At 44.9% G+C, this 72,089-nt stretch overlaps 1 long non-coding RNA gene across 1 annotated transcript; it reads right to left on the reverse strand.

Moving 5' to 3' along the window:
• Positions 1-22,944: 22,944 nt before the first annotated feature.
• LOC121290342 lies at positions 22,945-45,903 on the reverse strand. Its single transcript, XR_005945775.1, has 3 exons — positions 45,776-45,903; positions 43,582-43,747; positions 22,945-23,050 (listed from the first exon to the last, which is right to left on the reverse strand). It is a non-coding gene; the product is annotated as an uncharacterized LOC121290342 (long non-coding RNA).
• Between the last annotated feature and the right edge of the window lie 26,186 nt (positions 45,904-72,089).

A 72,089-nucleotide genomic window follows, 5' to 3' on the forward strand; every position in this document is an offset into this window, starting at 1 on the left:
AAGAGCTGCTCGTTTTCACTCATGCCCAAGCTTTTTCCCCATGACCCTGCAAATGAATTCTCTTCAAACTCTTCGTCCAATTGCCTTTTAAAGGTTTCTATCGATTCTGATTCGATGGTCCTTGCAGGGTGTAGCACTCCACAGCTTAACAGCTTTCCGTGTGAGGGAATTTCTCCCTGTTCTCCTTCTAGATTTTATGCCAATTATTTGAAATCTCCGACTTCTGGGCCGAAATTTTATGCGCATGATCGGACGCGTAGCCGACCTGAACTAGTGCTCAATCGCGCGAGAGAATGTCGGGTGGGCGCCCTGACATCATAGCCACATCGCGCCCTGTCACAGTCAGCTGGTGTACGCAGGAGTCGAAAGCGCGTCTGCCGATAATCAAAGTTCCAATTCAAGAAAGCTTGAATGCACGTGCCTACCCAGGGAAGAGGAACATCGGAAGGAGGGTTTGAAATCTTGGAGGTGAACCCTTGCGGAAGGTGTCTGAGAGAAAGCTTTGGTTTGGGAGAAGATTCCAAAGTGAGTTCTTGGAAATTGGGGATTGGAAACCCTCATGTGAAAGACGGAGAGCAGTGAGACTGGTTGGCACATGGTGTAACAAGCATCTGGGGCGAGTTGAGGAGAGATCCATAACATCTGTTTGAGGTGGCATCTGTCACTTGGTTTCAGAGTGTGGTGTGTCTGATCACAGGGTGCCTATTGGATTACATGGGCTGTGTACTTACTGTGGAGGTTAGAGTATAAAATAGCTTTTGTAACTTGTGTTATCCTTACAAATCTATATATATCTGTAAAGTTATTGTTGTGTGAAGGAGTATTGTAATATATTTCATTCTTTCTTGTTAAATATAAATAACTTTTATTATTTTGTTAAAGGTTCATCAGGTGACATCTGTGACCCTGTTCATTAGCCACTTTCTACGTATCTAAACAAATTCCAGGAGGGATCAGGCTTGTCCAGGGGTAACATCAGCTGGGATCATAACAAAGGATACTAGGTAAATTGGCATGGAGGGGGTAAGAACAAAGGGTGGTGCTTGAGGACATGGGATGGCATTAATTGTTACTAAAGTGGCATGTAGGTATGAGGGATCATGATGGTGAGTAGGGGGCATGGGGAGTTGGTGGTGGGTATGGGTTGGCATGGATGGGGCATAGAGAGTGTGTGGGGGCTGAGGGGGGGTGAGGGCTGGAGGGATATTTTTGTTCTTGATTTATTAATTTAAACACAGTTCCGGAGCACAGGGACAGCCCTTGCACCCAGCCTGCCTCTGTACCCATGGGGGGGGTCTCTGCATTCATTCCAGGGTCTACCGATCAGACACCCACACCTATTTCAGCGTGCGCCCCTATTCCCCAAACCTCGGCTGAAAATCGAACCTGTGGGCAGACATCTTTAAAGGTGAAAATCTCCCGAATCTGGGATGAAAATCTGGGTCAACATCTCCAGCTTCTTAGCTCTCACTAGAACTGAGAAAAGTTAGAAATAGAATCCTTCGACAGCACTTTCCAACCAGTGACATCTACCAGCTAGAAGGGCAAGGGCAACAGGTGCACAGAACACCACCACTTGCAAGTTTCCCTCCAAGCCACACACCATCCTCTCTTGGAGATATATCACTGTTCCTTTACTGTTGCTCGGCCAAAATCCAAGAACTCCCTGCTTAACATGACAATGGGTGCGCAAACACCACATGTTGTGTGCAGTTTTGGTCTCCTTAACTGAGAAAGGATGTTCTTGCTATAGAGGGAGAGCAGCAAAGGTTTACCCAACAGATTCCTGGGATGGCGGGACTGACCTATTAGGAGAGATTGAGTTGGTTAAGGATTATATTCACTGGATTTCAGTAGAATGAGGGGGATCTCATAGAAACCTATAAAATTCTAACAGGACTAGACAGGGTAGATGCAGGAAGAATGTTCCCATTGGTGGGGGAGTCCAGAACCAGGGGTCACAGTCTGAGGATACGGGGTAGACCATTTAGGACTGAGATGATGAGAAATTTCTTCACCCAGGGAGTGTTGAGTCTGTGAAATTCGCTAACACAGAAAGTAGCTGAGACCAAAACATTGTCTGTTTTCAAGAAGGAGTTAGATATAGCTCTTGGGGTGAAAGGGATCAAAGGATATGGGGAGAAAGCTGGAGTAGGCTATTGAGTTGGATGATCAGCCATGATCATAATGAATGGCGGAGCAGGCTCGAAGGACCGAATGGCCTACTCCTGCTCCTAGTTTCTATGTTTCTATGTTTCTACATGGACTGTAGTGGTTCAAGAAGGCAGCTCACCACCACCTTTGCACGGACAATTAGGGATGGGTAACAAATGCTGGCTGAGCCAGCAATGCCCACATCCTGTGAAAGGATTTAAAAAATTGATTTTGAGGAAGTGTGAAGGCGGATAATAGGAAACAGAATAAAAGGGAATGTCTGTGATTGGGTGGAGGACAGGAGAGGTTAAAAGGCAAAATATTTCATGGTACAAGCCAAATAGAGCGGTGAAGGGATCAGTAAAGGAACAAAAATGAGTCTAGAGGAGGTGTGAATGGCAGGATCCTGAAGAACTGCTGTCCAAAAAGCAAAGGAAATGAAATAAGAAAGAAGTGGGAGAAGAAAACAAATCAACAAAGAAAAATGAAACAAAATGGGATCAAAGGTTATAGTCTAAAATTGTCAAACTCAACGTGGAGTCCAGAGGTCTGTAAAGTGTCCAGTTGAAAGGTAAAATGTTGTTCCTCGAGCTTGTTCTTCGATCTTCGTTGGAACATTGCAACAGGCCAAAGGTCAGCAAGGTGGAGGCCTAACCAGGGATTTGTAAAAAATTAGCACAACCTCCTTAGTTCAATGCCTTAATTGTTTCTTGTCTTGCTTATGTTTTACATTGATTACAAAAATTGCAGTTTAATAAGGGTTTGACAAGTGGAGTCATACAGCCACCATCTATAATTTGTATTTATATAGTGCCTTTAATATGGAAAAATGTGCCAAGCTGCTTCACAGAGACCAAAGAACGTAGGCCATTCCACTTGTCGAGCCATTCAATTAGGTCATGGCTGATCATCCATCTCAAACCCACTTTCCCACATTATCTCCATATCCTTTGATGTCATTCATATCCAGAAATCTGTGGATTTCTGTCTTGCACATGTTCAATGATTGAGCTTCCACAGCCCTCTGGGGTAGAGAATTCCAAAGGTTCACCGTCCTCTGAGTGAAGAAGTTCCTCCCCATCTCAGTTACAAATGGCCTTCCCCTTATTCTGAGATTATGTCTCCTGATTCTAGACCCCCCCACTCAGGGGAAACATCCTACCCACACTCACCCTGTCAAGCCATGTAAGAATTTTGTACGTTTCAATGCGATTACCTCTCATTCTTTGAAACTCTAGAGAATACAAGCCCAGTTTCCTCAATCACTCCTCATAAGACAATTCTGCCATTTAAGTCTGCTGAACCTCCTTACAATCCCTCTAGATAAGGAGACTAAAACCATACACAATACTCCAGTGCAGTCTAACCAAGGTTCTATACAAATGCAGCAAGACATCGTCACTCTTGTACTCCAATCCCTTGCGATGAAGGCCAACACGCCATTTGCCTTCCTGATTGCCTGCTGCACTTGAATGCTGGATTTTAATGACCCGTGAACAAGGACACCCAAGTCCCTTTGGACATCAACGCTTCCCAAACTCTCACCATTTAAGAAATACTCTATAGCCTGAATCTTATGTTCGTTGGGTGCACACGATCACCAGGACTGGAAGAGGACGTGAAATGCGCTTCTGCCTGCGATCAGCCCCTGACAGCGATTTCATGCTAGCCGGCCAATTAGCGGCCAGACAGCATCAAACTTTCCCTGAGCAAGGCTCGGCACTGCCGGTGGGGGAGCGGGAAGATGGTGGGTACTGACCTCACTGCGAGCGCTGGTCCGCACTTCCACTGAGCTCCCTGAAGGCAGACAGACGTCTCAGGGAGCTGCAGACTTCCAAATAATGAAAGAAAGCCCAGAAATGCTGCAAAAAATGCCCATGCAGCACAATCAAGCACCTGAAAGCAGACCTTATGAGAAAAAAAAAACAGTCCCAAGTATTTCTTTTCATTTTAAATCCTAACACCCTTGGATGAGGTTTCATCAAAAATTTAAAGCCCGCCTGGCCGATTGGCCCATCCGCCAACCATGAGGCTGGACAGGCCACGGAAAATCGCTTGCAATTGTGCCGTTAATGAGCCTAATTGCCTGCTTAATTGTCAGCAGGCGCTCTTCCGACTTTAGCGTGCACCAGCTGAGTGAGATATCGTGCGAGTGCCGGTGTCGGGACGCTCGCCCGGTGTCATCTCGCACGATTTCACGCCCATTTGGGTCAGACGCGCGCCTGTCTGTGGGACATAAAATTCTGGCCGTAATATCATTCTGTTTCTTTCGACCAAAGTGGATAACTTCACACTTAATTCACGTTATATTCCATCTGCCATGTTCTTGCCCACTCACTTAGCCTGCCCAAATCCCCTTGAAGCCTCCTTGCATCCTCCTCACAACTCACATCTCCACCTAGTTTTGTGTCATCAGCAAATCTGGAAATTTAAAATTTGGTCCCCACATCCAAATCATTTATATAGATTGTTAACAGCTGTAGCCCCCGCAAAAGTAATAGACATTAGGAGGGGTGACCGAATGCTTGGTTAGTGAGGACCTTGAAGAAGGAGGGGTTTGAGAGGGGAAGGGATTCATCGAGGTAATTTCAGAGAATTGGTTTGATGCTGTGGAAGGCACAGCTGTCATTGCAAGGGCAACAGGAGGAGATGCGCAAGAGCCAAAGGAACCATAGGACTCTAGAAAAGTGAAGGTGCAGAAAGAGGCCATTCAGCCCATCGTTTCAGCGCCAGCCAAAAAGAGAAAAAAGAAACTAGCCGCTCACTTTAATCCCACTGTCCAACACCTAGGCAAGAATTTTCCCGTCGGCGAGCAGGGGTGGGGCCTGCTGTGCTCCCGCTGATCTGTCAACGGCCTATTGAGGCCATTTAAAAAGCAATTAAAGCTATTAGTGGACCTGCCCATCCAACCTTAAGGTTGGTGGGCAGGTCGGGGGCGCTGGCGGCCACCTGAAAAAAGCACGAAACCTCATCCACGGGCGGGATGAGGTTTCATGACTGAATTAAAAAATTGAGACTAACTTTTATTTAAAGTTACGTCCATGCCCCAACTCCTGTGCCGTTGTCACATGAGGGGACATGGATGATTAATGATCATTTTCCAAAGAATAACTTTTTCCCTTTGGGAACCGATCCCCCTGAGGCAGCACTTAGCCTCAGGGAGATCGGAGCGCTCCTTTTCCGCACATGAGCAGAGGACCGCACTTCAGCATTTGCCATTCTCCCCCAGCCCGCACAGCGAGCGCATAGAGCTTCTGTGCGGACGTCACGCTGGCTGGGCCTTAATTGGCACCCCCTCACCGTGAAAAATGGTGGCGCACCCTCTATTGGGGGCATCAATCGGAGGGCTGCCCGCCTATGCCCGCTAGCGCATTCCCCCCCCCCCACCCCCGACAGAGGGAATATTTTGCCCCTAGTCTGTAGCTTTGCAGGTTACAGCACTTCAGATGCAGATCCAGGTACCTTTAAAATAAGTTGAGCATTTCAGCCTCAGCCATTAAGTTAGGCAGTGAGTTTGGAGTGGGAGCGGGGTTTGAGGTTTTGCATAAGGGAACCGAGGTATGGAGCTGATTGGCTACATGCGACAACAAAGCAAATGCTCAATAATTGCACCATGTCAGATCTGTGTGAATGAGACCCACAAGATCCTTATGACCCTATCAAATACCAGTGGGGAGGACAAAGGGGAGAAAGGAAGGGAGCTGCAATTAGAAGTACATCAAAAAAAATGATTTAAAAAGATTCGACTGTCATCGAGCTGAAGACTGGCTTCAAGGGGGCGGGGGGCGGCGAGTCTCTAGCTTGTGATGTCAGAGGGGGTGTGGCTTCATCAGGAATGCACCCCCCTGCCACTCGCTCTCTGCAGCCCGTTCGCTGGTGGATCCAAGTTGTAGCCAGGAGCACAACTCCTGCAGCAGCCCGTGGAAAAGCTAGCGAAGTAGTTTGACACGCAGCAAGCGACACATGCCTCCACTTCACCACTGACAGCGAGGCCTGGGCCATTTTGTTTGGACGCTCCAAAAGAGAGTCTTCAGGGCTTTGCTAAAAGTCCTTTTGTTTGAGGAATAGTCATTAAGGTCTTTGGTTTTCCAATTCCTTCATCACATGGTACCACCTTGCCTCTGTAACCTCTTTCAGCCCTAGGCCAGGATTTTACAGCCCCTCCTGCCCGCTGGGGTGGGGGTGGGGGGTGGTGTGGGGGGGAAGACATGCCACGATGGGGCCATAAAATCCTGGCTTTAATACCGTCTCTGGGCTCCTGATTCTAGCTTCTTACACGTCCCTTATTCCCGTCAACCTACTAAAATCCCCTTGCTAAACCTCTCCTTCTCTCTACCTCGCTCTCCCCCTTTTGGATGCTCCTGAAAACCGACCTCTCTTCTAATATTTCCTTATTTGCCTCAGTGTCAGATTTTGTTTTTTAACGTTCCTGTGAAGCCTTGAGATGTTGTATGATGTTAATGGTGCTCTATTAATGTAAGTTGTTGTATCATTGACTCTCAAATGACAGAAGATGTGCACTATTAATGTATTTTTTCTTGGTGCTGAACAAACCCTGTAGCAAAAGAAGAATATTCTGTGAACTCTCCTTAACAAAGGGACATTTCTTCCTAAACCTCTTAGTATTCTACCCATGCCAGGCACCACAGGCTATGAGGAGCCTGTACTATTTTCTGCAGTTTGACTGCAGTGTAGGGACTGCCTATGAACTATCCTCCACATCATTAAAAGGGCAAGTCCTCCATACTTGGCTCTCACCGGTCAAGATATTGGCATGGAATTTGTGGTGGTATCGATGGTGAAACTGTCAGTGTTCGCTGTCATTGCTCTTCTGAAATTGACAGCAACTATTGGAGCCCTCACAAGTGCAATTAAACAGAGATCCAGAAGTTGTTGTCTGTTGTTAGAAGAGTAAGAGGCAACTTAATTGAAACCTTTAAGATCCTGAGGGGTCTTGACAGGGCGTATGTGAAGAGGATCTTTCCTCTTGTTGGAAAGTCTAGAACTAGGGGTCACTGTTTAAAGATATGGGGTCACTCATTTAAGACAGAGGTGAGGGGCAGAATTTCACGTTCAGCGCGCAGACGTGCACCCCACATGCCTGAGCGTAATATGACGTGCGATGATTTTGGGCATGCATCCCAATGTGCAATATTCAAAGGCAGGTAAATAGGGTTGAGGTAAGGATCAGCCACAATCTGATTTAATAGTGGAAGAGGCTTGCGGGATCAAATGGACTCTTCCTAGTTCTTATCTTCTTAAGACTTGAAGCGAAAGCACATTCACCTTGCGAGGGGTTCAAGTGAATGAGAATGCAACTACTCAAATAAACTTTAGCTGACAAGTGAGCCATGTATTAAACACCACTGTCCTGCTAAAATACTGACCCACCCGCAACAGAAAAATTAAGAAGAACAATTGACCCGGCAAAGTAATGGACTAAACAAATAGCTGAGTGTAAACTACCCCCACTTCCTTTTGTGATTGGAGGCTGATGAGGAGATTGCAGGCCGAGTGTTAAATTGTTCAACTTGCCTGTTTTCTCTAAGCGCAGAAATAGTCTTTGAGATATGAAGGTCTCAGATGACTGCGCTTAGGTCTATGAATTTGAGGTTGTGGTTGGGCGTGATGACCTCGGTGAGGTGGAAGGTCAACATCACAGCCACTCATCGGAAAAGGAAATGTATCCACATAATCACTGCCCTCAACATATCCAACAGCCAGGCAACTCACAGTAAGGAGATTAACTGAAATGCTTACAGCAGTAAGTTTACTAAGTGAAACATCGGGCGAGACAGTTGTTCAGTTACGTGGTGGAGAGACGCCAATAAACCGAGTTTTGTGCATCGGTTTTGTACCATTTGCTGATGATGGGAATCAAAACCACCAGCAGTCAGATCAATGAAGCAGTTGGAAGAAGGCAGCTGATGTAGATATTATTGGATTAAACCAACCTTAAATTAGCTTTAGTTTGCAGAAATAACAACACCAAAAAGCATAATGTAAACCCCTGGAGTGGAAGACTAGAAGAAATCAACATAAAATTGTCTGTAACCATGACAAGATAAGATTCTTGATGAGGTGTCTGAAAATCTAAAATTAATAACATTCAAACACGCCAAACAATTGCAATTGGCTTTCATGTCTGATTACAAAGACGTTTTGACATATGAAATGACTTTTTCTAATAACACATGTCACCTGGCTTTGTCACACGGTGACAAATGAACCTACTTGAAATTTAAATTTACTTTGGATGTTAGCTTTACAAGTTCTATTCCTTCCCTTTTCCTAACGCCAATATTTGCCTGTTTGAAATGTTTGCTTCTTTCCTCGATCTTGTTAGAAGATCTTAACACCAGAGGAACAAGAGCGGCCGAAGGATTAGAATACTCAGGCCCAGATTTTCGTCTCTCGGTCATGGTGAAAATCCTGGAATTGGCCGAAATTTCCAAGTCCTGACCCTGTCAGAATCTAGCGTTCCCCGTCTTTGTGGGGGCCAGGGTGGGGTTTGTGCATGTATGATGCATGGAGGCAGTTAGCCACTTAAAGCACCAGCTGCCTCCGCTGAAGAAGGATTTTGGCAGGCTAGGAGCGTGAAACCTGGAGTGTGCAGATTAGACCAGTAAGAGCTTGTCCGAGCTTAGTTGATTTGGGACCCCTTTGGGAGAGGTAAGGCACCCTATGGGATTGTTAAAAGTGAACATGATTATGCACTTCTTATGCACAAACTCATTGGAACTGGCCAGCTGTCAAAGAGTTGTCCCGCTGTCATAGCTGTCAAGGAACAGTCCAAGGATACTAGCTGAGTTGGCAGGGAGGGGTAGGGGAAAATGGTGGTGGATTGGGACATGGGTTGGCATGAGTTGGCACAAAGTCGGCAAGGGGCTACGAGGGGCAGTTGGGGGGTGGGCAACAGGGCATGGCTTGGCATGGGGGTTCGAGGGGACTTTGAGGGTGAGTAAGGGGGCTGGGTTGGCATTGGGGTATGGGGGGCCATGGAGGGTGGGTAGAGGGGCATGGGTTAGCATGGGTCGGCATGGATGGAGCATAGGGAGTCTGAGAGGGTGAGGGCTGGAGGGCTGTTCTTTTCCTTTTTTAATGTATTTAAACATACCTCCGCACCCGGCAGCCACCGCACTCATTCCAGGTCGCCCGCCCAGACTCCTATTTCAGCCCACGGCCTCCCCCCACCCCCAAAAAGAATTGGAGTGGCAGGAGGACATTTTTAAAGATCGGCTTCACTGAGCTGGGAAACCTGGCCTGGGTGTGGAAATCTGGGCCTCAGTGGGCTCCAGAGGGGGCCCGAGTTTATTACCTCTTTTGAAAGATGGCATCAGTGACAGCGTAGCACCCCCTTGTTACTCTTGGAGGGTCAGCCTAGGGTTTCTTAAGCCTCTGGAATGGGTTTGAACTCAGGACCAATCCAAAGGAGAAAGTGCTATCATGTGAACCACAGCTGACAAGATGCTCACAGGATTGACCAGTTCTGCTGAACCTGAGTGAATTTCTATAAATCATTTAATAGTTTGGCCATAGGACATAAAAATGCCAAATGTTTACTTATTAATCATTACTGTACCAGCCCAGTAGGACTTAGCTTGTCTCCAACTGACAACTCAGGATTTTTACATTAATAAACCGGCTTCTCATTATGCAATATATAATATCCTAAGAAACCTAGATTATTCATCAATTAAATAATAATCATTAATGTAATTTGTGGTCATAATAATTTTTTTTATTCTTTCACAAGATTGAGCATCACTGGCTGGGCCAGCATTTATTGCCCATCCCTAGTTGCCCTTGAGAAGGTGGTGGTGAGCTGCCTTCTTGAACCGCTGCAGCCCATGTGGTGTAGATATACCCACTGTGCTGTTAGGGAGGGAGTTCCAGGATTTTGACCCAGCGCTAGTGAAGGAACAGCGGTATATTTCCAAGTCAGGATGACAACTGGCTTGGAGGGGAACTTGCAGCTGGTGGTGTTCCCATGCCTTCTCAGGTGGATTTAAAATGTCTGAGCAAACTATTTCAAAGAGTTCTGCCTGGTGCAAATGTTAATTTATCCCTCAACCAACATCATTAAAAACATATTATGTGGCCATTATCTCATTGCTGTTTTTGTGAGGCTTTGCTCTGTGCAAGATTGGCTGCCACATTTTGTACATTAGCACACTAACAACACTCCAGAAGTACTTCATAGGCTGTAAAGCACTTTGGGATGTCATGAAAGGCACTGTGTAAATGTAAGTCTTTCTTTCTTCTGTTCAGGATTGCCTCTGCAATGTCCATCGACTTACTGTAGAGTAACCTGTGGGTATAATAGGCAAGATCATACTGTCTAGGACATTTTTCTGGAGTCGAGTACAAATGCAAGTCTTGACTCCACTGGTGTCGGTGGGTCATGACCTTATGAGAGATGGCCAATTGAGAGGTAGCTTCTGGGTCTGCCATCCAAGTAAGGACACCAGAAGGCCCAATCAGAGCACCCGAAGCTCTGAATGGTCAGCATCCCCAAAGGCAGAGTAAGTGCTGCTGAGGAAGGTAGGGGCCTGCGAGGGCGCCAAGATGGAGATGATCTCAGCAATATTCTGAAAATTTAAAAATTATTCAGGGCCACAGCTGTCCCGTCATCAGTGTGGAGGTGGGTGGGGGGGGGGGGGGGGGGGGGGGGGGGGTCTATAAATCAGTCTCTGATAATAGTATGTGGCGTATCACCTTTATTTTATAAAACTCTGCTTCATCAGGAGCAATGCCACAGGATATCAGCCAATAGGTAAAAGCTCCTTATCTTGGTCAACACTTTTGACGCAGGGCTGCTGGAACTAACATCAAATCTGCAAGGCGTTCCTGTATTTTCTGTCTTTATTTCAGATTTCCAGCAGCTGCAGTATTTTATTTTTTCTTCAGGGTTTAATTTGCCGGTGCTGCACTTCCACATTGAAAAACTTCTGCCCTCCTCTTCGGTATTATTTCAGTTTGTCTCTTGTGCCTTCCTCCTCCTACTCGCCCTCTTTCACTGCCTCACTATTTGGTTAAAATCTGTGGCTTCTGTAACATTTGTTGTTCCGATCAAGGGTCACTGACCTGAAACGCTGGCCGGCCGGAATTTTATGCCCCCCCCCCCACCCCCCCTCTGGCTGGTGGAACCTTCCATCCTGCCAAATTCAAAGGGTATTTGAATGGCTCACTGCTATTTCCAGCCCTGCCCATCAATTTTGTTTCCCTCTCTACAGATGCTGTGGAGAATATGTGCTGAGCATTTCCAGCACTCTCTGTTTTTACGGCAAATCTGTGTTAACCTGTACAAAAAATAATTTATACATTGAAAGTCATTTATCAGAAAACTAGAATCAGTCCTGATGGATGAATAGACCATAAATCCTTCCATCAAAAGGGGAGCTTGAAAATAATTAAAGGGATTACCTCAAAATCAACTAGACAAGTTGCTGCCTCTACCGCTGACACACAGTAGCAGCAGTGTGTACCATCTACAAGATGCACTGCAGGAACTCACCAAGGCTCCCTTGACAGCCCAAACCCATGACCTCTATGGTCCCTAGAAGGACAAAGCACAACAGATGCTTGGAAACACCATCACCTGCAAGGTTTCCTTCAAGTCCGATGGTAGTTTGGAACAGATAGAAGAGGTGGTGCAACGATGTGCATTGGATTCCAGGTCGCAACAAAGGAGCAGCCCCTCGAGCCTGTTCCATTGTTTAATTAGGCCAAGCTGACCTTTCTTAACTTCATTTACATGTCTTGTTTTCATATCACAGAAATTCACAGAGGGCTTAATCTTTTCAGGAAACCTCATCCATGGGCAGGATGAGGTTTTCTGAAGCTTTAATAAAATAAATTTCCCTAACTTCACTAACATGACACTGTCACATGAGGGGACATGTTTGAATAATTTTTTGCTTAACTTAGTCAAAAGTTTTCCAATCTATTCAATCTCCCTGAGGCATGGAGCTTGCTGTGCTCTTTCTCACACATGCGTGAAAGAGTGTAGGCCCCGACTCTCTCTTCTCCCCCCCCCCGGCCGCACAGGTAGCGCTGAGCACCACCAGCTGTGCGCTATGCTGGATGGGCCTTAATTGGCCCACCCGCGTAAAATGGTGACGGGCTGCTGATCGCAGGCGGAGATCGACTCCTTGCTTGCCCCTGCCCACTTCTGCTCAGCCCGTCCTCCATAGGAAAAATTCTCCCCAGAATTGTTATAATGCAGAAGGAGGCCATTCGGCCCATTGTGCCTGCACCGGCCCTTTGAGCATTTTAACTTAGTGTCAATCTCCTGCCTTGTTCCCGTAACCCTGAACACCGTTTCTATTTAAGTTATCATCCAATGCCCTCTTGAATGCCTCAATCGGCCCTGCTCCCATCACACTTCCACCACACCTATCCCTTAATACCTGTGCATGTCACATCTCTGAGGTGCAATTGGTTATTGTGCTTGGCTGTCACTTGAAAACTGGGTGATTTGAGCACACCCAGGACAACTTTATAATGGGAAGAGCAGGCATAAATAAGCAATTTGATAGCAATAGGGCAAGGCTGAGGGAAACCTTAAGGAAATCAGGGCCAAATGTATTTAGCTTTTCTAGTAGGGATATAAGAAATAATAACAAGGGAATATTTATTGCCTAGAAAGGGTGAGTCTAGAGGATGTCAAAAGTTAACCAGATAGAGCATTACTGGAACCATAGGCAGATCAGACTGAATAAGGGGGCTGGTTCCTTTTCCTGAAGGGCATTAGTCAACCAGTTTTGTTTTTAATTATTATTCGGGTGTAAGCCTTAACTCATTGGTAGTGCTTTTATCTCAATCTCAGGCAGCCATGGGTTCAAGTCCCACTCCATGAGACCAGATCACATATCTTACTTAAGTATGAGATTCAAGCATGTGGATTGCACAACGGTTATAAAGCAAGATTTGTTTATTCCGCCGGCATCAAAGCTGTATAAACTCTCAAGGGAAATCTTAACTTTGAGAAATGAACCACTTACCGAGAATATTCACAGCCGATCCTTCAGGTCGGCACCCTATTCATGGTGACCAGTCCTTAAAGCAGCAACTCACCAGTCTTGAACTGATGGTCCAGTTCCTTGCTGCAGTCCTGCACTCCCATCTTACCCCAAGGCTCCTGGTCTCTCTTTCTCTTTCAGCTTGTGCTCCTGGCTCAGGTCCAGCCTCCAGGTCCCTTCAGCCGGTGCTCTGGGCTTAGGCTCCACTCCCAGTTTGCTGAGGGCTCTTTTTCCAAGGGGATCACCCAGGGCCTACCAAATCCTCACAGGCTGGCAGGGACCGAGTGTTCTGCATGGAATGCCCTGCGATGGGGGTGCCCGACCTCCAACCCCACTCTGTAGTTGGACGCCAGAAGTCAGGACACCGTGAGCCCATTCACCTCCTCTGCTACATTACAATAGCACTTCCAGTGCACTGCTGGGGGAGTGCAGCACTGCCTGAGATAGCATCTCTCAGCAAAGATGGTAAAGCTTGCCTGCTCTATGTCACCTCTGAGCATTTTGATATGTGAAATGCATAAGTTGCAGTAATTATTCAACCAACAGAGGAACACTTTATGAGTGTGAAAACTTCAGAAATTTTATGGAATTTCATAGGATAACATAGAATCTCCAGTGCAGCAATAGGCCATTCAGCCCACCAAGCCTATTCCAGTGTTTATGCTCCTCATAAGCTTCCAGGCTAATTGCTTCTTTCCAGTCTTCTGCCTCATGTATGGATCAAGATTCACCTTAAGTTCTTCAATTACACTAAAAGGCAGGAAGTTCCGAATTGTGTACTTCAGAGGCTACACCTCCTGTACAACTCACGTGTGAAACCCCATCAAATGTGTCTGGTCTTCAGTGGGTTAATGGTCTTCACATATTTCATGAGGCAAGGGTATTAGGGGTTACAGAACCAAGGCCGGGAGATGGAATTAAGATACAGATCAGCCGTGATCTAATGGATGGGCTGAAAAGACTCAAGGGGCTGAATGGTCTCCCCCTGTTCTTACTTTCTTATAAGAGCTTTAACCGTTTTTTTGCAGCCTCTTTTTATTTCTGAAGCTTTTGCAGTTGTGATTTAGCCTTGGATTAATACCTAAACTCATTCCCGTGGGCTCTCCCTACGGAAGGCTCATTTTGAAAGGCATAAAAAAAACCAACATGGAGGATTCTTTTTCCAATACAGCTTCTCATTTCGATTAAAAATGATTTTCAAAAAAAAAAGCCTCTGCTTGAAAATTGGCAACGATTTCAGCAGTGGGAATCTGAAGAAATTGAGAAAAAAAAAAATCAACAGGAGAGAATAGTGTAAGCCTTTTTAAATTGCGGCCTTTGTTGCGGGGTCTTGTACAGCTGTAAGGATACAAGAGCGCTGAGTTTTTCAGAGTTCTCGCTACGGTAACCATGGTAAGTGAACTGTGGCAGAACATTACAGCTTGTCAACCACATCGTATGTGAATGATCAGCTGTAGAGAGCAGGAATGTAAATACAATACCTCAAACTCATTCACAGTTCTTAACTTTTCACACAGCCCAGAGTTGAAAGTAGGCCCATTGACAAGCCTGCATTCAGATACACTGACTAATTTAACACCAACCACTCTTGTCTCCCCATTGCCTTTGCAGCAGGCCTAGGGATGGATGACAAGAGCCCTTTTATACGTAGGGATTAATTTATATATCGCGCACTCCCAGATGCATATTCTCCTTTAAAGACTTCCGATATTTGTTCCCCATCCGTTGATTCTTGGGCTGTGGTGGTCGGAGAGACAGATCTGAACCTTGACACAATCTCCGAGATAACAACAATATATTGTATATTCATATAGCGCCTTTAACATGATAAAATGCCCCAAGGTGCTTCGCAAAATTGTTACTAAGCAAAATTAGACACTGAGCTTCGTAAGTAAATGTTAGGGCAGATGGGCAAAAGCTTGGTCAAAGAGGTACGTTTTAGAGAGTGCCTTCAAAGAAGGAAGGGAGGTCAAAAGGTGGAAAAGTGTAGGGAAGGAATTCTAGTGCTTGGAGCCTAGGCAGCTGAAGGCACGGCCGCCAATGGTGGAACAATTAACATCGGAAATGCTCAAGCGGCCAGAATTAGATGAGCGCTGATATCCTGGACAAAAACAGAATTACCTGTAAAAACTCAGCAGGTCTAGCAGCATTGGCGGAGAAGAAAAGAGTTGACGTTTCGAGTCCTCATGACCCTTCAACAGAACTGAGTAAAATTAGGAGAGGGGTGAAATATAAACTGGTTTAAGGGGGGGGAGGTGGGGGGACAGAAGTGGGTGGGGGTGATTGTAGGGACAAGCAAGCGGTGATAGGAGCAGATAATCAAAAGATGTCACAGACAAAAGAACAAAGAGGTGTTGAAGGTGGTGATAAAAGAATGTGCTAACTAAGAATGGATGGCAGGACTCATACCACTACCTTCAACACCGCTTTGTTCTTTTGTCTGTGACATCTTTTGATTATCTGCTCCTATCACTGCTTGCTTGTCCCTACAACCACCTCGCACCCCCCCACCACTTCTCTCCCCCACCCCCTCTCCCCACCTTAAACCAGCTTATATTTCACCCCTCTCCTAATTTTATTCAGTTCTGCTGAAGGGTCATGAGGACTCGAAATGTCAACTCTTTCCTTCTCCGCCGATGCTGCCAGACCTGCTGAGTTTTTACAGGTAATTCTGTTTTTGTTTTGGATTTCCAGCATCCGCAGTTTTTTGTTTTTATCGCAGATATCCTGGAGCCTTGTGAGGCTGGTGGAGATTACAGAGATAGGGAGGGGTGAGGCTATGGAGGGGTTTGAAAATAAGAATGAGAATTTTAAAATCAAAGCACTGCCATAGTAGGTCTGTGAGCATAGGAGGGATAGGCGAATGAGACTTGCTGCGGGTAAAGAGGCGGACAGCGGGGATTTGGATGACCTTACGTTTGCAGAGGGTAGAATGTGGAACACCAGTCAGCTGTGTGTTGAAGTAGTCAAGTCCAGCGGTGACGAAGGCATGAATGAGCTGCAGCCATTTATCTGAGTCAGGTAAGATTGCGGAAGTAGGTGGACTTAGTGATGGCACAGATATGTGGTCAGAAGCTCATCTCAGGGTCAAAATGACTCAAAGTTGTGAACGGACAGATTCAGCCTCAGGCAGTTCCTAGGTTGACAGCTGGAATTAATAGACAAGGAACAAAATCTGAAGAGGGCCCCCAAGACAATGGCTTCAATCTTTCCAATATTTAATTGGAAGAAAGTTCTGCATTTTATGATTCAACTCTCGCTGCATGATCTTCACACTATTGGAGTGCTATTTGGAAAAAATAGATGCAGGAGTGCAGTTGTCTTATGAGGGAAAGGTTAGACAGATTGGGCTTGTTTCCACTGGAGTTTAGAAGAGTGAGGGGTGATTAGATTGAAGTGTACAAGATCCTGAACAGTATTAACAAGGTGGACATGGAAATGATGTTTCTTCTTGTGGGTGAGTCCAGAACTAGGGGGCACTGTTTTAAAATCAGGGAGCATCATTTTAGCACAGAGATAAGGAGAATTTTTTTTCTCTGAGGGCTGTGGAACTCTCTGCCTCAGAAGGCAGTGGAGGTGAGGTCATTGAACATTTTTAAGATGGAGGTAGATAGATTCTTGTTAGGCAAGGGAATCAAAGGTTATCGGGGGATGATGGGAATGTGGAATTAGTAGTACAAACAAATCAGCCGTGATCTTATTGAATGGCGGATCAAGCTCGATGGGCCCAATGGTCTACTTGTGCTCCTATTTCGTATGTTTGTATGTAACCCCTGATTTGAAGCCTACCCAAATTTGCCCATTGACATTAAATCGGAGGCCACGTTTGAGCACTTGAGTGCTGGAGTGAAGATGTCTTGCTGGAATTGTATAGAGTCTCGGTGAGACCGCACCTGGAATATTGTGCACAGTTTTTGTCTCCTTCCCTAAGGAAGGGTATATTTGCCATAGAGAGAGTGCAACAGAGTTTCACCAGACTAATTCCTGGGATGGCAGAGTTGTTGTATGAGGAGAGATTGAGGAAACTGAGAGATTTAGGAAACTCGGCCTGTATTCTATAAAGTTTCAAAGAACGAGAGATAATCCTATTGAAACTTATGAAATTCTTACAGGGCGTGACAGAATGGATGTTGATAGCATGTTTCCCCTGGCTGGTGAGTCTAGAACCAGGGGACACAGACTCAGAATAAGGGAAAGACCATTTAAGACTGAGATGGGGAGGAATTTCTTCATTCAGAGAGTCGTTAATCTTTGGAATTCTCTAGCCCAGAGGGCTGTGTAAGCTCAATCATTGAGCATGTTCAAGACGGAAATTGATAGATTTATGGATACTAAAGACATCAAGGGAAATGGGGATGGTGTGGGAAAGTGGTGTTGAGGTAGATGATCAGCCATGATCTAATTGAGTGACAGAGCAGTCCTGGATGGGCTGAATGGCCTACTCCTGCTCCTATGTTCCACAAGTTGGACATGCTAACTTCCACACTTGGTTAATGCTCTTCACTGGAGTTCCATGGGGGAAGCACTAAATCACAAAATCTATCTCTAAAACTTCCCTAACACTGCTGCTTTGGGGAAATTCTGCTGTAGCTCTCCTGTCAACACCGCTCCTCCATAGGTCACCGCTCATGAACACAGAGACCCTTTTTGAGAGCGTGCGGGGTGCATTGTCACCACTATGGCTCACCCCTCAGCCTGAACCTTTTCAATTGGCCAGCTTGGCAAACACCATAACGTTACTACATCATGACAACGCCAACATTGTGGCATCAGGTGCAGACTTGCCAAAGCAGGCGTGATCAATCCAAGGGCAGTCACACAGGACATACAGCACAGAAATGGATCACTTGGTCCAACCAGTTAATGCCAGTGTTTGCGCCCTAGTACAGTTTTCAAGAACCAGGGAGAAAACAAGGTCCCCAGTGCTACCACCAGGAGAGGATAAGCTGCAGCATCTAAAGTTCCAGGTACGCAGGACACATCGGAAATTTGTTTAATGTCAACTGCGCTATAATAGTATAAAACAGTTTTTAACTGCTTTGAGGTAGCTCTTAGGCATTGCAACAAGAGCAATAGTAACTTGTATTTATAAAGCACATTTAACAAAGCAAAACACCCTAAAGCACTTCAGAGGAGCATTAATCAAACAAAATTTGACAAGGAGATTTTAGAAAGAAAGAAAGGTTTGCATTTTTATGACACATTTCACAATCATTGGACGTCTCAAAGCACTTTACAGCCAATAAAGTGTTTTGAAATAGTGAGTATTATTTTAGTGAGGTACTCTTTGAAGTGTAGTCACTTGTGATGTAAGAGACCCGGCAGCTAAAATGAGCTCATCAAACTCCGGTAAACAGCAGTGTAATAATGATCAGATAATGTTTTTTGTGATGTTGATTGAGGGGTAAATATTGACCAAATACCGGGGATAACTCCCTTGTTCTTTTTTGAAATAGTGCCATATGGGATCCTTTGCAACCATGTGAGCAGGCAGCCGGGGCTTCGGGTTAAAATCTCATCCAAAAGACGGCACCTCCGACAATGTAACGCTCCCTCAGGACTACACTGGTTAGTGGGGTCAAGAGGGGTGAGAGGGGTGGTGGCCTGATTCAAGAGGCCGGGTTGGGGGGGGTGCGCGAAGGTTAGAGAAGTGGGGGAGTGGGGGTGACCTTCGGGGTGGTACCTCTGATAGGCCCAGGGTGCCCACAAAGGATGTTTCCCCTGCTTTGCCCAACACCAGCCCACGTAGCTAAAGCTAAAAATTTCATACAGGTCAGGGGTGGGAAGGAAGGGTAGCAGGAAGGCCACCTACCAGCATGGGACAAAATCCAGCCCCCGGTGTGGTAACCTGAACCCAGAGCCTTGAAATGCAGAGATGAGTGTGCTATCAGCTGAGCCAAGGCTGACATGTCAGGACCGGTAACCAATAGCTTGATCAAAGAGGTAGCTTTTTAATAGTGCTGTAAAAGTCAAGTGAGAAATAGCGAGGTGGATTGGTATGGGAAGGAAGAACTGGCTGGCTGAAGGCGTGGCTGCCAATGGTGGAGTGATTAAAACTAGGGATGTGCAAGGTGCCAGAATTGGAGTAATCAGAATGGACAGTGCTATCAATACATTCTGAAATTTGTACTATCTCAAATCAAAATGACTGTCAAATGACACTCCTCCCAAGCACTGGCACAATGAACCATGGGAAGCTATTGCAAAGTGAAAACACGTTAGATACTCCAGAAAAGATAACTTAATATAAATGCACTTGATTAATTCTAAGATTTCTTTAGCTCGTTCTCATGAGACGGACACTGTTGACAAGGTTGGCATTTATTACCTATCGCAAAGTACCCTAACTAGGTGGTGCTGGAATTTCCTTTTGGTCAACGGGTTGATAGAACTGAATGGTTTGATATGTGAGATTTGCCTTAGAAAATATATTTTTCTGCAGAAGAGCACTAATACTAGACCATTGCAAAATTTCCCTGATTGGCCTTCCATCCCCCATCCTTCTTAAACTTGAGCTCACCCAAAACTCTGCTGCCCAAATCATTACTTGCAGAAAGTCCTCTTTACACAACATCCCTGTGCTCACTGACCCACACCGGCTCCTGGACCAGCAATGCCTCAATTTGAAAATTCTCATCCTTGTTTTCCAATCTCTCCATGGCCACACCCCTCCTGATCTGCTTGAGCCATACAACCCTCTGCGATGTCTAAATTCCTCTAACTCTGGCTTCTCCTCCATTCCCCACATCCTGAACACCAACTCAGACTTCATGTATCTAAGCCCGAAACCTCTCCCCGCTCCACCGCTCTCATTTAAGAAGCTTCTTAAAAACTGCCTCTTTGACCAGGCTTTTTATCGCTTGTCCTATTGCCTCCTTATGTGCCTCGGTGCAAAATGCCTTGGGGTGTTTTGCTATGTCAAAGGGGTTTAATAAGTGCAAGTTGCTGTTACAAATCTACAGGGCATTGAGAGTCATCCTATAGGAACATAAGACTTAGGAGCAGGAGTAGGCCTTTTAGCTCTTCAAGCCTGCTCAGCCATTTAAAAAGATCATAACTGATCTGGTTGTGGTCTCAACTTCACTTTGCTGCCTGCTCCCCATAGCTTTTGACTCTCTTGCCTATCAAAAATCTGTCTAACTCGGTATTGAATAAATTCAATGACCCAGCCTCCACTGGTTTCTGGGGGAGAGAACTCTATGTACTAACAACCCTCAGAGATAAAAAAATTCTGCTCATCCCCGTCTTAAATGGTTTATTCTTCATATGTGTCCCCTGGTTCTGGTCTCTCCCACAGTGTAAACATCTTCCCGGTGTCTACCCTACCAAGTCCCCTCAGGATCTTATAGGTTTCAATAAGATCATCTTTCTTCTAAACTCCAGTAGGCCCAACCTTTTCAACCTTGGTTCATAAGATGCCTCCCTCATCCCAGGAATGAGTCAAATGGACCTTTTTTTGAACAGTTCCTGATACAATTATGGGGAGGGTTTTCTCCCTGTGGAGTGGGTTGGTCAGGAGCAGGCATGGACGGGCGCAGTGCTGATTGCCACCTGCGATCGGCTGCACACCACCATTTTACATGGGCGCGCCGATTAAGGCTCATCCAGTGTGACACACACCCGGAAGCGCTCAGCGCTACCTGCGCGAGTGGGAGGGAGGAGAGAGAGTCAGGGCCTGTGCTCTTTCGGGAATGTGTGTGAAAGAGCACAGAAATCTCATTGAGGCAGCTCCAGGAGATTAAGTTCATTGCAGAAACTGGTTAAAAAAAAATATTCAGACATGTCTCCTCATGTGAGAGTGTCACATGAGCTGGGACATGTTTATGAATTTTAATAAAATTTTAAAATTAATTAATAAACCCTTAATGAAACCTCATCCCGCCTGTGGATGAGGTTTCATGAGAAATGCAAAGGCCTCTGGGCTCTTCGCCTGCCCACCCCCCACACCCCCACCCCCGCAGACCTTAAGGTTGGACGGGCAGCTTTCTCAATAGGGTTAACTGTATAATTAATGGCCTTAACAGGCCTTTGACAGTTCGGCAAGTGTGCATTTGACTCTGGTGCGCGCCCACCAAATGGAAGGTCAGAATGACATGCGGTGACATCGGGACACACGCCCAACATCACCGCGCATCATTTTACGTGTCGGTGAGCAGGGCCCGCCCCCACATGCCGAACAGAAGATTCTGGCCTATACCTTCTTTCAAATGAGGCCAAAACTGTACACAGTATTCCAGATGTGGTCTCACCAAGGTCCTGTACAGCCGCAGTAAAACTTCCCTCCTTTTACATTCCATTTCCCTTGCAATAAACACCAACATTCCATTTGCCTTCCTGATCACTTGTTGTACCTGCAAGCCAACTTTTTGTGATTTATGTACCAGGACACCCAGGTCCCTCTATACTTCCGAGTTCTGCAATTTCTCTCCATTTAAACAGTATACGGCTTTTCTCTTCTTCCTGCCAAAATGGACCAGTTCAGATTTTCCCTCATGTTTTTGCCCAGTCACTTAACCTGTCCATATCCCTTTGCAGACTCTCCATCTCCTCTTGACACCTTACTTTTTACCAGCTTGTGACAGGAGTCCTTACCAGCTGCAATTTCAAATTGCATTCAGCCAGATTGAGATGGGAAAGGATCGAGTGCGTGAGGCCACAATACTCCATGTTAATAGGTAGAAATCAGGTTGTGGTTGTGGGTCAGAGGGGAAAAAAAGAGAGTTAAAATCCTGGCCTGAATGCTTGATGGACATTTTCAATGGATTGATTTAATTACACAGTTAGCAGAAATAAGTTCAAATATAAATTGGTCGCAATTTGCAATCACTCTGTCCTTTCACTATTCATTGCAGGAATTATTCATCATTCAATGTAAAACAGCAGCACAAATAGTGGCTCAACTGAATGAATTTAAGCGACATCTGGGTACTGGGAGATTGATATGTGTGGAGGAATGGGTTTCTGGTTGGTTTAGAACATAATCCCAGGCAACCCAGCTTGCATCCGGCACAAAATGATGAAGCACCAGGCAATGTGTGTCTTGTGGCACTAAATCTGATTCATAGAAGGATGGCTGGTATGTCAGTTACAGTTGCCAACTCAGTTTGGATGGATGCCTGGAGGTTTTGTCACATGACCTCCTGCCTCCAGCTGCTCCGCGCCCAGGCTCCTGCCATTGGTCACCCAACATGTTCATCCTTGTGGTGCCCCTCCTTTCTGCAACCAACTGGAACGTGAAAAGACTCATTGTTACTCAAATGGATGATTCGTGAGTGTCAGTCAAACAGTTTTCTTTTTCTCATGTGCAAAATTAATAAACAGAGGCCTTCGAAGAAAATGACTCAATTGTTTTGATGTACCTTCAACATTTTTCTTGCACTTTGCTTGCAGCAGTGCCCAGGAGATTATTTTACAATTCCTGGAAACTCCAGGCCAATCTCAGGAGCTTGTCAGCCTTATGGAAATGAAGAAGATCAAATTTTGGCAACAAGAGCGTTTTGCTCTGATGCTGAGGGTTAAATTCCATTGCTGGAGTGGCATAATAGGAGATTTACTTTTGGCACATCTCTTGAGTACCATGCCCCATTAGGTGACTCCTGAGGCCCTACATCAACACCCACTAGAGTATCATCTCCTCCAAGTGGGGCTGTGGACAGATATCTCTGAATCAGACCCTCTACCTGCCCTCTATTGTGGTGCCCTTTGCCACATGCCACCAATTCCAAACTTACACTACATTCCTCTGATGTGGCTAGTATCTGTATTGGCGGAATGTGGACTGGTCAGATATAATGGTACTTCCTCAGACACCTCCTCCTCCTGATGCCTGAGGGATGAGTCTGCCCAGAGGAGTGGGCAAGAGTTGATGGAATCTGTGTGATAAACAAAAGGAAATCATTAGAATGAGAATTGGACATTAGAGAGCATGTGTGAATCCAGGCCAGTGCCTTCAACCACCTTAGCAGAAACCTTATCATGCAGCCCACCCTTTGCACTACCCCTCAAGTCAACTTCCCAGTCTGCTTAGTGCACAAATAGCATCACTTCCAGCATTGACACCAGTTTCAAAAGTGGCTCTAACACAGCCTTGGCACCTGCGATGGGCAATTCACCATCTTGGATACTGAGCTCAGAGGGCACCCTCACAATTTCCGCTGTCATCTTCTCAGCTGAGCGAATCACCCTTAACATCGCTGACCACCCTCAGTCCAAGCCAATTCTCTGGCGTTTCTTGTGCTATTACAAAATGCAGACTGATGTAAAGTCATTCCATCCTGCCTTCAGGGATGAAGCTTATCAACGTGGTGGTGGATCACAGAAGGCGTTCACATGTTACCGCATGACTGCTTGGAATTACATGAGTATGTTGGCCATACACTTGTCCATGTTATAGGAGAGGGAGATGCCAAGTGTGCCCAGCTGGTGTGTCACTCAGCAGTCATCCATCACAGGGACATCTGTGCACCTTGTCCAAAGAACTCACCTTGACAGAGCGCAGCAGGTCATGGACCCGCTTGTGGCACTGAATCCCTGATCGATGGTATTCCTCCGAAGCCTTCACTGTGGCTACAATCGCCAGCTAAGTTGGCTTTGTTAGACTTGGAGCATTCCTCCTTCCCCTGGGATAATGAATGCCCTCCCTGTGTTGCACCTCCTGGACTAGAACCTCGAGGTCCTGGTCGCAGGACTGGGGCACCCTCCCTCCCTCACCTGGTGCCCTCCTTGTGGCACGGTGGCATGGCAGTGCAGAAAATACCTGGGCAAGTAAGGTTTCTCGCTTCAATCTGTGTAACACATAACCTGTGCCCATTCATATGCAGGAACTTCCTTGTCCAGTTAAGCGCAGACTGATATCGCTGAGATGTGGGGGGAAGTGTGGGGAGGGAAGGCATCGTGAATGCTGGGTGGCCTGGCCCTTGTTCTTGTCACACCAACATGGCATGTTATGTTCCTGAGCACACATGCCCCTGTTGGACTGCTCACTATGAGCCACTCATCTGCAATGATAGCATTCCAATGTGAGGCTAATAGACAAGGCACATTTGGGTGTCCACACAGATGGGTGGTGAAAGGGTAAGTGGAAGGGCAAAGGGCCTGCATATGGAATCTAAATATCTGCCCCTGGGCATTATGATAATCTCATCGTAGAGTATTGGTACTTGCTGAAGCTGCTAAGATGCAGCCATCTCAATGTCTGAGTGTTGCAAAGTGTGGTCCTTAATTAGACAAGACCAATAAGCAGCATTAATCTCTATATTTCCCTACAGAATGCCCATGATGGGCCATCTCGTCCAGTGTAACTAATCAGTTGGCCAACAATTACAGTTTTTACCCACCTGACTGCTGAATGATGTCTCCTCCCATGAAGCAGCAACACTTCAACAGTTTACTCCCTCACACCAAGAACTGTGTCCAGAGAGGCTCAGAGGCTTTTCATATTAGGCCCTGAGAAAGTGATCCACTGCCGGGGTTGGCGAGCCTGACTCCTTACCACTCCAACCCCCAAAACCCATCCCCCACCCCACCCCTGGAGCCAAAATTGCATGCATCAGGACACTTTGTACTGAGGTAGATCTGGCAAGATGGGAAATTTCCCAGCTTCACCTTGGTAGTGAAATTCCAATCAGTGTCTCCAACAGTGCGGCACTCCTTCAGTACCGCATTAGAGTATTAGGCAAGTGCGTGCTCAAATGTTTGAGGGGGTGGGGGATGGGAGCTTGATGTCCCAACATTCTGATTCAGAACTGAATCATGGTGACAGAATGAAAATTAAGGAGAATTTTCAAAATCACTACCATGCAAACCAAATTTGTAAACATTTGACAAGCCTCTTTTTCATTAGCTGCTGGGCCCTGGATGGTTGGGGACTCCCTTAGTAATCAAAACTGGTAGCTAATTGAGAACTTGTCAAAAGCCCTAAGCAAATTTACTCTTATGACCTAAGGTTACCAACACTCCAGGATTCCCTTGGAGTCTTTAGGAATTGATTAATCTCGAAGACACCTGCTACAAACAAAGCACAGGAGATGTGGGGCATAAAAAACTGAGACATATTTTTCATTATCTTTGAACACTTTTGTTGCATGGTTATAAAACTACAGGACAAGAGGGAAATAAAGGCTATTTGACGGAGAGTCCAAAATCATCTAACCAGTTAATAAGATGTTTGTCTGTTTCTTAACTGGCTTCGGGGCAGTGGGTCATGGTGAAGATGGACCAATGCTGGGTTTCTGGGGGTGGGCAATTTTGTGGCAAGTGCTTAAGTGATGAAACCTCTAGGAATCCATCCAACCAGAGAGTTGGCAACCCTGGACTTGATCCACATGGAAACCCACTGTACACACAGGTTACAACAAAGGGCATTTCAACTTATAATAAAAATATAAATAATCAATATCAATTATAATAACTACTAATTAATATTAAAAAAATGAACCCTGACCTAAATCATGAAGCCCTTGGTGGGTTTTCAGGTGCGTAATCAATGGAGCTAACTAAAAAGAATTCCCATTGCCACCTAAGTTTGCAGTCAGACTCCAAGGCCCAGCCAAACATTTATAAAATTATAACCCATCAAAAAGGCAATGGGAATAATGCAGTAACAAACTATTCTGTATGATACTAAGAATGCGATTTATTAAAAATGTAGATACAAATTTTATTTCATTTCTTATGAACAAGGTTCGGGCAACTGATCAAGGGCTAGAAACTAATAATGTGTCAAATCTTTTATAAACTTCGGGTAAGTTTCATAAAATAAAAAATGTTTGCTCTTGTGGTTTATAATATTGCCAGAAGCTCCTGATTTAATGTCTGCCTTATAACTTACTTGTAATATCCTCAATCCTGAGAGTATTGTAGGTAACTATAGTGATAACGAGTGAAAAGGTAGACTCACAGACTCATAGACGCTTGCAGCACAGAAGGAGGCCATTCAGCCCATCATGACCACATTGGTCAACAAAGACCTGACTACACTAATCTCATTTTCCAGCGCTTGGCCCATAGCCCCGGAGGCTATGGTGATGCAAGTGAATATTTAAATATTTCTTAAATGTTTACAAGAGCTTCTGACTAAACCACCCTTTCAGGCAGTGAATTCCAGGCTCCTACCACCCTCTGGGTGAAGAAATGTCCCCTCAACTCCCCTCTCAGCCTTCTATCTTACCTTAAATCTATGCCCCCTGGTTATTGACTCCTCTACTAATGGAAAAATGCCTTCCTATCCACTCTATTGAAGCCCCTCATAATCTTACACACCTCTATCAGGTGCCTTCTCAACCTTCACTGCTCCAAGGAAAACAACTCCAGCCTATCCAATCTTTCCTCATAGCTCAAACCTCCAGCCCAGGCAGCATCCTGATAACTCTCCTCTGCACCCTCTCCAGTGCAATCACATCTTTCCTATAATGTGGTGACAAAAACTGCACGCAGTACTACAGTTGTGGCCTAACCAGCATTTTATACAGTTCCAGCATAACCACCCTGCTCTGGTATTCTATGCCTTGGCTAATAAAGGCAAGTATCCCATATGCCTTCTTAACCATCTTATCTACCTGCCCTGCTACCTTCAGGATCTGTGGATATGCACACCAAGGTCCCTCGGATCTTCAGTACTTTCCAGGGTCCTACCATTCATAGTGTAATCCCTTGCCTTATTTAGCCCTCCCCAAGTGCATTATCTCACACTTTTCCAGGTTGAATTCCATTTATCACTGGTCTGCCTACCTGACCATACAATTGCTATCCTCCTGCAGTTTACAGTTATCCTTCTTCCTATTTACCACCCTACCAATTTTTGTGTCATTTCCCAACTTCTTGATCATACCCCCTACATTTAAGTCCAAATCATTTATATGCACCACGAACAGCAAGAGCCCCAGCACCGAGCCCTGCAGAGCCCCATTGGAAACAGACTTCCAGTCACAGAAACATCCCTCCACCATCACCCTCTGCTTCCTGCCTCTCAGCCAATTTTGGATCCAACGTGCCACTTTGCCTTGGATCTCATGAGCTCCTACTTCCTTGACCGGCCTGCCTTGAGGGACCTTATCAAAAATCTCACTAAAGTCCATGTAGACCACATCAAATGCATTACCCTCATCAACACTCCTGGTTACTTGCCCAAAAAATTCAATAAAATTTGTCAAACATGACCTTTCCTTAACAGATCCATGCTGACTATCCCTGATTAATCCTTGCCTCTCCAAGTGCAAATATATTCTGTCCCTCAGAATTCTTTCTAGTAACTTTCCCACCACTGAGGTTCGACTGACTGGCCTGTAATTTCCTGGTCTATCCCTTCCTCCCTTTTTTAATAATGGGACAATGTTAGCAGTCCTCCAGTCCTCTGGCACCTCACCTGTGGCCAGAGAGGATTTGAAAATTACTGCCAGGGCCCCTGATATCTTTTCCCTTGCCTCCCTCAACATCCTGGGATATATCTCACCCAGGCCTGCGGATTTATCCACTTTTAACACCACTAAGCCTGCTACTACCTCTTCTCTCTATGTTAATTTCCTCGAAAATTTCACAGATCTCCACCCTGATGTCTATATCTGAGTCGTCCTTTTCTTAGTAAAATTAGCCTTTCCCCAGTTTAGAACTTTTATTCCCAGCCCAACCTTATCCTTTTCCATAACTATCCTAAATCTAACTGAGTTATGGTCACTATCTCCAAAATGCTCCCCTATTGATATGCCTTCCACCTGCCCGGGCTCATTTCCAAATATTAGGTCCAGAACTGCTCGCTCCCTTGTTGGGCTTTCTGTGTACTGGCTAAAAAGGTTCTCCTGGATGCAACTTAAGAATTTTGCTCCCTCCCTTACTTACACACTAAAACCATCCCAGGTAATATTTGAGTTGTTAATATCCCCTACTATTACTGCCTTTTATTCTTACACTTCTCTGAAATTTGATTTCATATTTGATCCTCTATCTCTCCCTGACTGTTTGGGGGTCTATAGTACACACCCAACAGTGTGTTTGCCCCTTTTGCATTTTTTATTTCTACCCATATGGCCTCATTTGATGACGCTTCCAAGATACCATCCCTCCTCACTGCTATAATTCCTTGATCAATATTGCCCCCAGCTCCTCTTTTATCCCCCTCTTTTATTTTGTCTGAATACCCTGCAACCAGGAATGCTAAGCTGTCAATCCTGCCTTTCTTGTAGCCAAGTCTTGGCCATAGCTACGATATCATACTCCCACATGCCTATCTGTGCCCTCAGCTTGTCTGCCTTATTCCTCAAGCTCCTTGCATTGAAATATATTCCATTTAGCCTTGCTAAATTCACTTCTTTCTTATCTAGCCTATGTTTCTTCTGCCTTCCAGGCTCACTTACTAGCGTTTTAACTTCTAATTCCATCTCAGCTTCTATCTGCTCTGAACTACTCTTCAGGATCCCATCCCCCTGCAAATTTTGTTTAAATCACCCCCAACAGCATTAGCAAATCTTCTCGGGAGAATGTTGGTCCTGTTCCTGTTCAGATGTAACCAGTTCAAGTTGTACAGGTCCCACCTCCCCCAAAAACGGTCCCAATGTCCCAAGAATCTAAAGCCCTCCCTCTTGCACCATCTCTCCAGCCACGCATTCATCTGCTCTGTACTCACTACTGCTTGGTACCGGGAGTATTCTGGAGATTACTATCTGTGAAGTCCTGCATTTTAATTTCCTACCTACCTCCCTAAAGTCTGCTTGCAGGTCTTCATTTCTCTTCCTTCCAGTGTAATTAGTCCCAACATGGACCATGACCTCTGGATGTTCACCCTCCCCCTTCAGAATGTCCTGCAGCCGTTCAGTGACATCCTTGACCCTGGCGCCCGGGAGGCAACATACCATCCTGGAGTCACGCCTACGGCTGTAGAAGCACCCGTCTACTCCCTTTACTAATGAATCCCCTACCACGATTGCCCTTCCACACTTCTCCCCCTCCCCCTGAGCAGCTGGACCACCCACAGTGCCATGGCTTTGGCTCTGATTGGCCACCACAGAGTAACCGTCACTCTCACCGTTTTCCAAGGCCAAGAAACAGTTTGCGAGCACGTTGCACTCGGGGGATTCCCTCAATACCTGCCAGGTCCCCTTCTTCTGTCTGGTGGTCACCCATTCCCTCTCTCTGCTTGTTCTTCCTTAAGCTGCGGGGTGACCACATCCCAAAGTGCGCTACCCACAAACGTCTCAGCCTCATGAATGCACCGTCATGCCCCCCAGCTGCCGCTCAAGCTCCAAAGCCCAGAGCTCGAGTTGCTCCAGTCGGAGGCACCTCCTGCACTCATGGTCACCCAGATCGCCAGGAGCATCTAGGATCTCTCACATAGCGCAGGACATGCAAATCACTGGTCTGAGCTCCCCAGACATATCTTAACTAAATAGGATATGGACCCTTGCTTTTATTTTACTCTTACTCCTGCTTGAGTATAGACTAGATGCTAGATCCTCTAGATAGATTAGATCCTCTAGGTGCTGCTGACTGCCTGTCCCAGGGTCCTCCTCTTGCACTCTCCTCTCCGCCACTCTGCATTACTTCAACATTATTACAATTAAACACCTCTTCCTGGAGACTTTTCCTTGCCTGGTTTATGGTCTGCAACTACAAAACTGAAAAAAGAAATCTTTTTACCAAGAGCTTCCACCTCACTGAAGAGGCTTCAGATCAATCCACATCCATCAGCCTGCTCTGAAAACTCTGCTCACACTTTGACAGCTGTGACAAATTCTACCATAGCAACCGAGACGATCCATAACATTCTAAAACAACCTACAACATTCAAAAAAAAATCAATTAGTTCTAGCTCCCAATGTTAATGGAAAAAATTCCAGGATTTATTTTCAGTTCCACATCTTTGCAATCAACTAATAAGTTTTTCCTTGGGCTATAGCAAGTTTTGTTGAAATTCTTCTATTAGTTTTGGACATATATTGCTTACAGACAAACAGGCTAACAAATGGGAATGAAAACATTACCTCCACCCACTTTCAGTGGCAGAGGTAAATATTTAAGTAAGGCTAGGATTCCACATCTGGCCTTCATTGACGTGGTTTACTGCATTGCTTGTGGCTGATACTTATCAAGCAGCATTGTAGACCCATCGGACTCCATCGGCCCCCAAGCATCACAATGATCTTTGCGCCTCTTCATAAAGGCCAGGTTCCCGTATGTTTTATTAGCTGCGCTCTCAACCTGCTCTGCCACCTTCAATGGTTTATGCACGTGTACCCTTAGGTCCCTCTGCTCCAACACTCCCCTTTAGAATTGAACTTTTATTTTATGTTGTCTCTCTGTGTTCTTCTGACCAAAATGAATCACTTCATACTTTTTTGCATTAAACCTCATCTGCCCTTGTCCACCCATCCACCAGCCTGTCTATGTCCTATTGAAGTAGAAAACTATCCTCCTCACTGTTCTCAATACTTCAAAGTTTTGCAACATCTGTAAATTTTTAAATTGTGCCCTGTACACCAAGGACTTGGTCATTAATATATATCAAGAAGAGCAGTGGTCCCACATCAACTCCTGGGGTATACCTCTATAAGCTATAAGTCTTCCACTAGTCTGAAAACCAACTGTTCACCAGTAGCCTGTTTCCTGTCACCCAATTTTGTATCCATGTTACTACAGTTCAATTTATTTAATGAGATCTAAATTTGCTCACAAGCCTGTTTTTCAATACTTTATCAAATGCCTTTTGGAAGTCCATGTACACAACATCAATTGCATTCCCTCATCATCCCTCCCTTTCACCTCATCAAAAGACTCAAGCAAGTTATTAAGCACAATTTGTCCTGAAGAAATCTGTGCTGACTTTTCTTAATTGATCCACATTCGCTCATGCGGCTATTAATTTTGCCCCAAGTTTTCAATTCTGAAAGCTTCCCGTCAGCGAGATTAAAGTGACTGACCTGTACTTGCTGGGCTTCTCCTTACACCCTTTTTTCAAACAAGGGTATAACATTTGCAATTCTCCAGTCCTCTGGCACCACCCTGTATCTAAGGAAAGCTGAAAGATTATGTCCAGTACCTCCACAATTTCGACACTTACTTCCTCAGTATCCTTTAATGCGTTTTATCAGGTCCTGGTATCTTTAAGTTTTAAGTGCAGTCAGCCTATCTAAAGCCTCCTCTTTATCAATTTTAGCCTATCCAGTATCTCAACTGCCTCCTCATTCACTGTGACCTGCACAGCATCTTCTTCCTTGGTAAAGACTGATATAAAGTATTCATTTATTACCTCAGCCACGCCTCCTGCCTCCTTCTGTAAATTTCCTTTTGGTTCCTAATCAGCTCTACTCCTCCTTTTTCTACCCTTTTACTACTTATATGCCTATTCAAGACTTTGGGATTCCCTTTCATGTTGGCTGCCAGTCTCTTCTCACTTAACAGGGAGACAGAAAGCACCCATCACCAATGAAGCAAGGCCGTTGGTATCACAAAATTCTTCCATTGTTATGTTAAATCATGTCTGTTCCATCCCCTTTTCCTGGCATTTTGTGCGCCATGCGAGGTGGAACTTAATTCCTCAGGATTGCAACTGAAGGTCGACATATGGTTAGCCATCTGTTCTCACAATCTCAGTAATAAGCTGTTTTCTCATAGCCTCTTGCTCGGATAGAAATACTCAGGGCTGTCTTTTGATTCACTACGGTGTGGCTAAAAATATCACGGCAAGCAGGAGTATTGACTGCATCATCCATTTTGACTTCTCGAGTAACCATGCAGTCCTGTGAGTGAGTCTACCGTCTTTGTCCTGTAATTGTCCAGGAAACCCAGGTGCGCCTCATAAAACTGCATGCTCATCCTTGGAATTAGGTCTGTTTTTATTTGGTTCTCTTGCCTGAGTAGCCCCAGTTGTTCCCAGGCCGCCATTTTGGTTTTCATGTTTCTCAAACAAGCATCAATGTTGCACGCCCATGTCTGGGCCCTCCAGCACTTTCAACAAGGCCGGGCAGTCACCCGGTTTGGCCAAGGACTCGCGTCTTCCTCGCTGAATTTACGTCTCATTGTCCAACTGTTTTACTTTCCTGGGTAACCATCGATACAAGCCACATCTCAGGGACAGAGAAGTTTCTAGAAGCAGAAAGGCCATGGTCATCTAGTTTTCCTTCTACTATCTTGGGAGTTGCCTGAAATAATAGGTAGAATTTTATGCTCTCCCGATGGCAGGCTTATGGTTGGGTGACAGGGGTGGGGTGGGGGGGGGGGTGCGGCGGTGGTGGGGTAGCAGTAAAATTTTTCGAATGGCCTTCCCACCGGGCTCCCACCTATGCTGGGATGGGTGAAGCCTAGGTTGGCCCACCTTAGCCCCAATTATTGACCACTTAAGGGTTGTTTCCACCCAGCCTCAATTTTCAGGCCAGTGGGAGGAGTTCAGGGGCCGGTGGGGGGGGGGGGAAGGCCTGATAAAGTAACCCCACCCCCTCTCTGCCTACCCCCCTGGGTAGAGATCCCCAAAACTTATCTGGGCCTGGAATTCCGGGATTTAGGCTCTGAGACTGCTTGTCCGCTTACAGCCCCAGTCCCATTGACTGCAGCTTTTGGTGCTGCAGGGGCTAGAGAGCTGCTGGCCAATCTGATTGGCTGATAGCTCACTGAGTGAGGGGTGTAAGTCCCACCTCCAGCCAATTAACGCTTATCTGTGGGGCAGGCGGGATCGGTGGGGATGTGATCCCTGCCAACTCCACGAGAAGGCAAACCCTACCATCTTAAAAATCCTGGCCAATGATAATGGAGTTCTTGACGGAACCCAGCAATTGGTTGCGAACCCAGGCAATCTCAGGATACTACAATGACTCACTTCTGAGGTGTATGGCTGGAATTTACAGGGTCACATGTTTCTCACAGTCCCATGGCCAAAAGGTCGACTTGGGAGGTGGTTTGGGGGGGCTGGCGTGGAACCTGCCCACGATACTGCCCGCTGTCCTTTCAGCAAATAATGTGGGGCACTTAAGGTGAGACATCTGCCCGTAACCCAGGGAGACATCCTGCCTCAGAGAGTTGTAGGACGATCGAGTTGACTGCCGGCTCTGAAGTCCCAGACTGGAGGGGTGACCACTGCTGGGACTACATGAAACCCCTGGAGAAGAGGGACGAATGGAAGCCGGACCACAGGCAAGTCCGGGGTATCAACGGGCCTGGCTGGGAGGAGCCAGCAAGAGAGGGGGTAGGGTTGGGTGGGTGGGGGAGTTGGATTAGAGGGGCCGGAGGAGGATTAAAGGGGAGGTATAAACTTGAAGGTTTGCTTCAATGGGCACAGGGACTCCTAAAGCAGGTTCCCCCTCTCCCCGCCCCTTTACGATACCAGCCTGTGCAGTTAAAACTGCCATTGGCTTGTCGTAGGCATCCCGCTACTGTGGGTAAAATGGTAACATGGGCAAGATGGGGCTCTTAAATGGTCACTATTTGGCCATTTATGGCCTCAATAGGCCCAAGGGTGGGAGCCCGACACCTCCCCCTCCCTTATAAAATTTCATACAGGTTGGGAGTGGGTAGGTCGGTGGCAAGCAATCAGTGCGCTGCATTTTATAAGCCCTCCCCGTCTTCAAATCCATTGGTGGGGGAGTGTAAAATCCAGCCTATGGTCAGTATTGTAGTATAGGGAAACAAGCAACCAATTTGTGTGCAGTAAGCTCCCACAATCAGCAATGAGGTAACTGACTGCTTAAGGCTTTTTATTGAAGGATGATGGGGAGTTGTTGACCCTCTCTGTCAGTTTACCATCCAAGAATGGTGGCAGAAAATTACCCCTCAATGACTTTTTAAACATTTGCCTAACATAGAATTTCATAACATAGAATCTTACAGCACAGAAACAGGCCATTCAGGTCTTTGCCAGTGTTAATGCTCCATGTGAGCCTGCTCTCACTTTCCTTTATCTCACCCTGTTCTGATAGATGCTGATGTTTTTGACATTATTGTACAGATTCTACCTTTCCACAGTTCTGTTTTTTTTGTTTGTTTTATTTAATCATGAGATGTGGGTGTCAATGGCGATACCAAAATTTATTACCCATCCTGAATTCCCTTGAGTTGCCTGCATTCATTTAAAGAGGGGAAACATATTAAATTACTTGAAATCTCATATAAAAAAGAATTATTGGAATTATACAGATTAGTCGGATCTGCAAAAGGACAGAGCAATCCCGCAGGGTTATACTACTTGACATTTCTGAATCAGCGTTTACACCTGAAGTGGTAACCTACCTCCTCTCCCTGCCAATATGAGCTGAGCCGCTGTTCATTCCTAACACTTTCTGCTTTTATGTCCGCACATCGAATTGACATTATAATGATGCATTTCTTTCCACGAACCCTCCATGTGCCAAATTCCTGATTATTTGCTGGTAGAAGGAAGGATGTAGCCCAAGACACTGAATAAACTTGCTCTTCACTAAACAGAGCACACAAGGCGTCAGTTCAAAGTCTCATATGGCACCTCCAACAGTGCAGCGCTCCCTCAGTACTGCAGTCCCATCTGGTTGGTGATGGTGGGCGGGTTCTGCAGGTGGGATGGCCAGTCAGAGCTACTGAGGCTATGGGTTGCCAGCAACCCCATAGTGGAGAGGTGGGAGCTTCTGATGTGGGTGGGTGACCATGAGGGCGCCTCAAGATGGAGGAGCCCTCTGAAGATTTAGAAAGTTTTAAAAAGCAATTGTGGCCAAAGCTACCAGGCTATTGTTACGAAGGAAGAACCCCTTCACAGGATGGCCTGTGGCCATACTTTTAGCCCTCTGGCTAAAGCTCTGAGGGGGTGGGTGGGGGCATGGGAAATTAAAGGAGGCGTCAGTGGGGTAGGTCCTCGCAGCATCGCCAATCCTTAAGTGGACACTCAATTGTGCTGAATTAGCTACACTGCTGCTGGGGAGGTAGCCAGTTCTGGATGGACCCAGCCTCTGTCAAGATTACACAAGGCTGAAAGCACATGATGGTGCAGCCCCAATGGGAGATTCTTAATATTGCCTCCCCCAGACCTGCCTCCAAACCCACCTCTGGATCAGGAAGATTCTGCCTAGAATATCCAAGAGCAGGGTTTTTATCTGACTTGGCAGCCAGAGTGTTACCAACTGAGTCAAACTGGCACTGCACAGCAATTTTGTTTTTTGTTAATTATTCCCGAGGTCCCTATGAAGTGATTGAAGCATTATGGCAGGTCTGGTTGTCAGTGAATTGGATTATGTTAAATACACGGACTGGTTCAGTCACAGTTATTGTCGGCAAGAAATGATTAGTAGCAAAATTAACTGAGGCACAATTGATGACACATTGCCTAGTTACCACAATAAAAAATATTGTAAGGTCACTTAAATCAATATTTTGACTCATCGTAGGTTAGTGGTTTAATATTGATTCATCATCATAAAAACTGACACACACATATAGAAGCTAATTATCTCTGGTCTTTGTGTTATTTTCTTAACTACAGTTGCCTGAATTTGCAGAGCTTCAATGAGCCTCTGTTAAGGACACGAGCCTTATAAATTATTTATTTGCCTCCCTTGGCTCCTGCCAATGTATAGTTCACTGTCTGACAGCATCCTTTCAATACCTTGCTCATGGCCTCCCTTCAGATGAGAGTCGAGGTGATTGGCTTCCCAACCATGTTTGGCTTCATAGCCAATCCACTTCTCCTGCTCACCTGCCCTTTCCAAGGATCAAAAATCTAGAAGACTAACACCTTGGCATTAACTACTGGAGCTGTTCCCCTAATAACATGCACTCCTGACTCCAGTGATGGATAATCACTCTGAACCATAGAACCATAGAACACTACAGCACAGAAAACAGGCCATTCGGCCCTTCTAGTCTGTGCCAAAATATTATTCTGCTAGTCCCATTGACCTGCACCTAGTCCATAACCCTCCAGACCTCTCCCGTCCATGTATCTATCCAATTTATTCTTAAAACTTAAGAGTGAACCCACATTTACCACGTCAGATGGCAGCTCGTTCCACACTCTCTGAGTGAAGAAGTTCCCCCTAATGTTCCCCCTAAACCTCTCCCCTTTCACCCTAAAACCATGTCCTCTCGTGTTTATTTCTCCTAATCTAAGTGGAAAGAGCCTATTTGCATTTACTCTGTCTATACCCCTCATAATTTTGTAAACTTCTATCAAATCTCCCCTCATTCTTCTACACTCCAAGGAATAAAGTCCTAACCTGTTTAATCTTTCCCTGTAACTCAACTCCTGAAGACCCGGCAACATCCTAGTAAATCTTCTCTGCACTCTCTCAATCTTACTGATAACCTTCCTGTAGTTAGGTGACCAGAACTGCACACAATACTCCAAAGTTGGCCTCACCAATGTCTTATACAACCTCACCATAACATCCCAACTCCTATACTCAATACTTTGATTTATGAAGGCCAGTATACCAAAAGCTATCTTTATAACCTGTCTACCTGTGATGCCACTTTCAGGTAACTATGTATCTGAACTCCCAGATCCCTTTGTTCCTCCGCACTCCTCAGTGCCCTATCATTTACTGTGTATGTCCTACCTTGGTTTGACCTTCCAAAATGTAACACCCCACACTTTTCTGCATTAAATTCCATCTGCCATTTTCTGGCCCATTTTTCCAGTTGGTCCAGATCTCTCTGCAAGCTTTGAAAGCCTTCCTCACTGTCCACAACGCCTCCAATCTTAGTGTCATCAGCAAACTTGCTGATCCAATTCACCACATTATCATCCAAATCATTGATATAGACAACAAACAGCAATGGTCCCAGCACAGATCCCTGAGGCACACCACTAGTCACAGACCTCCAGTCTGAGAAGCAATCATCCACTACCACTCTCTGTCTTCTCCCACACAGCCAATTTCGAATCCAGTTTACAACCTCTCCATGGATACCAAGTGTCTGAACCTTCTGAACTAACCTCCCATGTGGGACCTTGTCAAAGGCCTTACTAAAGTCCATGTAGACAACATCCGCAGCCTTTCCTTCATCTATTTTCTTGGTAACCTCCTTGAAAACCTCTGCAAGGTTCATTAAACATGACCTACCACGCACAAAGCCATGCTGACTACCCTTAATCAGCCCTTGGCTGTCCAAATAATTATATATCCGATCTCTCAGAACACCTTCCAATAATTTACCTACTACTGACGTCAGGCTCACTGGCCTGTAATTAATTGGTTTACTTTTGGAGCCTTTTTTAAACAATGGAACAACATGAGCTACCCTCCAATCCTCTGGCTAAGGACATTTTAAATATTTCTGCCAGGGCCCCTGCAATTTCTACACTAGTCTCCCTCAAGTTCCAAGGGAATATCATGTCAGGCCCAGGGGATTTATCTACCTTTATTCGCTGTAAGGCAGCAAGCACCTCCTCCTCTTTAATCTCTATATGTTCCATGAAACTACTGCTTGTTTCCCTTTCTTCCTTATACACTATGCCAGTTTCCCGAGTAAAAAAACTGTTTAAGATCTCCCTCATCTCGTGAGGCTCCACACATAGACAACTACTCTGATCTTCAAGGGGACCAATTGTGTCCCTTACTATACTTATACTCATAATATACTTGTAGAAACCCTTTGGGTTTACCTTCACATTATCTGCCAAAGCAACCTCATGTCTTCTTTTTGCCTTCCTGATTTCCTTCTTTAGTATTTTCTTACATTTTCTATACTCTACAAGTACCTCTTTTGCTTCTTGTTGTCTATACCTGCTATACACCTCTCTCTTCTTTTTAACCAGATCGCCAATATCCCTTGAAAACCAAGGTTCCCTATGCCTGTTAACTTTGCCTTTAATCCTGACAGGAACATGCAAACTCTGCACTCTCAAAATTTTGCCTTTGAATGCCTTCCACTTACTGAATACTTCCTTGCCAGAAAACAACTTATGCCAATCCACTCTTCCTAGATCCTTTCTCATTTCCACAAAATTGGCCTTTCTCCAATTTAGAATCTCAACTCGAGGACCAGACCTATCCTTATCCATAATTAGCTTAAAACTAATGACATTGTGGTCACTGGACCCAAAATGTTCGCCTACACATACTTCTGTCACCTGACCTGTCTGGTTCCCTAATAGGAGATCAAGTATTGCATCCTCTCTCATTGGTACCTCTATATATTGATTTAGAAAACTTTCCTGAACACATTTGACAAACTCCAAGCCATCCAGCCCTTTTACAGTATGGGAATCCCAGTCAATATGTAGAAAGTTAAAATCTTCTACTATCACAACTTTCTGTTTCTTACATCGGTCTGCTATCTCTCTACAGATTTGCTCCTCCAATTCTCTCTGACTATTGGGCGGACTATAATACAACCCTGTTAGTGTGGTCACACCTTTCCCATTCCTCAGCTCCACCCATATGGCCTCTGTAGACGAGCCCTCCGCACTGTCCTGCTTACGCACAGCTGTGATATTTTCCCTGACTAGTAATGCCACTCCTCCCCCTTTCATCCCTCCCCCTCTATCACGTCTGAAACAATGGAACCCCGGAACATTGAGCTGCCAGTCCTGCCCCACCTGCAACCAAGTCTCACTAATAGCAATAATGTCATAATCCCACGTGCCAATTCATGCCCTAAGCTCATCTGCCTTTCCGACAATACTCCTTGCATTGAAATAGATGCACCTGAGAACATTTCTATCCCATACAAACCTTTGATTTCTGTCTATACATGCATTCCTCGCTTGACCTTTATCCTCCTCCACCTCACTATTTGCTCTAACACTCTGGTTCCTCTCCCCCTGCAAACCTAGTTTAAACCCCCCGGAGCAGCACTAGCAAACCTACCCGCAAGGATGTTAGTCCCCCTCCAGTTCAGGTGCAAACCATCCCGTCAGAACAGGTCCTACCTTCCCTGGAACAGAGTCCAATTGTCCAGAAACATGAAGCCCTCCCTCCAGCACCATCTCCTTAGCCACGTATTTAGTTGCATTATTCTCCTATTTCTAGCCTCACTAGCACGTGGCATGGGTAGCATTCCTGAGATCATAACCCTGGAGGTCCTGTCCTTCAACTTTGCACCTAACTCCCTAAACTCTCTTTGCAGGACCTCCTCCTCCTTCCTATCCACCTCATTGGTCCCTACATGGACCACGACATCTGACTGCTCACCCTCCCTCCTGAGAATACTGAGAACTTGATCCGAGATATCGCGGACCCTGGCACCAGGGAGGCAACAGACCATCCGGGATCCTCGATCTCTCGCACAGAACCTCTTATCTGTTCCCCTAACTATCGAATCCCCTATCACTACTGCTCTCCTCTTTTCCCTCCCTCCTTTCTGAGCTGAGGGTGCAGCCTCGGTGCCAGAGATGCGACCACTACAACTTGTCCCTGGTAGGTCGTCCCCACCAGCAGTATCCAAAACGGTTTACCTATTGTTGATGGGAACGGCCACAGGGGTGCCCTGCTCTTTCTGTCTATTCCCCTTCCCCTTCCTGACAGTCACCCAGCTGCCTGCCTCCTGTCTCTTAGGGGTGACTGTCTCCCTGAAACTCCTGTCTATTACTGCCTCTGCCTCCCGAATGATCTGAAGTTCATCCAGCTCCAGCTCCGGTTCCCTAACTCGGTTTGTCAGGAGCTGCAGCTGGATGCACCTTTTGCAGGTGTAGTCACCAGGGACAATTGTGCTGTCCCAGACTTCCCACATGCTGCATTCGGAGCACTCGACTGCCCCAACTGCTGCCTCCATTACCTACTCCTAATTTACTTAAAGGGCTTTACCCGGCCCTACCCCACTGGGAGCAAGCTCGTCCTCAGCTTCTGCTCGCCGAAGCCTCTCGAGCCAAAGCCTCAAAGCTCCACTCCTTCCCTGGGCCGCTCACACACTGGGCCACTCACAGGCTGGCCTCTCCAGCTTCCCCTACTTTTATTTTCAATCTGCTAGGCCTACATTGTTGGTTCAGTGATACATCCAACCCAGAGGGTTGAAAACAAGGCCCATGCAAAGTATGGCACCTCTAACAACACCGCATTTCCTCAGTCCTACAATGGGAGAGTCAGCATGGATTTTGCGCCAAGTCCCTAGTCAGGCACTTGAGCCCACAATCTGACTCAGAGGCAACAGTACCAACCATTGAGCCATGGCTGACACTATTACTGCAAAGGTTGGCTGCCCTGGTTAAGCTGGGCATGGGAGTACCTTCTCCAGCTACATCGCCCTTTGGTAAGACAGGCCTTGCTTATGGTATGTGGCCTCCAGAGGCCAGGTTCTGGTAAGCCAGGTCCTGAATTAATTCCTGTGCCTTATGCCAGGTTGATGGCTGGGAGGACAGTGGAATTTTTCCTCTAGCATTCCAACAATTTTCATTTGGACCTGTATTCTCTAGAGTTTCGAAGAACGAAACGTGATCTCATTGAAACTTACAAAATTCTTTCACGTCTTGGCAGGGTAGATGGGGATAGGATGTTTCCTCCGGCTGGTGAGCCTAGAACCAGGGGACAAAGTCTCACAGTAAGGGGCAGGCCATTTAAGACAGAGATGAGAAGGAATTTCTTCACTCGGAGGGTGGTGAATCTTTGGAATTCTCTATCCCATAGGGTTTTGGGAGCTGAATCACAGAGCATGTTCAAGACAGACATTGATAGATTTCTGGATACTAACGACATCAAGGGATATGGAGATGGAGTGGGAAAGTGGCATTGAGGTAGATGATCAGTTATGATCTAAATGAATGGCGGAGCAGGCTCGATGGGCCAAATGGCCTACTCCTGCTCCTTTGCTCCTAATTGCATTTAACCCCATCAGGGTGATTCTAGTGATGAAACTGACAGGAAAACACAACTTGTTCCCTTGACTGGATCCACTTGGTGTTAATGGCAAGTTACTATTTGGCTGGGAAGTGCCTCACCTTGAAAAATGATGGAGCAAGTGCAGCTCCTTACCTTCCCTTGGCATGCCTGATTCGACTCCTAGTTCATTCTGAAGCTAAGACTTGCATTAAAACAAAAAGATGCAGTCCCATAAGCCATTTCTCAGCCAATTAAATGCAAGTAATCTTGATCAATGAACTGCAAGATATTTTCAAGCCAATACGCTCTTGAATAACTCCTTCGATGGAGTCCAGGATGCTTTTCACCCATGAAGTCCAGGATATCTTTCGCAAATGACATCGCCAGATGGGAGAAAACCAAATTGCTGACTTCCATCTGGGAATGAACATTGCTTTTGTTAAGATGTAAATACTTTAGTAACTGCAAACCACAGCATATTTTAGATATAGATTATCCACTGTCCTATTAGCTGCAGCCTTGGTTATCTACCAGTGTTTTCACTGGAACAGAGGTTTTGGGTCAGGATAAGCAACTGGCAGAATTCGTCAAAAAATAGCCAAAAAGGTCAGGCTAAAGATTGAAATAGAATGCAAAATATTCAATTATTAGCTTTTAAAGGGGGAAGGTCTCCTCCAATGTCAGTCAGTTGTCAATCCCCTTGAAAAAAGGAAAAAAATCGATTAAATGTTGCATTTTTTGCATATAATCATACAATTCTCTTTTATTTTTATGCTCGTTATGTCTGAACCTGTGAGGCACGTTATTTGGATTCAGCAGGAACAAAGCAAGGGTGGTGGAATATTAAAAGCATAAAGAGCATTCCTACAAGAGCTACTAGCCGTGTACATAAATAAAGGATTTAATGAGTGTAATCAGTAAGTTAGTCAGAGTGTCAGGAAGTGTGTGTGAGGGAGAAGAGGAAAGTGACTGCATGAGTCACGGAGCGGAGGAGAGATTATAATATCAAGGAATGACAGAGCACTAGCTGGGATGAACACTGCCTATCACAGTGTTGTGTCATTCTACCAGATAGAAAAATAACATGTTTTTTTTCCCCTCTCTCTTCACGCAATGTACCTTTTCCTACCCTACATTATAATGAGCTGAGTGGGGGGGGGGTAGCAATTCCCCTCAACCTACACCTATAACAAATGACCTGGTATTTTATTTTATTTGCTTTTTGTGGGAGTTTGGCTTATTGTGAGGAAGGTAATATTGGCTTCCATGTTTGCTACATTGCAACAGTTTCTTTTTATTCATTCACAGAATATGGACATTACTGATAAGGCCAGCATTTATTGCCGATCTCCAATTGCCCTTGAGAAGATGGTGGTGAGCTGCCTTCTTGTATACAATTGAATGACTTGCTAGGCTATTTCAGAGGACAGTTAAGAGTCAACCACATTGCTTTGGGTCTGGAATCACATTTAGGACAAACCAGGTAAGGACAGCAGATTGCTTGTCTTCATGGAAGGGCATTAATGAACCAATTGAGCAGCATATTTGTGCACAGCAATCTCCCACAAACATCAATGTGATAATGAGCAGACAATCTGCTTTAGTGATGTTGTTTGAGGGATAAATCTTGGTCAGGACATTGGGGAGAACTCCTCGGCCTTTCTTCAACATGTTGCTGTGAAAACCTTATGTCCGCCTGAGGGAGCAGGTGGGACCCATCTCACTCAAAAGATAAAAGCAAAATACTGTGGATGCTGGAAATCTGATACAAAAACAGAAAATGCTGGAAAAGCTCAGTGGGTCTAACAGCATCTGTGGAGAGAAAAACAGAGTTACCGTTTCGAGTCTATATGACTCTTCTTCAGAGCCTTCAGTGTAGCAGTTCCTCAGTATTGGGAGTGTCAGTCTCAATGTTGTGCTCAAGCCCCTGGAGTGGAGATTGAATTCACAACCTTCTGCCCTAGGCAGCATTGTATCTAGCTGAACCTAAACCGAAGCCAACTGAAGCAATGTAGGGCTATTTCTATAATGAGTGTCCAATCCACAATGTCAGACCTACTCTAGATCATATTATTCAAATGGTCAATTTGTTTTCAAAAAATCTTTCGCTAAAGATACAAAATTGAGGAAATCTTTACAAACGCATCAGAAAGAACACATAAGATTATGTGTTGGCACTCGTGTCTCTGAGTCAGGTTTTTTTGTGGCTTCACTCCAGCACATCAAAAAGATTTTCATATCAGTGCACCACTACATTTTTGGCATTGCTGTCCTTTGGTGAGACATTAGAATGTGAGCTCCACCTGTGCAGTGACATGAACATAAAAGATCCCAAGGCATTTGTGAAGAAGGGTAAGGTAGTACTCCTGGTGCCCTGGCCAGTATTTATATCTCTACCAATACCAGTAAAACAGGTTATCAGGTCACTTAGCTCATTGTTGCTTGTTCTGTATGCAAATCATAGATCCATTGAATGATAAAGCACTGAAGGAAGTCATTTGGTCCATCAGGTCTTTGCCACCTCTTTAGTAGACTTACCCAATTAATCCCACTTCCACTAATCTTTCCCCATTGTCCTGTAATTTTTTTCCCCTTAAAATATTTATCCAATCTTCTTCTGAGTCCGCTTCCACCTCCAGCCTTTTAGGCAATGAATTCCCAGATCAAAATAACACAATGTGCAAAAAATCATTTACTCATCTCACCTCTGGCTCTTTTGCTGATCACTTTAATTCTTTGTCCTTTGGCTCCTGACACTCTGGTACTGGAAACAGTTTCTCTTTATTTCATCTACCAAATAAGCCTCCATGTGTTCTTACGTTATAGCACTGACCGGATTTCAAAAGGGCTTCATTGTCCATACTTGATGGCCTGAGGTTGAAAAAGGTGCTTTATCACTATTCTTGTATCATGCACCTACCAGGATGGTAGAGGGTAAAATAAATGGATCGTGGTCTATTTTCGTGCATCAATTCCTATTAAATGCAATTTAATTTTTTTCTTCCCTGGCCTGAGGCATTCTAGCCTTCATGTTGGCAAATAATAAGGAAGACAAATACTGAAATTATGTATTAAAATGAGAGAATATTTCAGCAGTAAGCAGCAAGCACATTAGGCTCAGCAACAAATAAACCCGTACAAGGAGTTTAAACAAGGGGTCTCAACCCTAACTTATAACTTATCTTTTCTCATGTACAGATACTTGTGGACCTGCTTCTTATTTCCAACACTTTCACTTTTTGCTTCTTCCTTTGTTTTTTTTATTTCAGAGGTGGTGAAGAGTTGGATTACTGGTCTGTTGGGATTAATAACTATCAGATATATGGGAGTGGATTGTGTAATAGGTCAGAAATGCAACTCTGCTGTTCAGTCCACATTACATCAGCTATTATCAATCTGACTGGGATAGTGTCAAGCCAAGAACCTCATTAGAACAAAAATACTGCAGCGCAGCTAAATTGTTTCATTAATCCCCAGTCAGACTAGCTCGATTCGCATTTACTCCGCTAAAACCAAAAGGTGATGAGATTTCCTCTGTTTAAGGGACAAGGGATTTGCAGTGGTGACAACACAACATGATCCAAGAGTATGTGGCACTGTTGTCTGATGTGTCTACTTGAGTATTGCTGAAAAAAGAGACATGCTGAAGCTTTTCATCTTGCACTCATCAGGACACACTGCAAGAATACCAATATTAGGGGAAAGCAACAATTTGTACTGTATGAAAAGAGACTGCTGATTGGTTGCCAAGTGGACTCTGATTGGTAGAGGCGTTGCCATGGAGAATGCACCGGTGATGGTGACTGATAGTTAACTGCCAAACATTGTTGAAATTTAAACCAGGAAATTTGACCCTGATTCATCAAGGCATTTCCCTGAGAAATGAGTCAGCAAATATCTGTTTGTCTGTCTATTTTGTTCAGCTGAAACAGGCACTATGTGTGTACATGTTCTTTTTGGCTGTAAAGAACAGGGCCCTGTGCATTAATGTATATAGTTTCCAGTACAGAGTCCACTTGGCAATCAATCAGCACTCTCTTCTCATGAAGTATAAATTGTTATTTTTCCCCTTTTATTGGTATTTTTGCAAAGTGTCCTGATGAGTGCATGATGAAAAGCTTTGAGAGCTTGGCCTAAATAGCCAAGTGGTTATGGTACTGGGTTTGTAACCCCAAGATCAAGAGTTCAAATCTCACAATGTGAAACAATGTAATTTCATCTGAAACAGATGGAAACGTGTTTGTACTCAAAAGAGTTACATCTTCCTTTATAAGCTTGGCTTAAATAGCCAAGTGGTTATGGTGAGGGGTTTGTAATCCCAAGATCAAGAGATCAAATCTCACAATGGCAAACTATGAAACAATGTAATTTCATCTGAAACAGATGGAAATGGGTTTGTACTCAAAAGAGTTACATAAAATTTAAAAGATTATCATGAAAAGCTTTGACATGTCTCCCCCTTCAGCAATGCTCAAGTGTTTGTTTGTCAGTGAACCTCCAGATGGGCTGCCTTCCTCAAGGAGTCACTTGATGTTGCTCCAAATCTGACATCCTGGTGTATTCTGCATTCTCTTCACCCTACCACTGGAGGCAGTGCCTGTCTAGGTCCAGAGCTCTGGAATTACCTCCCTAACACCCTCCGCCTCTTTACCTCTCTCCCTTCCTTCAAGAAATGTCTTAAAACCTAACTCCTTGGCTGACCTAAAGGCTCCTTCTTTGGCTAAGTGACAAACCTTGATGGTTAACGCCCCTGTGAAGCGCCTCGACATCTTACTTTGTTAAAGGCATTGTACCGATGTGCCTGCTATCCTGTCCCTTCTACCCTGATCATGCCTGTCAGTCAGTTAGCAAGTCGCCTTGTATTAGCAAAAGGATGTTGCACTGCAGCATATCACTCACCTTAAAGCAAAAAGCCCAGCAGCACATCACTGCCTCCAGTTTATAAGCGAGAAAATAATACCTAGTAGAGTTTCAGTTAAACAACTAAGCTTAGCAGTCACACATCACATACAGAGGATATAATGACTGCAATCAGCGTGTTAGTCAGTGAGTCTGTGAATGCACAGAGTGACAACATGAATCATCATCAAATGTAGGAGGCTAATCCTGTTGAAATGAACCCTCTGATTGGTGGAATGCTGTATAAACTACACTGATGATTAGCAGCCAAGTGAGAATTATAATTACTAACGAGGTCCTTGTGAAGCAGATGTAACAGAAGCTTTTTAAAATTATGACAGAATTTTATAAACAACAATTATTTATAAACAATATTTATGTAGAATTATAAAACTTACGGCATAGAAGGAGGTTTTTTGGCCCATTGTGCCTGTGCCTCTTTGAAAAAGCAATCATACTTTGGTCTCACACCACCACCTTTTGTCCAGAACCCTGTAAGTTCCTCATCCTCAAGCATCTGTCCAACTCCCTTTAGTAATGTCCACCTTTCAGGTAGAGCACTCCTGACCCCAACAATTCTAAGAGAAAAAAACAATTCCACTCATCTCCCCTCTCGATGTTTTGCCAATGACTTTAAATCTATGACCTCGGACTATTGATCCACTTGCCAGAGGGAACAGCTTTTGCTGTGCGCTCTATCAAAACCTCTCGTCCCCCACCTTGTAAATCTCCAGGGCCCCTCTTAATCTTTTCTGTTCCGAGAGAGAAAAGTCCGAACTTTTCTGAACTCCCCTCATAGCTGAAGCTCTTCATCCGTGGTAACATCCTGATAAACCTCCTCTTTCTAAAGCGTTTGCACCTTTTCTAAAGTGTGGGGTCCAGGATTGTCTGCAATATTTTACTCCAGCTGAGGCCTAACCAGCGCTTTGTAAAGCTCTGAAGAAGTATTTGCTACTATGTATAAACAGTTTTACGCTTTACTTATAAACCCAAGTAACCCATATGCTTTTTTAGCTGCCTTTTCATCTTGTCCTGTCAGCTTTAAGGGCCTGTGTACATGGACACCAAAGTTCCTGCTCATCTGAACTTTTTCAAAATGGTGACATTTACAGAATACTGTATATTATAGCGTTCCTTCATTCTGCTTGGCTTGAAGGGTCATCGTCTGCCGATGCATGCTTCATCCTGAGCAGTTTGCTTTGTAGTTTTGGTCAGTGGTGGTCTGTCATCTCCAACCACTCTCCACGGCAAGGCAAGGGGGCAGATCCCAAGTCTACCTAAACAGGGATCAGAGACCCACGCTGTTGGCATTATTCTGAACCACACGTTGGCCAGCGAGCCAACTACCATCCCATAGTATAAGTATGTGGTTTCTCTAATGTGGTAAAAAGTCCCGAGGTGCTCTGCACAAACAAAATTTGACACAAAGCCACATAAGGAGACATTAGGGCAGGTGACTAAAAGCTTGATCAAAGAGTTAGGTTTTAAAAAGTTCATATTAGAATGGGAGAGAAAGGTAGAGGTTTGGAAAGGCTCGGGCTGCGGGGGAGGGGGGGGTGGGGTGTGGGTAGGGGGGTGGGGGGGGGAATATGCAGAGCTCAGGGTCTAGCAGGCTAAAGGCACAACCACCAATGCTGGGGTAAAGGGAGTGTGGGATGTCCTCCAGTATAGGGTTGTGGGGAGATAGTGCAGCCAACTTTGGATTACTTTAACAAAGAGCGGGTACAGACACAGTGCCTTCTATGCATTACCTCTTTATCCGCACAGAATGAATCTTATTGTATAAATGGCACCATGGCACACTGTTTGATACATTTGCTCACTGCAACATGAATTAAAATGTTAACACCTAAATGCGACAAGCAGAGATACCTGATACAGTTAGCGAAGAAGATCATTTCTCAAACACCAATATTAAAACCAAAAAAAAAAATCTTCAATAAATGTGTTACATCTGAGAGAACTGGGACCAAATCTCATACAAATAAATCAATGTGAGTTTTTGAACTGAGACAGGAGATCATTTATAATCAGACTGGGAAAAGAAAATCACTCCCATCCATTGCTACAAAAGCAAAATACTGCAGATGCTGAAAATCTGAAGCAAAAACAGAAAATGCTGGAAATAATTAGCAGATCAGGCAACATCTGTCAACAGAAACAGAGTTAACCTTTCAGGCCGATGACAACCATTGCTGCTTTGGAGAAGACTTCATGATCAGTCTTTGAACAGGATATAACAGTGAAAAGAAAATGCTGGGAAATATCTTTAAATACTATTTCATTTGTGTTGTCCAACCACCCCAGAGAATAAATACATGGAAACAGATAGAAGGTAGCAGTTTAATCTCCACATGAGCATCATCCCTTGTTAGTTTTCAGCTTGGAAAACTTCCCTTAGTCCATCTCTAACTTCCTTTGCTCCATCATTGGACGGAGGTGGGAGAGTGTGAGTGGGACAGGATGAGAGACTGAGATTCGGTCATGAGAGAGATCATTGATTGTGAGGCAGTGGTGAAAAATAATGTGATTGAGAGGTGGGAAAGAGAGGCCCTGATTGGGAGAGGGCCCAGTGAACAGGATGGGGGAGAAAGACTGCAATTGTGAGTTGGTGGGGGGTGGGGGGGGGGGGTGAGAATTTGGAGATTGACAGGAGAAGCCACGATTGAGAGGAAGGAGTCAGTGAGTGGGAGGGGTGAGAAAGCCTGCAATTGAGAGGGTAGGAAGAGGCTGTGGTCAGGATGAAGATGAAGAGAGACCATGCACCGTTTTGGTCTGCACTGCGAGTTGTAGGTGGCTCTTACATTGGTACATGGGAAGAAGCTGATTGGTGGATAATTGATAAGTTACTCCACTTATTCTAATTGTAATAAATAGCTTTTAAAGTTACCATATGGCATGGCCAGCTCAGCCAAGTGGAATGTACATCCTGTGGTATGTGGGAAGTTATGGACGCAGCCTGTATTCCAGATTAACATATCTGCAGGAAGTGTCACCAGCTGCAGAAGCTTCATCTCTGGGTTTCAGGACTCAAGCGGTGGCTGGAGTCACTGTTTTACATCCATGAGGCTGAGAACTACGCGGGTAGCACGTTTAGGGGTGTGGTCACATCGCAGGGTAGAAGCCTGCAGGCAGAGAGGGAATGGATGACCACCAGGTAGTCTAAGGGATCGAGACAGGTAGTGCAGGAGTACCCCTGAGTCTAACTTGCTTGCTAATCGGTTTTCCATTTTGGATACTGGTGAGGCCAATTGCTCATCAGGGAGGTGCAGCCAGAGCCACAGGAGTGGAGGAAGAAGAGCGGAAGAGCAATAAATATGGGAGTCAATGTGATCCCAAATTGGTGCCCTGCCTTCCCGGTGCCAGGGTCAAGGATGTCATGGTTCTGCTGCAGGGCATCCTTCTGGGGGAGGGTGAACAGCCAAAGGTCGTGGTCCATATTGGGATCAAAGGAAGAGGGATGAGGTCCTCAAAGCAGATACTAGGGAGTTAGGAAGGAAATTAAAAAGCAGGGCCTCATGAGCAGTAATCAGAGGATTACTCTCAGTGCCACATGCTAGTAAGCTCAGGAATAGGAGGATTGGTTGATTGAACACGTGACTGGAGAATTGGCATAGGAGGGAGGGCATCTGATTTCTGAGGCATTGGGACCTGTTGTGGGCAAGTGGGACTTGTAAAAGATGAATGGGTTATACCTTAACAGGACTGGGACTAATATCCTCACGGGAAGCGACAAGGTAGAAGATTTAAAGACACAAATAGAGCTAAATGGATTTGGGCTAATTGCCATTATGGAAATGTGGCTACAGGGTGACCAAGACTGGGAACTGAATATTCAAGGATATTCGACATTTAGGAAGGACAGGCAAAAAGGAAAAGCAAATAGTGTTGCGCTGATAATAAGGGGCGGGATCAGTAAGGAGGAAATCTCAGTTCAGAAGAACAAAATGTGGAATCATTTTGGGTGGAGCTAAGAAACAGCAAGGGGCTGGTGAGGTTATCCACGTTGGTAGGAGGAACAGATGTGCAGAATATTTCTTAAATGGCGAGAGATTAGAAAGTGTAGATGTACAAAGGCACCTGGGTGTCCTCGTCAATAAGTCATTGAAGGCTAACATGCAGGCGCAGCAGGTAATTAGGAAGGCTAATGGTGTCTTAGCCTTTATCAAAAGAGAATTTGATTACAGGAATAGTGAAGTCTTTCTTCAATTGTATAGAAACTTGGTTAAATCAGACCAGGAGTATTATGTGCAATTTTGGTTCTCTTACCTTAGGAGGGATATTATTGCCAATAGAGTGAGTGCAACGATGGTTCACCAGACTTGGTCCTGGGATGACAGGAGTGAACTGAGAAGAGAGATTGGGGAAACTGGGCCTGTATTCTCCAGAGCTTCGAAGAATGAGCGGTGATCTCATTAAAACCTACAAAATGCTTAAAGGAATAGACAGGGTCGATCAGATAAGATGTTTCCCCTGGTTGTGGAGTCTAGAACCAGGGGACACAATTTTAAAACAAGGGGGAAACCGAGATGAGGAGAATTTTTTTTTACTCAGAGGGTTGTGAATCCTATTAATTTGCTACCCCAAAGAGCTGTGGAAGCTCTGTCATTGAGTATGTTTAAAGTGGAGATTGACAGATTTCTAAATACCACTGACATAGAGGGATATGAGGATAGTGTGGGGAAAAAGGCATTGAAGTGGATGATCAGCCATGATTGTATTGAAAGGCGGAGCAGGCTCGATGGGCTGAATGGCCTATTCCTGCTCCTACGTTCCTATGTGCTCAGGTGTGGGGGTGGGGAAGCTGTGCCTGTAGGATCCTATGATAATCCTATATTAACATGTTAATTAAGTGTCCTGCCTTTCTATGGTGGGAAACTTGGAGGCCCAACATCCAACACTGTAAAGAAGGTAGTAGGTTCTTGGGTGCCATGTTTGGGTCCTGTTGTCCATATTTGATTCTTTACCAGCACCATCTTGACTCTCTTCACAAACAGTATGATAATGACTGAATAATCTGTTTCAGTGATGTCAGTCAGAAAACACGCAAAGCTAGCTGCTCTTTCTCCAAATGGTGCCATAGTGTTGTTCGTGTCCTGGCAGACAAAGCCTCAGTTTAACATCTCACCTGAAAGGTGGATCTTTCTTGGAAACAATAGGAGCTTCAGGAAAAGGAGCAGGCCATTCTGCCGCTCGAGTCTGTTCCAGCAGTCAATGAAATGATGGCTGATCAAACTCAGCTCAGAAGACTGCCCTTTCCAGAACTGCTTGGCTTTAACAAAACAAAAACAGAATTACCTGGAAAAACTCAGCAAGTCTGGCAGCATCGGTGGAGAAGAAAAGAGTTGACGTTTCGAGTCCTCATGACCCTTCGACAGAACTGGCTTTAACAAGCTTGAATGTCACATTGGGACACAAAATCATTATGGTGGGTAGTTATACTGACAGTTTTCCACTCCCCCTTAATTATTTACTTCAACATGAAAGTGGCAACAGCAGCAATTTGCATTTTTAGAGCAGCTTTTAACATAGTAAAACATCGCAAGGTACTCCATAAATGAGTTAACAAACTAAACTCGATACCAAGCCAAGGAGATGTTGGGATACGTGACCAAAGGCTTCGTCAGACAGATCGGTTTTATAGATGATCTTAAAGGAGGAGGGGGAGAGAGAGAGAGAAAGAGAGAGAGAGAAAGGGGCACAGGGAGGTTTAGGGAGGGAATTCTAGGTCTTATGGTTTGGGATACAGCCACAAAAATGGTGGGACAAAGAAAAAGAGGTAGAGGCACGGACCCTCACAACATTTAAGAAGTATTTAGCTGAGCACTTGAAACACCATAGCATACAGGGCTATGGGCCAAGTGCTGGAAAATGGGATTAGGATAGGTGCTTAATGGCTGGCTTGGACACAATGGGCCAAAGGGCCTGATTGTGTGCTGAATAATTCTATGGCTTGATGAAAATGGGAATGTGAGGAGCTGGGAACAGAGGAACAAGGAGGATGCTGTAAAGGTAAGGAAAATTTCAGATATGGGGAAGCGCGAAGCTTTAGAGGAATTTGCAGGCAAGAATCACATGTTAAAATGGGAGGTGTAGTGTTCATTTGCTCTGTGTTTGACAATGTGAGTCTGGTAGCTGACCTGTGGTCGTTGTGCTTGATTGGTTAAGCCTGGGTGTTGACCCAGAGAAAAGTAAACAGTCACCACAGAAAGATTTAGAAGCTCAAGTTGTCACCTTGAGTGCAGACACTTTGGCCGGAATTTTCCAGCCCCTCGTGTTGGCAGGATCTTTCTGTCCCACTGATGTGAACGGAGATTTCATTGGCTTGCTGGCCTTGCCTTGGTGGTGGGGGGGGGGGGAGGTGGGGGGTGCTGCCGCAGGTGGGGTGGGGTGTGGGGTGAGGCTGGAAATTTCTGGCCTTTGTGACTGCAGAGATATTTTAAAGCATTGTGAATAAAACCTGATCTGCTCATAGAAACTAGTATCATTTCTGCATTGCCTTGAGAGATAGAAATTATACAACTGGAGGCACCAGGAGACTGGGATTTTTGTAGATGTGTGGGGACAGAGGTGATAGTCACTCAGTAAATACACCCTAAAGTTTTCTTACATAAATCACAGAAGCTTGGCGGACCTAAAATATTGCGATACCTTTTCACATATTGGTGGGATATTGAGGAGATAAAGGCCGTGCTCCCTGCTCACAAAGAGTTGTTTAAAAAGTATGTGACTACATTAATCATAGAGACAATTAATACTTCAAACATCGTGACAGGCTGAGAGGTGAAAGCAGTCTGTCGGACCAGTAAGTGTTAGGTGTCACTGAGCAGCTGTAAGTAGATGAGAGGGTCAGCTCTGGTGAAAAAGAAGCAATGACAGTGGGACTTCCATCGTACACTTGGGGAGGTTTTTATTCATGCAAAGCGGTGGAGTAAAAGTGGGATTTGGGAAGATAAGATTAGCTGTAAAATCGTGGCAAGTGTAGTGGGTGTGTGAAGTGAGGTAGTCAGATAAGGTTTGAAATTGGCTGAAGTAGTGTGCATTTATATGCAGTCTCCCTATCTCTATAACATCTCCCAGCTCTATAAGCCTTTGAGATGTCTGCACTCCTCCAATTTTGTGTTTCCCTGATTTTAATTGCTTCACTATTGGTGACCTCTCCACCTCTCTCCACCCCTAAGACATTCCTTAAAGTCTATCTCTTTGAACAAGCTTTTGGTCATCTGACTTGATATCTCCGTTTTTGGCTCAGTGTCAAATTTTAATTGTTAATGTTATGTAAAGTGCCTTGGCATGTTTTACTGCTTTAAAGGGGCTATATAAATTCAGGCTGTTGCTGTATCAATATATGAAGCTAGTGAACCCGTTCTGTGACCCCCCAGTAGAACCTGATGTTGCGACTGGCCGGCATTTAACACACATTTACACTAAGCCAAGGGTTTTGATTAGAATACAAGGTTACACTGGATGAGGTGGGCCTGCTGGTCTTTTTGGATATCTGTGTCACATTATCAACATTTTATAAAAGAAGAATCAAAATAATTATCAGGGGCAGGGGGCGAGAAACTGAATTTTCGAACATATGGGAGAGACGGTGGAGAAAGGTGCCACCGACCAGGACGTTGGTTTTCGAGGATCATCCTGACCCAGGCTATCTTCCTGGAGGTGAGATTTGGGGCAGAGTGCCAAGCTGAATGCGGCGGGGACCAGTTGAGGCCGATTAATGGCCTAATAAGGTCATTTGCTCCACAACCTCCTGACCTCAGCTGAGGCCAGAAGAGGCCCTGACGAGACATTATCCCTCCACGTCGGTGGATCAGCAACCCCGGCCGCCTTTTAATTTAAAACCTTTACCAGTTGCTGAGAGGCTACCTCAAAACCCAAGGTACCCCTCCCCCCCCCCAACCTGATCAGCAGGCTGCTGCTCCTTCCTAACTGGACTGCATCCTATTGGCCCTCCTGCTTTGAGAGTCGCCGGCCATCCTTAATTGGACAGCGAGCCTGCCCCCTGGCTACTAATTGGCAAATTCGGGGAAAATTGCAGCCGGCTGGTTCCGGTCTCGGGGTCCTGACCCAAAACCCAAAATCTGACTCGAAGGTGTCAGTCAGTAGCACTGTCCTCTCATTGTCAGAATGTTGTGGTTTCAAAACCCACTCCATGGTCTTGAGTGCATAATCTCGACTGATATTCCAATGCAGTGCTGAGGGAATGCTGCACTGTTGAAGGTCTTGACATTCGGTGGGATTTTAAACCAAAGTCCCATCTACTGTCTCAGGTGGGTGTAAAAGATCCCTGGCACCATTTCAAAGAAGAGGCTGGGAGTTGTCTCCAGTGACCTGATCAATCTCTACCTTGCAGACAACAGCACTAAAAACAGATTATTTTGTCATTATCAGGTTGCTGTTTGTGGGAGTTTGCTGTGTGTAAATTGGCTGCTGCATTTCTCACCTTACAACAATGACTACAGTTCAAAAGTATTTCATTGGCTGCAAAGTGCTTTTTTTATTTGGGTTGTGAGCTTCACTGGCAAGCCCATCATTTGTTGCCCATCAAAAGGTTCTTGAGAGCCAGTTATAACTGAATGATTTGCTAGGGCATTTCAGGAGGCAGTTAAGGGTCAACCACATTGCTGTGGGTCTAGACATAGGCCAGACCAGTGAAGGTTAAGATTTCCTTCCCCGAAGGCAATGTTGAGCAAGTTTAGCCCATATTTATTGGAGTTTAGAAGAATGAGGGATGATCTTATTGAAACGTATAAGATTCTGAAGGAGCTTGACAGGTTAGATACTGAGAGGATGTTTCCCCTCATGGGGATATCTAGATCTAGGGGGCACAGTTTAAAAATAAGAAATCTCCCATTTCAGACAGAGATGAGAAAGAATTTCTCCTCTCAGAAGATCGTTAGTCTTTGGAATTCTCTTCCCCAGAGAGCAGCGGAGGTTGTGTCATTGGTTGAGTTAGACAAGAGTTTTGGTCAAAAAAGGAGTCAAGGGTTATGAAAGGCAGGCTGGAAAGAGGAGTTAGGGCCAGAGTCAGATCAGCCACAATCTCATAGAAAGATGGAGTTGGCTCAAGGGACTACTCCTGCTCCTATTTCTTATGTTCAGATATTAGTGAACCAGATGGGTTTTTATGACAATCTGATGGTTTCATGATCATTATTAATGAGATTTGCACTTTATTCTAGATGTATTAATTAATTGAATTTAAATTACTCCAGCTGCCATGGGTGGGATTTGAACTCAGCTCCAGGGCATTATGCTGGGACTCTGGTCACCTGGGGTTGTAACATTATCACTATACTGTTGTCTCCCTTTGGGATGCCTTGAGGCTGTGAAAGGTGCTATAGAAATGCAAGATCTTATTTCCTTCAGCAGAGACAGGAAAATGGACTTTATAATAGGTTCCATGATGAGATCCAGCTCACCCTGTCCAGGTGGCAGACTGGTTGCCCCACAAAAAAAGACATTTTAATTTTTGGCAATAGTGCAAAAAAAAACACCCAAGAATTAATGGATGGAAATCCCCTTTGCATGTCCTTCTGGGATATCGCTGAAAGTTAATTTGACCCCGCTGAAGCTTGTAAGCGCCAGAGTATTTTTCTTATTCATTCATGGGAAGTGGGCATCTCTGGCAAGGCCAGCATTTTTTGCCCATCCCCAATTGCCCTTGAGCAGGTGGTGGTGAGCTGCCTTCTTGAACTGCTGCAGTGGGAGGGAGTTCCAGGATTTTGACACAAAGACAGTCACTGGGCTAAGGAAACCGGATTTAGAACCAGGAGATAACTCAGGGGTGCAGATCATTGGGGATGATAATTAAAGTGGCATCAATTTGAAAGCAGCTAAAAAAAATGGATAAAGGACAAGCTATCTAATCTTAGTGCAAATGCCGCTTCGAGGAATGGTGTGCAGTCAGCAGTGACCACATGAAGGGGAAGGACACTGAGCACTGCAACAATCTTCTTTTGAAACCATTACTTTCCGACAAACTGCTGAATATCTGCAGTGTAGTCAAAACACAGATCTGACGTTCAGGGAATAATCCTACCATTAAATATGAGAAGCTGTGCTGCAGAAAACACAGTGTTTCTCTATCCGCTGCAATGTTCCCTGTCATTTGCAGAACTTCCTTGATGTCTATGTTTAATGATTAGATCAAGTACACGTGCTGACAGATCAGCTGCTTGTTATATATCTTTCCTGACTGTCATTTACATTTACCACATATGGCCTGTCTTCTATGGGGTAGGATGGTGACATTTCCAGGGGGAAACCACCCTAAATGGGGCCTCACCTCCTTTGCTCTAATCTGCTCTCTTCCTCCATGAAAGTGACATACAAGGCTATGCCTTTGGGATTTCCATACCTGCTCCTCAGAAGTCCTCCCTTGTGAAAGGGGCTGGAAATGGGTGTTGTGGGAGAGGGGTGGGGGGGCGGGGGGGAGAGGTGGGTGCTGGTGGGGGCCCAAGAATCTGCCATTGTTCTGACACAATCAGAAACAGCCAGAGGAGGAATAGCAGTCTCAATCGACAGGATGGCAAAAAATTTCCTGAATTTCAGCTTTCATGTTTTACTTGCAGAAGTCTGTAATCGAGATCACTAGGCTTTTCAACTCAGAAACTCACAGACTCATAGACGCTTGCAGCACAGAAGGAGGCCATTCAGCTCATCATGACCACATTGGTCAACAAAGATCTGACTAGACTAATCCCATTTTCCAGCACTTGGCCCATAGCCCTGGAGGCTATGGCAATGCAATTGAACAGCTAAATACTTCTTAAGTGTTATGAGAGTTTCTGACTCTAACACCCTTTCAGGCAGTGAGTTACAAACTCCCACCACCCTCTGGGTGAAAAGATTTCCCCTCAACTCCCCGCTTAGCCTTCTACCTCTTACCTTAAATCTATGCCCCTGGTTATTGATCCCTCTAGTAATGGAAAAAAGTGCTTTTCCTATCCACCCTGTCTATGCCCCTCATAATCTTATGCACCTCTATCAGGTCCCCTCTCAACCTTCGCTGCTCGAAGGAAAACAACCCCAGCCTATCCAATCTTTCCTCATAGCTCAGACCCTCCAGCCCAGACAACATCCTGGTGAATCTCCTCTGCACCGTCTCCAGTGCAATCACATCCTTCCTATAATGTGGTGACCAGAACTGTAAGCAGTACTCCAGTTGTGGCCTAACCAGCGGTTTATACAGTTCCAGCATAACCTCACTGCTCTTGTATTCTGTGCCTTGGCTAATGAAGGCCAGTATCCCACATGCCTTCTTAACCACCTTATCTGCTACCTTCACCGATCTGTGGATATGCACACCAAGGTCCTTCTGATCTTCAGTACTTTTCAAGGTCCTACCATTCATAGTGTAATCCCTTGCTTTGTTAGCCCTCCCCAAGTGTATTATCTCACACTTTTCCAGGTTGAATTCCATTTGCCACTGCTTTGCCTACCTGACCAGTCCATTGATATCTCCCTGTAGCTTATGGCTATCTTCCTCACTATTTACCACCCTACCAATTTTTGTGTCATCTCAAACTTCTTGATCATACCCCCTACATTTAAGTCCTCATCATTTACGCACATCACAAACAGCAAGGGTCCCAGCACTGAGCCCTGCAGAGCTCCACTGGAAACAGACTTCCAGTCACAGAAACATCCCTCTACCATCACCCTCTGCTTCCTGCCTCTCAGCCAATTTTGGATCCAATGTGCCATTTTGCCTTGGATCCAACATGCCACTCCTCCTATCTGCTTTAATCAGCCCATGCATGTAACAGCAGCACCTTATAAATCTCAGTTTAAGTAACCTGGAGTGCATTGGGAATGTAAAACGTAGAACATAGAAAAAGGATTAGGCCATTCAGCCCCTTGTGTCTGTTCCACCATTCTTTAGATTGTATTTGTTCTGTATTTTAACTCCATTGCCCCATCTTGTTTCCATAACCGTTAACAACCTTTTGAACAAAAATCTATTCATCCCAATTTTGAAAGTTTCAATTATTTTAATAGGTTTTTGGGGAGTTCCAGATTTGTACGAGGAAGTGCTTCCTGATATAAACCCTCAACAGCCTAGCTCTAATTTTAATGGTTTGGCTCTCCTTGTTCTGGGGAACTGGGAGTTGTGACATTACTGACATGTAGTAATGAGTGAATTACATTGAGTCTACAGCACATAAACAGGCCATTCAGCCCAACTGGTATGTTGGCCCCTACTTCTGCTTCACATGAGACTCCCCCCATCAGACTTCATCTAACCCTATCAGCATATTCTTCTATTTAAGAACATAGGAAGTTGGAAATAGGAGTAGGAGTGGGTCATTCAGGCCCTCAAGCCTGCACTGCTATTCAGTTAGATCATAGCTGATCTGTTTGTGGCCTTAAGTCCACTTTCTCCTCTGCCCACCCCTCCATAACCCTCAACTCCCTTGTAGATCAAAAGTCTGTTTAACTCAGCCTTGAATATATTCAATAACCCAACCTCCACTGCTCCTTTGGGAAGAGAATTCCAAGGATTAACAACCCTCTGGGATAAGAAATTTCTCCTCATCCCTGCCTTAAATGAGATTTAAGTTGTTAAACTGTGCCCCCTAGTTCTAGATTCCTGCATGAGGGAAAACATTCTCTCAGTATTTATTTTCAGAATCTTATATGTTTTAAAAAGATCCCCTCTCATTCTTCTAAACTCCAATGACATAGGCCCAACATGCTCAACTTTTCCTCATAAGACAAACCCCTCATCAGCCTAGGGAGCCTTCTCTGAACTAATCTTTCTTCCTCCCTCATGTGTTTATCTAGCTCCTGATTAAAGGCATCCTTTTTATTTCCAATGCTTTTTGTCTTGAAAAAATTGGCTCCATGTTCTGACTGCATATTGTTATGGAGATGTCAAATATTAAATTTCAATTTCATCAGCTGGACTCGTGTATGGAACTTTTTAAAAAGGCAGTTCCAGCTGTTAAAACAAAGGCACGAATGTAAGATGGCTGCCACAGGTCACCTGATATTTGGGGCTGCAAGTTGGCCAAGCTTCTGGAATTTTCTCAAAGGTGGATTACAATGAACATGCCTAGAGTATATCCTTGTAGATTGCCGTACCTACCTTTGTCAGGATTTACCCCAGCTAAACACGTGGCTGAACAGATAGTGTAGGAGGGAGGGTTTCCGATATCTGGATCATTGGAATCTCTTCCGGGGCAGGTGGGACCTGTACAAGAAGGACGGGTTGCATCTAAACTGGAGGGGCAGCAATATCCTGACTGTGAGGTTTGCTAGGGGTATTGAGTATAAAAGCTGGGAAGTCATGCTGCAGCTGTATAGAACCTTGGTTAGGCCACACTTGGAATATTGCGTGCAATTCTGGCTGCCACATTACCAGAAAGATGTGGAGGCATTGGAGAGGGTGCAGAGGAGGTTTACCAGGATGCTGCCTGGTCTGGAAGTTATTAGCTATGAGGAGAGGTTGGAGAAACTCGGATTGTTCTCACTAGAGTGATGGAGATTGAGGGGTTACTTGATAGAAGTTTACAAAATTATGAGTGGCATGGACAGAGTAGATAGTCAGAAGCTTTTTCCCAGGGTGGAAGAGTCAATTACTAGGGGACATAGATTTAAGGTGAGAGGAGAAAACATTAGAGAAGATGTGTGGGGCAAGTTTTTTATGCAGAGGGTAGTGACTGTCTGGAATTCGCTGCCAGAGGAGGTGGTGGAAGCAGGTACGATAGTGATGTTTAAGAGGCAGCTTGACAAATACATGAATAGGATGGGAATAGAGGGATATGGACCCCGGAAGTGTAAAATGTTTTAGTTTGACTGGCAATATGATTAGCGCAGGCTTGGAGGGCTGAAGGGCCTGTTCCTGTGCTGTACTTTTCTTTGTTCTGTGTTCTTGTTTTAAAACAGCATGGATAACAAGGCCTCAGACTTTCTGTCTCCAGGATTACCGGGTAACAAAGGAGAACTAAGGAAACTGATTATGCACATGAGAAGTCCTAAGGTCCCCTGTCAGTCTTTTTTTTTTATTTCAATTGATTGACCATGAGAGGTGGAAACCCCTTCGTTAACATGAATAGACTATCGATCGTTTTCCATTGCATAGCAAGGGCCAGTTGTCACATGACCAAAAACTCTTTGGTGTTTGAAGGTCTCCTATGACAGAAATGCTGCTGACTTTAGGGCAATCTGGGGAAGGAACATCTAAATGCTGCTTGTCCCTCTTTCTCTCTCTCAACTAAATTGAACCCTGTCTGCTCATATCATACTGTGGACATCACACAGGGAAATTCTAAATAAGTCTTCAAATTCTAAAGCAGCATTTCTAGGAAATAAACAAGAACTATAGCTTTAAGAGCTGCCCCAGCCACATATGAACAACAGCAAAAGACTCATAATCACTGGACTCCTTATATCTTTGAACTTTGGTGTTAGAGAAATGGTGCTAGAGAAATTAATGGGGTTCAAGGCTGAAAAATCCCCAGGGTCTGATAATCTATACCTCAGAGCACTGAAGGAAGTGGCCCTGGAAATATTAGATGCATTGGTGGTCATCTTCCAAAATTCTATAGACTCTGGAGCAGTTCCTATAGACTGGAGGGTGGCAAATGTAAACCCACTATTTAAAAAGGGAAGGAGAGAAAAACACAGAGAATTATAAACCAGTTAGCCTAACATCAGTAATGGGGAAAATACTAGACGTTATAATAAAAGATATGGTAACAGAGCACTTGGAAAGTATTAACGAGATTAGATGAAGTCAGCATTGGTTTATAATAGGGAAATCGCGCTTAACTAATTTACTGGCGTTTCTTGAGGATTTAACTAGTAGAATAGATAAGGGAGAACGAGTGGATGTGGTGTATCTGGATTTCAAGAAAACTTTTAATAAGGTCCCACACAAGAGGCTAGTGGGCAAAATTAAAGCACATGGGATCAGGGGTAATATACTGGCATGGATTGAGAATTGGTTGACAGACCGGAAACAGTGTGGGAATAAATGGGTCTTTTTCCGGATGGCAGGTGGTGACTAGTGGTGCACCACAGGGATCAGTGCTTGGGCCTCAGTTATTCACAATATATATAAATGTCTTGGATGAGGAAACCAAATGCAATATTTCCAAGTTTGCTGATGACACAAAGCTGGGTGGGGCTGTGAGGAGGTTGCAAGGAGGCTTCGGGGTGATTTGGACACGTTGTTTATGTGGACAAATACATGGCAGATGCAGTATAATATGGATAAATGTGAAGTTATACGCTTGGTGTGAAAAACAGAAAGGCAGAGTATTATTTAAATGGTGATATATTGGGAAATGTGGGTGTACAAAGGGATCTGGGTGTCCTTGTACACTAGTCAATGAAAGTAAACAGGCAGCTGCAGCAAGCAATTAGGACGGCAAATGGTATGTTGGCCTTCATTGCAAGAGGATTTGAGTTCAGAAGTAGGGATGTCTTACTGCAGTTATACAAGGCCTTGGTGAGACCACACTTGGAGTATTGTATATAGTTTTGGTCTCCCTGTCTAAGAAAGGATATACTTGTCATTGAGGGACTGCAGCGAAGGTTCACTAGGCTGATGTCGGGGAAGGCAGGACTGTCGTATGAGGAGAGATTGGTTTGACTGGTCCTGTATTCACTAGAGTTTAGAAGAATGAGAGGGGATCTGATTGAAACGTATAAAATTCTAACAGGGCTAGACAGACTGGGTGCTGGGAGGGTGTTTCCCCTGGTTGGGGGGTCTAGAACCAGGGGCCACAGTCTCAGGGTATGGGGCAGGACGTTTAGGACTGAGATGAGGGAAAATCTCTTCACTCAGAGGGTGGTCAACCAGTGGAATTCTCTACCACAGAAGACTGTGGAGGCCGGGTTGCTGAGAATATACAAGAAAGAATTTTTTTAGATATTAGGGGCATCAAGGGGTATGGAGAGAAAGAAGGAATATGACATTGAGATAGAGGATCAGCCATGATCATATTGAATGGTGGAGCAGGCTTGAAGGGCTGAATGGCCCACTCCTGCTCTTAGTTTCTATGTTTTATCATTGAATTTTCATTTGGCCAAAATTTAACCTACTCTACCTTGTAACTTGTATTTTTGGATGCTAGTTTGTCTATGTGTATATGGGTATGTGTACGTGTGTCTGTGTGCGTGTCTTTGTGTTTCTGTGTATGTGGGTGTGTGTACGTGTGTCTGTGTGTGTGCTTATGTGTTTCTGTATATGTGGGTGTGTGTACGTGTGCCTGTGTGTGTCTATGTGTTTCTGTGTATGTGGGTGTGTGTACGTGTGTCTGTGTGTGTGTCTATGTGTTTCTGTGCATGTGGGTGTGTGTACTTGTGTCTGTGTGCGTGTCTTTGTGTTTCTGTGTATGTGGGTGTGTGTACGTGTGTCTGTGTTTGTGTCTATGTGTTTCTGTGTATGGGAGTGTGTGTACGTGTGTCTGTGTGTGTGTCTATGTGTTTCTGTGTATGTGGGTGTGTGTATGTGTGCCTGTATGTGTCTATGTGTTTCTGTGTATGTGGGTGTGTGTACGTGTGTCTGTGTGTGTGTCTATGTGTTTCTGTGTATGTGGGTGTGTGTACATGTGTCTGTGTGTATGTCAATGTGTTTCTGTGTATGTGGGTGTGTGTACGTGTGTCTGTGTGTGTGTCTATGTGTTTCTGTGTATGTGGGTGTGTGTACGTGTGCTTGTGTGTGTGTCTATGTGCTTCTGTGTATGTGGGTGTGTGTACGTGTGTCTGTGTGTGTGTCTATGTGTTTCTGTGTATGTGGATGTGTGTACGTGTGTCTGTGTGTGTGTCTATGTGTTTCTGTGTATGTGGGTGTGTGTACGTGTGTCTGTGTGTGTGTCTATGTGCTTCTGTGTATGTGGGTGTGTGTACGTGTGTCTGTGTGTGTGTCTATGTGTTTCTGTGTATGGGAATGTGTGTAGGTGTGACTGTGTGTGTGTCTATATGTTTCTGTGTATGTGGGTGTGTGTACATGTGTCTGTGTGTGTGTCTATGTGTTTCTGTGTATGTGGGTGTGTGTACGCGTGTCTGTGTGGGTGTCTATGTGTTTCTGTGTATGTGGGTGCCTGTACGTGTGTCCGCGTGTATGTCTATGTGTTTCTGTGTATGTGTATATGTGTAAGTGTGTCTGTGTGTGTGTCTGTGTGTGTGACTATGTGTTACTGTGTATGGGGGTGTGTGTACGTGTGCCTGTGTGTGTCTATGTGTTTCTGTGCATGTGGGTGTGTGTACATGTGTCTGTGTGTGTGTCTGTGTGTGTGTCTATGTGTTACTGTGTATGGGGTGTGTGTACGTGTGGCTGTGTGTGTGTCTATGTGTTTCTGCGTCTGTGGGTGTGTGTACTTGTGTCTGTGTGCGTGGCTATGTGTTTTTACATATGTGGGTGTGTGTACGTGTGTCTGTGTGTCTGTCTATATGTTTCTGCATATGTGGGTGTGTGTACGTGTGTCTGTGTGCGTGTCTATGTGTTTTTACATATGTGGGTGTGTGTACGTGTGTCTGTGTGTGTGTCTATGTGTTTCTGCATATGTGGGTGTGTGTACGTGTGTCTGTGTGTGTGTCTATGTGTTTCTGTGCATGTGGATGTGTGTACGTGTGTCTGTGTGTCTGTGTGTGTATCTATGTGTTTCTGCGTATGTGGGTGTGTGTACGTGTGTCTGTGTGCGTGTCTATGTGTTTTTACATATGTGGGTGTGTGTACGTGTGTCTGTGTGTGTGTCTATGTGTTTCTGCATATGTGGGTGTTGTACATGTGTCTGTGTGCGAGTCTATGTGTTTCTGTGTATGTGGGTGTGTGTACGTGTGTCTGTGTGTGTCTCTATGTGTTTCTGTGTATGTGGGTGTGTGTACGTGTGTCTGTGTGTGTGTCTATGTGTTTCTGTGTATGTGGGTGTGTGTACGTGTGTCTGTGTGTGTGTCTATGTGTTTCTGTGTATGTGGGTGTGTGTACGTGTGTCTGTGTGTGTCTCTATGTGTTTCTGTGTATGTGGGTGTGTGTACGTGTGTCTGTGTGTGTCTCTATGTGTTTCTGTGTATGTGGGTGTGTGTACGTGTGCCTGTGTGCGTGTCTATGTGTTTTTACATATGTGGGTGTGTGTACGTGTGTCTGTGTGCGTGTCTATGTGTTTCTGTGTATGTCGGTGTGTGTACGTGTGTCTGTGTGTGTGCCTATGTGTTTCTTTGTATGTGGGTATGTGTGCGTGTGTCTGTGTGTGTGACTATGTGTTTCTGTGTATGTAGGTCTGTGTACGTCTTTCTGTGTGTGTGTCTATGTTTTTCTGTGTGTGTGGGTGTGTGTACGTGTTTCTGTGTGTGTGTCTATATGTTTTTGTGTATGTGGGTATGTGTACGTGTTTCTGTGTGTGTGTCTATGTCTTTCTGCGTATGTGGGTGTGTGTGTACATGTGTCTGTGTGTGTGTCTATGTGTTTCTGTGCATGTGGGTGTGTGTACGTGTGTCTGTGTGTGTGTCTATGTGTTTCTGTGTATGTGGGTGTGTGTACGTGTATCTGTGTGTGTGTCTATGTGTTTCTGTGTATGTGGGTGTGTGTACGTGTGTCTGTGTGTGTGTCTATGTGTTTCTGTGTATGTGGGTGTGTGTACGTGTGTCTGTGTATGTGGGTGCATTCAACCTGCTCAAGTGTAAAATGACGTGTGATATTTCGGTTGGCCGGTACATGTGGGAGTTGGCAGTGCGCCCACTGACAATTAACAGGCCTATTAAGGCCATTAAAGTATTAATTGAATTCATTCTTTGGATGCCCATCCAATCTTACAGCGGCCTTTGGATTTTTGATGAAACCTCATCCGTGGGCCGGATGAGATTTCCTGCAGGAATTAAAAATATTTTTTAATATTGAAATGTCATTTATAACATGACCCTGCTCATCTGACATAGTCACAAGACAGGACATGTTTTTAACATTTGTAAGTTTGTTATTTTTGATTTTAAAAACCCTCAGCTCCCTGAGGCAGCTCTGTGCCTCAAGGAGCTTTCATTGTGTGCAATCCTGGGTGCATGCGCAAACTTCTGTGCTGGCCTCTTCCTGCCCCCCACCCTGACAGTGCACAACACTGTAGCGCGTGTGTAACACTGGCTGGCCATGAATTGGTCAATTGCGGGCAGTGGTCGGCTTTACGACTGCTCCCAGGCGCGCCTACCCGATGGGGTAAAAACCCTGCTATGTGTGTGTATGCGTCTGTGTGTGTGTCAGTGTGTGTCTGTGTGTGTGTCTGTGTCTGTGCATGTGTGTGTTTGTGTTGGGCATATGTAGTGTGTATGTGTTTCTGCGTGGCTGTGTATTGTGTGTGTGTGTGTGTGTGTGTGTGTCTGCGTGTCTGTGTGTGTGTGTATGTGTGTCTATGTATGTGTGTGTGTGTCTGCATGTGTATGTGTGTGTATGTGTGTGCATATGTATGTGCCAGCTTGTCTGTGTGTGTGTCTGTGCATGTGTGTATGTATGTGTGTGTGTGCATGCATGTGTGTCTGTGTATGTGTGTGTGTCTTGTGTGCGTGCATGTGTGTGTGTGTGTGTGTGTGTGTCTGCATGTCTGTGTGTGTGTGTATGTGTGTCTATGTATGTGTGTGTGTGTGTCTGCATGTGTATGTGTGTGTATGTGTGTGCATATGTATGTGCCAGCTTGTCTGTGTGTGTCTGTGCATGTGTGTATGTATGTGTGTGTGTGCATGCATGTGTGTCTGTGTATGTGTGTGTGTCTCTGTATGTGTGTGTGTCTTTGCATGTGTGTTTATGTGTGACAGTGTATGTGTGTAGGTGCACAAGATTATGAGGGGCATGGACAGGGTGGATAGGGAGCAGCTGTTCCCCTTAGTTGAAGGGTCAGTCACAAGGGGACATAAGTTCAAGGTGAGAGGCAGGAGGTTTAGGGGGGATGGGCGGAAAAACTTTTTTACCCAGAGGGTGGTGACGGTCTGGAATGTGCTGCCTGGGAGGGTGGTAGAGGCGAGTTGCCTCACATCCTTTAAAAAGTACCTGGATGAGCACTTGGCACGTCATAACATTCAAGGCTATGGACCAAGTGCTGATAAATGGGATTAGGTAGGTATGTCAGGTGTTTCTCACATGTCAGTGTAGACTCGATGGGCCGAAGGGCCTCTTCTGCACTGTGTGATTCTGTGATTCTGTGTATGCATGCATGCGTGTATATGTAAATGTGTGTCTGTGTATATGTGTCTGTGTAGATGTGTGTGTCTGTGTATATGTGGTGTGTGTGTGTGTGCCTGTGTATGTGTGTGTCTGTGTATGTGTGTGTGTGTCTGTGTAAGTGTTTTTGTGTTTGTGTGTGTGTGTGTGTGTGCTTTTGGGTGTGTGTGTGTGTGTGTGTGTGTGTGTGTGTGTGTGTGTGTGTGTGTGTGTGTGTGTGTATATTATGATGGTCAGGATGAGTTTACTTTTTAAAATATTTTAGTATCTTTACCTGGGTAGATTTTTAGCGTAATAAAAACTAACCTCTTACCTGTTTAAACTCAAGAAAGCCTGTCAGACTGAGTTCTTTGCAATCAGCACATAAATAGTTAAGTCCACACATTGATTTGGCATATTCGTCCTTGTAAATTTCAAAAAGCCCTGTCGTGATCAACTAGGAGTGGGGGGAAAAGGGGGAGTCCTTGCACCCGTCCACATCAGGTTATAACAGTGAGGATGTGAGTGATCACACTCTGAAATTCCACTGTTGCTTGTAGAGCACTTTGGATAGCTCCAGTAATGTGGTTATAGGCATTGGGTAGGTAAGGTATTTTGTTTAAAACTATTATTTTCAGACAAGTTGGTCAGGAATTCAAACCCTGGGCAGGGAACACTGAGCATGAGCAAAACTTCGGGTTACACAACTTGGAAAGCTAGCTAACCTCTCAATAATCCACCTCCTCTCTTATGTAACCTGAGAATAATAAGAGCTTCATAATTTGTCATAGATGCATTGTCTTCACTGTGGGGTTTCAATCTCTGTGTGTACACAGTAAACTCACAAGATCCGGTGCTATGATTGAAACAATAGTGCAGTTAATAAACAACATGTTATGCGTTTTGCAATGTAGCACGACAATGGGATTTCCCTTCCACTGTTAGACTGGAAAAAAAAATCCCCGACTATTTTTATTCTCTGACCACAATGTCCTTGAGCAAATGTATAATATTTTCCTCAGTTCCCTACCTCCCTGTACGTCTACGGTTTTTGGGAGCTTGCTGAATGTGAATTTTCTGCGCCCCCACCCTGCAGATGGTGAGCTGTCTGACCCAATCCCAGTGGAGTTAAGCAGGGCTACGTCCTGGAGCCAATCCTCTACAGCGTGGTTTTCTCCGCCATGCTCTCCGGTGCCTTCCGTGAAGGTGATCCCGGCATCAGAATCAGATAACGCATGGATGGGAAGCTGCTGAACTTGAGATGACTCCAGGAAAAGACTAAGATCTCCAAGAGCATACTTTGTGAGTTCCTGTTTGCTGATAACTGTGCACCAGCTGCCAGTTCTGTGCTGGACATGCAATGTAGCATGAACCTGTTCTCCAACGCATGTGGCAACTTCAGCCTTACAATCAGCACAAAGCCATGCATCCAGCCTCCTCCAGGAACACCTCCCCGACCTTGAGCACAAGGTTTAAGTCCATGACCAGGACATGTCAGCAGCAGATAAGATCACTTATCTCGGCAGCACACTCTCTCCAGCTGTCTATACTGATGATGGGGCAAATGCAAGAATTGCCAAAGTAGACTTCAAACATCGCTCCGAAAACTCAGAGGGGTAAGTCTGCCTACCAACTGAAAGAGTATAGAGCATGATTCTCGCCCACTCTGCCAGACTTTGACTGGGTACCAGCATTATGCCAAGAAACTCAACCCACTTTCAGTTGAGCTGCCTTTGGAAGCTTCCAGAGATCAGACAGCAGGACAAAAATAGCAGGCACTGAGGTGCTCACCTGAGCTGGCGTGCCAAGCATCCACACCATACTGAGATAGTCACAACTGAGTTGGGCTGGTCATGTAACCAGAATGCCTGACACTTTGTTTACCAAAGTGAATCTCCATTGGAGAGCTTGAGTCTGGGGTGCACTCTCATGGCAGTCAAAGGAAGTACTACAAGGTTACTCTGAAAGCTAGGCTTATGATTTTTGACATCGACTTTGACCCCTGGGAGAAGCTTGCCCAGGGGTCGCTGCACCTGGCGAAACCTGGCAAGTGCATATCAGAGGCAGAGAGAAGATGCAAGGAGAAGAAATCCCAAGCTAGCAGCTCACCCAAAACTCTGCGGGATTCTCTCCTATTTGCAACAGAACTTTACTGCGTGCAGGTCAGCCTTGGCAGTCACCTACATACCCCAGCAGCACCCTACCAAACACCGCAGATGACGAACATGGTCACTACTGCCTTGAGAGATGAACAAGCAAGGTAGGTCTCAGGGGGGGTTCTCTCTGCTGTTATGACCAGTAATTATCCCTCAATCAACATCACAAAAAACATGACCTGGTCATTATCACTTTCCTGTTTTTGGGAGCTTGCTATGCACAAATGGACAGCCACTTTTTTTAATTTATTCATTCATGGATTGTGGGCATTGCTGGCTAGGTCAGGATTTATTGCCCATCCCTAATTGCCCTTGAAAAGTTGGTGGTGAGCTGCCTTCTTGAGCTGCTGCAGTCCATGTGGCGTAGGGCTGTTAGGGAGGAAGTTCCAGGATTTTGGCCCAGCAACAGTGAAGGGATGTCGATATATTTCCAAATCAGGATGGTGAGTGGCTTGGAGGGGAACTTCCAGGTGGTGCTGTTCCCAAGTGTCTGCTACTCTTGTCCTTCTAGATGGTAGCATTCATGAGTCTGCCAGGTGCTGTCTAATTTCTTACTTAACAAAAGTGATTACACTTCAAAAGTACATCACTAGCTGAAGTGTTCCTTGAGATATCCTGTGGTAATGGAAGGTGCTATTTCAATGCAAGTCTTTCATTCTTTTTCAGAAGGTCATGAGTTCAAGTCCCACTTCAGGGGCTTGAGCACAAAATGACACTTCAGTGCAGTACTGAGAGAACGCTGCACTGTCAGAGGTGCTGCCTTTTGAATGAAATGTTAAATTGAAGCTTCATCTCTTCTCTCAAGTCTTTGTGAAAAGATCCAGTGACACCATTTGGAAGAAGAGCAGGGGAGTTATCCCCAGTGTGCTGGCTAATATTTATTCCAACAATCACCGTTATCTGGCCTTTTGCCATATTGCTGTTCCTGGGAGCTTGCTTTACACACATTGACAGTTATGTTTCCTGCAGTACAACAGTGACTACACTTTAAAAAAGTATTCCATTGGCTGTGCTTCAAGGTGTCCAGAGATAAATGATAAATGCTGCACAAATGATTCCTTCCTTTTTCTCCCTCTTCTGGTTCCTATCGGAAACTAATTGTGTTGCTCTTCCAGTTCCTCACTGAGGTGGCCATTCTACCTTCCTGTGAGCATCCAGGCTTTCCTGTGCCTGATCCAGGGAGCTCTGCTGGAAGCGGTATGAAAACAGCCTTAGGAGGGATTGTGATGCCCCATGCGCAAGAATGGCCGACCAGCGCTCACATAGATTGTCCCACTGGCATTATTTTGATGCGACTGCTGGTGTTCAAATCATGGTAATTGGAGAATCCTGGTTCTGCTGCCTAATGGTCGGCCTGAAGAATAATCACTTGGGGTGACTAACTGTCCAGTCTGCCCCAGCACCAGCCTTTAGTTTAGACAGAGTAATGAATAGGGGAAATTGCTGGCAGTAGATAACATGTTAATGATATAAAACTGATCCAACCAGGCAACCAAGGCCCAGGCTCATGTCAAGCCAAGGTTGGGTAGAAACATGGAACTCATCCAAAAAGGCTGTGGATGCAGGATGTTGTTCTGTGTTTGCTGCTTGTTGATGTTGCTGTTGTCCTCAGTGCTCCTACGAGCCATTAGTGATCCAGACTAGATAGTCATAAATCAACACTGCCCTAGAATATTGTAGATGGAAGAGTCAACCACAGAGGATTGACTTGCCAAGGGTATGTCATAGGGAACCACCTTGACTCTAAAGAGTCTTACCTCTTATCATTTACCACTTTTCCAAAGAGAGGAGTCACTTGTTGGCCATTAGAAATCATAGGATAGAAACCATTGAATGGTTACAGTACAGGAGGAGGCCATTGTGAGTGTGCCAGTTCTGTGCAAGAGCATGCAGCTAGTCGCATTCACCCAGCCTCTACAAGTAGCCCTGCAAATCTTTCCTCTTCAGGTGATTATCCAATTCTCTTTTAAAATCCCTGACTGAATCTGCCTCCACCACACTCTCAGAAAATGCATTCTGGATCCTAACCACCATGCAAAAATAAAAATTCCTCGTGTTGCCTTTGGTTCTTTTGCCAATCACTTAAATTGGTGTCTTTTGGTTCTTGAGCCTTTCACCAATGGGGACAGTTTCTTGCTACAATGTCCAGATGCTCATGATTTTGAACACCTCTATAAAATCTTCTCTCAACATTCTCTTCTCTAAGGAAAACAACCCTAGTTGCTCCAACTGAGAATCATTGGTTTGGAGTCTTTAATGGCCACACCGCAGGTAGCAAGAGCTTCTGAAGAGCAGCTTCAGTGAACAGTCTAACTGGCCACTAAACACTCCAGGGAGCATGTTACTATCCTTTTCAACACACCAAACCCTATGGATTGGTGACTCCACCAGATGGAGCTGCACAGCTTCAACAGTATTTGCTTTGCTGCTCTGCAACTCAGAGATGGTAAACATCAAAGACATAGGGGTGCACCCGATTATCTACTGTAACTTTGGAAAGACAGCCGCAGGCATGCTAGAAATAAGAGGAAGGAAAAAGACTTGTGATTTAACATAGCATCTTTCACAATCTCAGGACATCTCAAAGCGCTTTACAGATGAAGAAGTGCATTTGAAATGTACTCACTGTTGCAATGTTGGAAATGCAGCAGCCAATTTGCGCACAGTAAGCTCCCATAAACTGCAATGTGATAATGAATGAATAATCTGTTTTTGTGACATGGGATATTTTACATCCATTTTGAGAGAGCACGTGGGGCCTCAGTTTAGCAGCACATTCAAAAGCTACGACCTGCAACAATGCGGTGTTAACTCAATGCTGCACCGAATCTAAAGTCCCATGATCCTCCCAGGCATACTGTACTGTCAAGTCTCAAATTACCCATCTACTGGATCCTGAAATTGTTCTTTTCTCAAATCACAGTGCTGACTCCTCTCTTTTTATGCATTGTAATGCTGAAATCAAACTAGGGGACTGCTCAGGAAGCTGAATTCTCACACAATGTGTCTAGAACAAAATGTCAACCAATGCCACCAGCTGTTCGCAATTGATGCTGAAGGAGATGGCTCGTGACTTCACCAACAGCCCAAACATACTTTGTTTTGATGTGTCAGTTGTGGCTCAGTGGGTAACACTCTTGACTCTGAGTCAAGAGGTTGTTGTTTTAAGTTCCACTCCAGGAACTTAAGCACATAATCCAGACTGACACTTCAGTGCAGTACTGAGAGGGTGCTGCAATGTTGGAGATGCTATCCTTCTGATTAAACATGGGCCTGCCAGCCCACTCAGGTGGATATAAAAGATCCCGCAGCACTATTTCAAAAAGGAGCAGGGAGTTCCCCATTGTGTCCTGACCAATATTTATCCCTCTATCAACATTATTAAAAATAAACTCTCTGGTTATTATATTATTGTTTGTGGGAGTTTGCTGTGCTACTAATTGACTGCCAGGTTTCCTACAATACACCAATGACTAGTCTTCTGCACTAAAGCTGTAACATGCTCTGGGAGATCTGAGCTGCTATTTTAATGTAAGTTTTTCTTTAAATTATATTGGGAATGCTAAGAATATTGTTCCTTGTGGGGGAGTGAAGGGGCATTTACTGGTAATGGCCACACAATTGACAGATCTGTTTTATTTATTGCTGTGATAACAACTTGCTGCCTGATTAATGACAGCACAACCCATCTCCATTGTGGCATTGCAGAGTGTGAGGAATGTCATACTCAGGGCTCGTTCTGTGCAATATTACCAAGTCTAATGTTCTAGGTGCATAAAGCAGTAAGAACTTAAGTGGACTGGACCTCCAGCTTTGGACAAATGCTTATTTAGAAAGAGTCATTGGAGTGTTTACTCTTCATATTTGAAGATCTGTACTTTCAGCAAAGTTATCAATCAGAAATAAAAACAAAAAACTGCAGATGCTGGAAATCCAAAACAAAAACAGAATTACCTAGAAAAACTCAGCATGTCTGGCAGCATTGGCGGAGAAGAAAAGAGTTGACTTTTCGAGTCCT

This window comes from Carcharodon carcharias, chromosome 2, assembly GCF_017639515.1.
Source record: "Carcharodon carcharias isolate sCarCar2 chromosome 2, sCarCar2.pri, whole genome shotgun sequence".
Classification (NCBI taxonomy): Eukaryota; Metazoa; Chordata; class Chondrichthyes; order Lamniformes; family Lamnidae; genus Carcharodon; species Carcharodon carcharias.